This window comes from Misgurnus anguillicaudatus, chromosome 2, assembly GCF_027580225.2.
Source record: "Misgurnus anguillicaudatus chromosome 2, ASM2758022v2, whole genome shotgun sequence".
In the NCBI taxonomy this organism is placed as follows: domain Eukaryota; kingdom Metazoa; phylum Chordata; class Actinopteri; order Cypriniformes; family Cobitidae; genus Misgurnus; species Misgurnus anguillicaudatus.
In genome coordinates, this window is record NC_073338.2 from 8,392,245 (window position 1) to 8,453,192 (window position 60,948).

The 60,948-nt window shown below is 39.1% G+C and overlaps 1 long non-coding RNA gene across 5 annotated transcripts; it reads left to right on the plus strand.

Moving 5' to 3' along the window:
* The first annotated feature begins 41,570 nt into the window (after positions 1–41,570).
* LOC129426468 (uncharacterized) lies at positions 41,571–50,865 on the plus strand. Of its 5 annotated transcripts, none has more exons than XR_012371590.1 (7): positions 41,571–41,865; positions 42,637–42,763; positions 44,667–44,738; positions 44,834–44,975; positions 45,478–45,550; positions 47,531–47,655; positions 49,597–50,865. It is a non-coding gene; the product is annotated as an uncharacterized lncRNA (long non-coding RNA). The 5 variants fall into 5 exon arrangements; XR_008638449.2 differs by having other exon boundaries at positions 41,573–41,865; positions 42,633–42,763; XR_008638450.2 differs by lacking the exon at positions 41,571–41,865 and adding an exon at positions 41,998–42,518 and having other exon boundaries at positions 42,633–42,763.
* Positions 50,866–60,948: the final 10,083 nt, after the last annotated feature.

The window sequence follows — 60,948 nt, forward strand, 5'->3', positions numbered from 1 at the left end:
ATGTCCCATAGGTTACTTGCCGCGGCCGCTTCATATCGTCTAACCACGAGACAATATAAGACTATCCGAGCGTCTTATGAAGTTTTAACCGTGCTCCTAATTTAAAACATTTACATCAGTAGCGATATTTGTCATTTTGTTAAAGTTATAGTGAACTACAAACAATCTTCTAACCACCAAACTAACCACAGAATGCACTGTGCCATATTAGCAGCGGAAGTCGGTTGACAAAATGCGGAAGAGCGAAGAATTAAAAGGGGGCGTGGCGGAATAAGGTGAATAGGTCGACTATAGGTCATAAACCCCGCCCTCTACATATAATGTTATAGGACATTAGGCAAGCTAAACTATTAAATTACACTTCTAATAAGTTTTTTCCAAAGATGGATTTTGTTATTTTATGTAGTCTCTATCAAACGTATGTAAGTTCAAGTGTTAGTTTCTTTGATTAAGTAAGTTTGGTTTTAGTCAGTTATTTGATGCTATAAAAATGGGAGTGGCATCAGGAGTGAAGGCTGTGATTGACAGCTTCTCTGAGTTAAGTACAATAAAAAAAATGATTCATTGGATTAACTCAATTAAATTGTGGGCAGGATTTCCATCCAATATGAATGTGTACCTAACATCATAACTCATAAAAAAACTACTTCATACAATTAAAATATATTGAGTTTGTCCAACTTAATTTAAAGTAGATGGCAGAACTCAATTTAGTGTGGTTGGATTAACTCAATTTAGTGTGGTTGGATTAACTCAATTTAGTGTGGCTTGAATAACTCAATTTAGAGTGGCTAGAATGTGCTCAAATTCATACATTTAAGTAAAGTGATTTAAGCACTTCAAACTCAGGTTAAAACATTTAATTGTAATATAGACCAGTTCAAATGATGTAAACAACACTGGTCCAGAAACACTTCCTGTTACAGTTTGTGACAGTTATTTTTTTATTTCACATATATTATTATCTTTAAGATGTTGGTTTAACTTCAGTTAATTCAGGTTTATATGTTCTGTTGGTTTATTTTATCCTAATGTTTATCTAGTGTTAAAAAACAGAAACAGGAAGTGCTTCTGGACCAGTGTTGTTTACATCATTTGAACTGGTCTATACATTTTTAGGTAATTTGTGATCTCTGTAAAAACAAGACAAATTGATTGCAACCCTTACAAACCTTTTTAATCCATATGTCTAAGTCCAAGTCAAAAATGAACTCAACTGTAACATTACAGTTCAAATAAATGCATACAGTTTAACTTTTTCCAAAAAGGTAAAAACATTCAAATACTTTAGTACCCTAAAAAGTACAAAATACTCGCTGTAAATATAAAATATACTTTACAAGGTTGTGGCCTTGAACCTTTTTTAAACCTGTCTAGAAGTCCTGGTTAAAGTGAACTTGACTATGCACAGTACAAAATATCAGTTGTGGTGATTATGCGTGTTTATCTGTACAAATGTACAAATATTTAATTTTTGCACATCTCTTCAAAAAGTCCACATCTCATGAAAACAGCTTAATTTTAAGCTGCTGGATCTTTGGATTCAGATGATGCCCATCTAGGTTCATTATGATCTTTTGAACAAACTCAAAGGTGTGCTTGAGGTGAATTAGAAAGCTGAGATCAAGAGCATAAATTAAGCTGAAAAGCATGAAGAATGCTATGATCACAGTCTCTAGATTGGTCAAAACCTTAATGCCTTCAATTACTACTCCTACATCATCCGGTTCTGTAGAATTTCCTCCCCGAAATGTGTAAATACCCATGACTGTGCTTGTGAGGTCCTTTTCTGCATCTTCAAAGGCAGAGGCCTGGACAAAAAAACAGCATTTAGAACAAATTTTGTTAGGCCATAACAGTTAAAGGCGCTCTATGCATTTTCAGCGTTTCAAGTCGTAATTTCCCTATATATCCCACTCTAGTACATCTCAGATAATGACCAGATAATGTTTCACAATTTCATACAAATATTAGGCTACTGCATAGTCTACTAAACTACAGATGATGGTAAGGATAATAAAAAGTTTATTCCAAGTGTAGAGTGCATATAATAATAAAGTACCACGTTTGCTGGCTTATAACATTTTTACATGATTGCAGCTAAATCACAAGTAAACAGTCTATAGTCTATGTCTACTGTATAATTTCATTTGTGTTCTTTTATTGTAATGTAAACATTACAAAATGCCATGACAAAGTTAATTGTGTACATTGCATTATTTCAAAACATTGTTTGTTATAATGTCACTAAACATGATTTTGCTATTTATCATAATATAGTTTGCAAATTGTGCATGTTTACACTATTTACAACCTTTAGGCTTATTTATGTCCTGATAATTATGTGAGATATTGACAACTGTTGTCATGATAATCACATGATTTCTGTGTGATAGGAGCGCGCAAGCGTACATCCGCTGCTCATTATTGAGCTTATGAGCATTTTTGCCGCTTTAAATGCCTCAAATACAAAAGTGCAACAAAATTTCCATCTTTGCACCAATTTAGGTTAGTGTTGTCACGATACCAAAATGATTGTTTTCGTACCGATACAAAGTCAAGACTTGTGATTCCTGATACTTTTCCTGAAAAGGGAGAAACACTCTAAAATCTCATTGCTATGCTTCATTTTAAAACTGGGACAATATTCTAATCATATAACACACTAATAAATGAACATATGAACATTTAAACATAATATGAAAAACGTCTCTATATGCAGTGGTTATTGTGATAACATTCACTTAACCATAACATTACCATAATTAATAGGAAATAATGAGCCTAAATAATAACCTAATGTTATTTAAGCTGTCATATATGGATTGATATAGGCTAATGTTTCCTGTACTTCAATGTCTGATTTATTTGTCGTTAAAGCTATGGTCTACGATTTCAAAGATTGTTCATTATTAATAACCTCGTTTAGATGCTGGTTACGGTTCTACAGTAACATCCTAACAATATGAAGAGAAAAAAGAATTTAAAAAATCCATTCAGTCTATTGGGTGTATGGTAGCAGATAAGTTGACCAATGTAAACTGTCCGGCCGGATAGCTTACATTGGTTAACTGCTCTCATCCAATCCCTGCTACATTTGAAAACCACCTCGTGCTCGCGTCTCCACCCCATCGCACACCACCCCGCCCCTCTCCTGCCTGCGACATGAAATTTGTGTCAGTGTATGGTAGCTAGCGAAGCAGCAACTTCTCACTAATGGAAAAAAAAATAAACGACAGCAGCAAGCAGCCCCTGCTTGTCCCTACAGTGAAGGTTGGAAGAAAAAGGAAGTCTGTTGAAGAAAGAGCAGAGGTTAAAAAAATTTGAAAAACGCCGGACTCTAAGTAGAATCAATATATGGTCCGCCATTGACCGTTTGAGGAAGCTTCAGGGAGATTTGGGGCTAAAAACCGACGCCGACACGGCAGACTTTTTGTTGAACAGGTACGCACTTATTTATACTTTTATTGTGTGAGGTGTTACATAAATATCTTTTTATGAGTACATGCTGTCGTTCGGCATCGGAATGTTAGCCGTTTAGCATCGTGTATCACGGGTCAAAGTAATTATATTTACTAAGATTGTGTGAGGTGTTACATAAATAGTATTATAATCTGACTACATGCTGATGCTGCCGGTTGGCATCGGAATGTTAGCCGTTTAGCATCGCGTATCACGGGTCAAAATAATTATATTTACAAAGATTGTGTGAGGTGTTACATAAATATGATATTATCAGTCTGACAACATGCCCATGCTGCCGGTCGGCATTGGAATGTTAGCCGTTTAGCATCGCGTATCACGGGTCAAAGTAATTATATTTATAAAGTCATTTCTTGAAGCTCATGAGGAGAAACGTATGCCAAACGTTGTTGTGAAAGTAAATAACGTCAATTACAATCATAATTGTAATTGTTCATTCCTTCAAGCCTTTATGTGTTTACTGCTCGGTAAATCTCTGTTCTGATGTTTACTACCAGTGATCACAGCTTGAATGAGTGACGTTGTTCAGGTGGTTTCCCGGGGGGAGGGATCAGGTAGCACAGAGGGGCGGGATGAGTTTTTTAAAACTTACTAACCGTCTCAGGCTTTCTAGACCGATTTTCAACATCGTAGACTACAGCTTTAACTTTATATTTGAGTCTATAATTTCTTACAAAGCGCTTCACAAATGAAATACACCTCCTTTGCATTGTTGATTACCGACCACGGGGGCCAATCACATCAAACACGTTTATGGCAGTTGCAGGTGCCTTTTTTGAAAGATTTTCTATGGTTTGCGTTCTATACGCTATGTGTCGAACATGTCACAGGATGATACTGGTGTAATATCTCACAGCTATCAGCCAATCAGATTCTATTACCAAAAAGAACTGTTGTATAAGCACTTATGAGCCATGATTTAGCAAGACAGAGCCTACAGCAATATTGTAAATACTGGCCTTCAGACCAAAAGGATTATACTAACCATCAATGATAAATCTCCTCAAGCTCACCATATGCAAACCTCCAACCATGTAATCTGTAAGGGCATATGGGTCTTTCAAATTATCAAGCTCAACCAGAGCAACCTCAGCAGTGGGTAAAACAAACCCTCAAACCCTCTGTAATGCTCCCAATACCAAGCACACAAAGATTTCACAAGGAAACACAACTTTTCCTTAAAGGAACACGCCCACATTTTGGGAATTTAGCTTATTCACCGTATCCCCCAGAGTTAGATAAGTCCATACATACCTCTCTCATCTCCGTGCGTGCTGTAACTCTGTCTGACGCAGCCCCCGCTAGCTTAGCTTAGCACAAAGACTGGAAATGCATGGCTCCAGCTAGTATACTGCTCCCAATAAGTGACAAAATAACGCGATCATTTTCCTATTTATGTGTTGTGATTTGTATAGTCAAACCGTGTACAAATAACAAGGTGATATGAGACACAGCGATCTTTTAACAGTATACATACTGAGAACTATATTCTCTGAAGACGAAGCACTGCCGCATGGGCGGAGTGATTTGCACAACTCTGACCGAATTCTCTGCTCCTCACCAGGGGCTTCTCGTGTGCTGCGAGCAGATCACTCCGCCCATGCGGCAGTGCTTCGTCTTCAGAGAATATAGTTCTCAGTATGTATACTGTTAAAAGATCGCTGTGTCTCATATCACCTTGTTATTTGTACACGGTTTGACTATACAAATCACAACACATAAATAGGAAAATGATCGCGTTATTTTGTCACTTATTGGGAGCAGTATACTAGCTGGAGCCATGCATTTCCAGTCTTTGTGCTAAGCTAAGCTAGCGGGGGCTGCGTCAGACAGAGTTACAGCACGCACGGAGATGAGAGAGGTATGTATGGACTTATCTAACTCTGGGGGATACGGTGAATAAGCTAAATTCCCAAAATGTGGGCGTGTTCCTTTAAGAATACATAGTTTCAGGATTTCATTGAATTTAGGCAATCCATCCACAGATCCATGTGCAATAAGCATCCCCTCACTGTAATGAATACCATTGTAAGACGCACTTTTTGCCATATGAATCTGAGTCATTCGGAAATTTTCACTTAAGAGAACATTTCACTTGCTCCTTAAGCACATCAACAGGCATAACTGACACATCTGAAACCTCCAAGGATGATTTCTTGACACTCAAAGAATGTGTGTGATACGCAAGCATGAGCTGGTGTTTAATAGCTAATGAACAAGCTATGTTCTTGAAACAATTGGTATGATGAGCAACCTGCTTGAAAAAGCTATGCTTTGCCTCAAACCTCATTGTCCACAGTCCAATCAGCGGTCCGAAACAACGGATCATTTGAGGATAGTGCTCCAAGTAGTGATGTTTCGGTAAGAGCTTGGCATCTGGAAAAAGTTCAAGATAGCACTGTCTGTGCTCGTAAATCTTAGCCTCGAGATAAGCAATAGTCTCTTCTGTAAGTACAGGCGTTACAACCAATTCAACTGTCTTTCAGATTCAAGATGACCTGCCATGCTTGCTCATCTTCTGGCATAATGGCCCAATAATGAATGGAAGCAATTTGATCAAGCACCAGTTTTCATGTGCATTGCCACCAATCGTGTTGCTGGATGTGAAAGAGCGTGGTATTGCTTGTGGCCAATTAGTTTTGTCCCACCATTTGTATGGCAATGCCTGTATCAATGTATTGAGGTGGTCAATGGTAAAGTACTTTTTGGAGATTAACAAACTAATACAACGTGCCAATTCAACTGGAACCACACCCTCGAAGAGATCGTGCATGATATCTGGAGGATAGCCAGTCATGACATGCAAATGTGAAAGGTGCTCTGTTAAAACACATTGGTTTTTTTTTGACACCATAGAAGACAGATGCAGTCTCCTGTGCTCTCTGAACATAAACATCATGGATGTCTCTGGTTCTAATTTGGTAAGCACCTGACCCAACATCCTTAGTTTGAAATTCTGACTTATGTCCAGTACAAAATCTGCATATTGAACCTCCAGAAAAACTCTCAACAAATCCACCTATTGAGTGAGCACCGAGGTTATCTGCTATTACACACTGGACAGTTCCTTTAACAAACTTACCAAGCTGAGAAATGAAGACACCATGCTCTAATACTTGTAGGTCTTGTAAAAGAGGCTCCAACACTTCTCCATACCCATGCTTCTTGACATCATCAGATTTGCAAAGAACAGCTAGATAGATAGAAGATAAAGTTGAATGGGAGTTTGTTGGTAAATTACCCAAGACCCAATACACACCACAGAGTTTGTGTTTTTTCCGTGATGTCCCAAGCGGGTTGCACAACTCAAAATCATCAACATAGAGACGAATGGCTATTCTCAAATCTCCTCCAGAAAAAAAAGGATTTTTCTTCCAGTATTCACCATCTTTAAAGGTTTTATAACACTGGAGATCAGTCAATTGATGTTCTTCAATTATCTGAGTGTCAAGATGTTCAAGGACATCTTTACTGCTGAGCAGATTCTGCAGAGACTGCAAAATAGGAATATACTGAAATGTCCTGTTATTCTGTATCTCTAGGAAGTACTCAACCGGCTCTACAAAACCAAAATGAGATGTGTAGTACTGTTTACGCTTGTATGCAGTAGCAAGAGGGCCCTCCTTAGAAATAGCTATGCCTAATGGGTTAGATGCACATAAAACAGTTGACAGTTCATCAACAATTGATTCCTGAACTCCAATATTGTGAGTTTGGAATAAATCAGAAACAACTGCTTTTGTGATGGGCAAAGACTCTGTGCTCACGATATAGTGAAGTTCAGAAAGGATCTCATCAACAGCTGACTTAGGAATATGAACAATGTTCTCCAACTTCAATAAAACACAAGCAACTCCTTTTTCAACAGACTTTAGCAAGTCTACTCCTACAGGATCATCACCACTTTGAGATTCAAATTCACAATCTACATCCTCAATCTCTTCTGGTCCATCAACAGAATCAATATTGTCAGACTGATGCAACTGGCCACTTGAACGGATGATTTTGGCATGGAAGTCTTTTAAAGAATGTGGATTGTGTTTCGGTGGGTGTTAAACGTACTGTAAACATTACTTTCAAAAGTGCACCCTAAAAACATGCACTTAATGGTCTTATTATTCCTGAGATGTCGGTTGATGTGTTAAAAATAATCTCTTTCAGTTGACAGTTCACTGCATGAACACACATGACACTGAAATGTGATTAATTTATCTGGGTTTAATGTGTCCTGCCTGCAATGTCTTTTGTATGTGTGATTAAGCAACTGATTCCATGTACTAAATGTGCATGGGCAATCTGCATATGGACACGGATAACGTAACCTGCCCCTGAAACACCCATGTGCCTGCCTAAAATGCTGCAGCAACAAATATCTACTAGCTAGCTTTAACACTCTTTGCACTGCCACATTCAGAATCCTGAAAGAAGAGAACTAACATTAGAAACCATATTTAAACAGAAAGTTCACACAATAATGAAAATTCTGTCATTAATTACCCCCACCTTATGTTGTTCCACACCTGTAAGATCGTTACTCATCTTAGGAGCACAAATTAAGATTTTAAATTTAACAGCTTTCTGGTGGGATCACAGTGGCGGAGAATTAAAGCGAATGTGATGGACTTTTGCTTGCTTCAGCTATATTATCTCCTCTGCTAACAATTATCGTATTTTCCGGACTAGAAGTCGCGTTTTTTTCCCCATAATTTGGCTGGTGCTGGGTCTTATTCTCAGGAGTGCCTTGTAAGTCTGTATGAATTAATTTTTACATTTACGTCTACAGCCGGTAATTGTTGACTGCAGCAGAAAACGATTTTAACCCCCTAAAATCTAAAAAGCCATGTCTGGAAGTACTTTGGATTTTGGTTGGTAGGAGGAAAAATTGGTTTAAATTGAGTAAGTACCCTTTTTCATGTTTAAAAGCACTTTATTTTGTATGAACCGCAGGGTGAAAGTTATTTGTTGTCACATTTCTCGGAATTGTGTGCCTCATTTTATTTAAGTTAAACAGAAACATTACTAAAGTGTAGGCTACTGTACTGACTGAATAGATGTTGCATAAATAAAGAATAAATGCACTGCTTCTACTGGTTTGATTATTTACAGTTTCATGTCAAGGAAAAGTTCCATGTTTACCACAGCACAGCTCGCTCGGAGCGTTCAGTGTCAGTTCTATATGCTGTAAACTTCAATTAACATTAATAATATTTGTTTCAATCACTGAATGAAGCCTGCTATATTTGGGACAAGAGTCACGACCTTAAATTGCTTGCACAAAACTCTTGATATTGTTGGACTTTATGGCGTCCATCTGCATGTTCATAATTGGAGGAAAGACACAAATATCTAAATTGAATATTTATTGATCAGATATGAAAAAGTTTACAGCGCCGGGTTGTCTCAAGTCTTAACAGCAAGATTCGACCAACAACAACCAGCTCAGGACAAAAACATGGGTATTTATCGTCGTTCTTTCTTCAACATTCTCCTCCCCCAGATGGCTGTTTTCCTTATCAGATTCCATCACCACATACCTGTGGGGGGTTGCATAGCAAACAGACAGAAAGACATACACAGACCATTCTGTTCCCTGGGGCATTATGTCCTTATTTGGACATCTTTGTAACTTTGTAAAACATAATTATTCAACAACACAACAATACTCCATTGTTCATAAATTGGTTAAATGCATTCATTAGTTAAACACACTAATTTTCACTTTCTCTAAATGTAACACAGTTATAAAGCAAGCAACTTGTTTATTGAAACCATCTGTTCTGGGTGTTTTCCCTCCAGGGCTTTTTACAGCCCCCCGGCTCCCACACACACACACACACACACACACACACACACACACACACACACACACACACACACACACACACACATCAGCCACTTTGTGCCCTCGAGCATTTCATCCCTACATGTCAATGTCTTATTACAGGGCAATCTTCTACATTATTCATGGGCACAAAGGCATAATCATTTATATATTTTAACACATTAATATTCATAACAACATGTAATTTTATAAATCCAAACACCTCTACATGTAACAATCTGGAAATGAATGATTGCCAGTGAACTAATATCAAAAGCATGCACTTCTTTGTCTGTGTGTTTTCTCCTTAAAGCTTTGCTCTTATCTCGGCCAATACCAGCTGGAAATTCCTTCACTCAAGCTACCTCCCCCCAATAACCATCCACACACAGACAGCTCTCTTGTACTCAGCACAGATATCATTGTTTTAAAAATACACATGAATTAAGATTATAAACAGCACGACTAATAAAATAAAATCAAATCCCACAATCAGCATTCAAAATGTGTTTGTTCATTTAAACCGTTATGCAAAAAGAACGTGAAGGGTGAGAGAGAGTGAGGTCTGCGGTCTTGGTCATTAGTTGCTTTACTGGTTTTTGTGTAGGTACTACGTTGTCAAATATGTTTAAACTTAAATAAACTACCTATACAAGTAGTTATGTCTCTTTGTATTAAATCGTCCTGTTAATGACTTAATGCGCGTCATTGACAAAATGCGCAACCAGATGTTCGAATAGTTGGAATATGCGAATATTCAAACTTAAAGGACAAGTGTGGTATTTTACACTTAAAGCCCTGTTTTCACATTGTTTATGATGAAATAGAACGGTTTTGACTGAAATTTGGACAGATGCTGGCCCGAGAATTTTCGGGTGTTTCTAGGTAACTCTCATATTTGCGGGCTGTAAACTAAAGTGGTGCTTTGTTCACCTCTTGTTATAAATGTTATAGGGTAAATACCATAAACATACAGAATATTGTTATTTTTATTTTAAAACAACTTATTTCTAAACCTCTTTACAACACTATAATTAAGCCAACACTTTTTTATTAACACAAAACTTTTATTTCAAATAAAAAGTCATAACAATTTTTCGTTGGTTTTTGCGGCTTGGCTTCCTCTGTTGGTGTTCTTGTCCACTCGGATGTTGCTATTTTTAATAAGTTGCTATTTTTAGGGTACTTGCCTTAAAAAAAAAGATAACCACATTAAATAAGCTGCAGTTTTGTTATTAAAAGCAAGTAATATAGGCTACTAAAATAAAGGTGATGTGCTGTTATATTTATTTGCCGATGTGGCTTGTAGACATCAACTGTATACAACATTCAGTAGTCAATATGAAAAATTCACAAGAAAATCATAAAAAATACATAAATTCCGCATAGACTTGACTAAGTCATACTGCACATACCACGTAATATTACAATAGATACCCTGTAGTTATAAAATACTTAGAGCAGGGGTCTCCAACCTTTTTATGAGCAAGGGCTACCACAAAGGATAAAACAATCTGGAGGGCTACTTTTTGATATAGTTTACTTAAAACTTTTTTGTTTTACTTGTTTATTTTATTTTATTTGACTTGTTATATGTTTTAGTAATGTTTAAAATTTTAACATACGTAAACCAAGCCAAGCTAATATAAAAAAAGATGTAATTAATAAATATTACAGTTGAGACTATTAATAGAATGTGCTTTGGCGGGCACCTCACAGACTCTGTGGGGGCTACCTGGTGCCCGCGGGCACCACGTTGGTGACCCCTGACTTAGAGTATAAATAATTTATAATTCTTCATATTCTTAAACCCTTATTACCCCAAACTTAAAATATTGTTCCCTTATTCCTGTTGGGATTCTGTGTGTGTGTTTTGTTGTTTATTATTTCTTGGTAATGCTTAAGATTAGTTTGATTATTGTACCTGTGTTCTTTGTCTTTGTGTTGCATTGTATTATGCTGTTGTGTTTTAGTATTATTTTGAGAGTTATGTTTGAATCTAGTTTTTAGTCTTCAGTTGTTATGGTTTTTGTTCCTTGCTCCTCCCCCTTGTTTTAGTGTCATTGTTTCTGTATTCTGATTGGTTATTGTTTTGTATTTAGTCACTTCCTGTTCACCCCTTGTTTATGTTCCATTGTGTTTGTTACGATGTTGTTGCCCTGCGTGTTCATGCTTTGTTTTTGTTACCTTTAATAAATTTTTTCGTACTGCATTTGGATCCGCTCTGTCTTCGTCTGTGTGCCCGTCGTGACAATACCTACAAGTACGTACTGTAGAGGTACCCTGTTGTTACAAATAGTTACGCTGTAAATTCGGTTTAATAACGCGGTACTTGTCGGGCCGTAATATAAAGTGTTACCAATATGTTTTAATAAAAGTCATTGCGTTTGAGATATATGAGATAAACTGTTTATGATCACATTTTGATCTATATTTAGGTATGATGACAAAATTTTCAAAAACCCCAAAACTCAAAATGTATCACATGATTAGACAGAGCAAACATTCCCATTTACACAGATACTAGAATCGTAAAAATCTGTTGAGTATAGAGAAAGTTATGATATTTTTAATATTAGAAATCAGAGGAAAAAGTTATATATGGATGTCTATGGAATGTGTGTGACCGAAATGCTGCTTATTCACATGTTTTTGCTTGTAACTTTCTCATTTTATCAGATAATTTGCATGAAATTTTAACAGAAGGTAGAATTTTGTTAGTACTTTCAAAATAAATTATAAACATTTACTGTTTTAGTTGGAATGGGCATCGGACCCATGGTAACCATGATTTTTAGAACGATTCCTGCAGTGGACGTTCTGACAGAACGTTCACTGTAGTCTATTAATAGATACATGACTACCAAATTTCCGTGCTTTATTTAAATACCCTCTCCACCATAGACTTAGAGTACAATGTTTCAGGACCAAGGTAAAAGATATTTATTTTGGTCCATCTCCCTTTCATTAGAGACCAGAGCTTAGTGGAAACACACTGCCCGGTTGAAAGTAACACAAAACAGTTGCTGTGAATTAAAAACACCTCTGAGTTGAAAGTTAAAAATATCAAATGCTTTCGGTGGTAGGACTTAACCCATTTATTGTCGTACTTAGTAAAAACATACTACAACCTTGTGGCGAGAAGTGGATATTGCATGACACACATTTAAAAGTACTGCGTGTGCTGAAAACAGATTCTTCAACCCAGAAATTCAACGCGCGTGTGTAACACGGGTTAGAATTCAGCAATATATGAAATAGAGGGAAAATAATATAATTTTCAAATAATTTTAATTCTAGTAAAATGCTAAAAGTATTAAACAAAAAAGCTGATTAAAGTCATTGTAGTTTAAAATAATAAATAATAAATTGATTAAAAATGACTAAATGCTTATGTGATGTAATCAGTCTAAGCCGAGACTGCGTGTGATGTCATAGACGTGAGACGCAGTGCAGTGAGAGACACGCATTGCTGATCGCGAGAGAAACACCAAAGTGAATCTAAGGCAAATATCTAAATAATCCTTTCTGATATTCAAATAATATGATGCATATTATGTTGTAGACCTATTATTTAACTATATTGGGTGATTTTTAGAACGGGATTATTGATATTGTCGCGGATGATTCCTGATTGAGAACCCCTGTTAAAAATCCAATGCGGGTATAAAAGTGTATGAAACCCCCCGGATTTGGTGAGTTTCAACCTCATATTGTTCAAACTATTGAAAACTTGAATGGTTTATATGTTTACTGAAGTTCTATATTCCAATTAAGCACTTAAATGCTGTTTTGCACATGATTACATATTCTTGTATATTTTACATATGCTGAATGATATAGAAAATGATTTTGTGTGTGAAATAGTTTCTGAAGAAGTGTGAAATGTAATATAATATTCCATTTGAGCACTTAAATGTTATACAGCACATGATTACATATTCTAGTATGTATATATGTTGAATATGAGATGTTAAAGGTTTTTGAATACTATTTTCATATAGAATGATAGTTAAATGATGAACGTGTAGTGTATATTGTGATGTTCTAAAGAATATGGTGTAAATGCTTTTGAAACTTAAGATGCTGTTTGTATAAACAGGTCAGGTTTTTTTGTGTGATTGGATCAAACCCTTCATATACCGTGATGGCGAGCCTCCCAACCGAACTGTTGATTTGAGAGAACTGCAGACGGAGAAATCCTTTGCAAACCCTTGGATTAGTGTTTACTACTGATCAGGTGGAATTCATTTCATTGTGTATATTCTGATCGGAGGGAAATCATTGATTTCTTTGCACTACTGACTGTTGAAACACAGTTCTCATCTACACTGAAGGACTTTTGCATACACTAACATATCTTTTCATTCGGATGACAAAAGAACATTCATTTATACACAGACTGAGAAGATATTGACTGATATATTGCCTGATTGTTCAAAGAGTTAAACTGTTCTAATTGAACTATTGTGATGAGGTACTTTTAAATGATGTACTTTTCTTTATTTTGATTGTTTTATTTGGGTAAATCTTTTCTATGAGTAAAATATAAAAGGTTGAACAGGAGAACACTAAAACTCAAATATAAGAAAAGCTCTTATTAAACTGAAAGTTAGTGAAACTAAATATCTATAAACCAAAATAGAAACTAAACAACTTAAACATAAATAAAATAACTAGAAGCAAATAGAAAATAAACTATTTAAATAGTTAAAAGAGCTCAAAGATAAAAGAAGAACAACAGAACAATTATTTCATTTGTTTCACTTGTTTTATTTTATTATTGTTGTGATTGTTACATTTGTTTCCAGTATTATTTTGCACTAACAAAAATACAATTCAGTCGTTTCTACTTACTATCTGTGTACTTGTGTGCCTTAATTACTTACCCTCCTGTAACGAACCTAATCACTGGTCCAATATCAGGTATTTAGAGCAACCTGTACCTGTTTTAGAAACTGTTGTTACAGAAGTGGCGAGCCAGCAGCCAGGAGTGGTATAGTTTGTAAAGTCTAAAATTTTAAAAGGCACAAATAAAAAAACAATCAAACTAAGTGGTGCAAATAGTCAAAATGGAAGTAATCGAGCTTGAAAACGTTGTAATTGAAAATGCAGTAATAATTAGGGGACTAACCAACACAGAAATTGATGAAGATCTAACTGACTTCCTGAACAAATATGGTAGAATCCATAGACACCTTACCATTGACGATCCCAAATCGCCTCACCATAGAGAAGTAATTGTAGAGTATGGCAGTCATTCTGCAATAATGGCTCTCAAACCCCTGTTGCCCTACATTTTCAATAGCCCACACAACGTAGCTTACCACATAAAGCTTCTAGCAAGTGTTTATGCATCAGCAGTAACTGAGAGTGCTACAACGCATTATTTTGCTGAATTGAAGAGGATAGCAAAGCTCAGTGGGAAAACTTTCGACGATCTCTTGAAAGAGCAGCTTCTTGCAAATGCAACTGATGTCTTTGACAATCCAGCAGATGAAGATGACCGTGAGTCAGTTAAAATTACTGGTCACTCTCCCTCTGACATTCCGCTTCCAACCAAGCGAACTGAGCATTCAGATGAGAGATGGAACTCTGATACAGCCAGAAGAGTCAGTACAGGAAGTTTCTCACCCACACTTGAGACAAAAGATGTAAACCCACCTGAAGTCCAAAGAATGATCATTGAGCACATTGTAAAAAGTGAGGGAGCTTCAAACTCTAGTGCGTCATTCAGGCTAAGAGTGTTCTCAGGCAAAGTTCCCAGACCGATTAGTGAAGTCGATTATGATACCTGGCGGAACAGCGTAGAGTTAATTCTCCAAGATCCTTCTCTGTCTGACTTGCATCGTTCCAGGAAGATCTTAGACAGCTTGCTGCCGCCAGCTTCGGAGATTGTCAAGCAGTTAGGTGCAAAAGCCTTACCTGCTGCTTACCTTGATGTTCTTGATAGTGCTTTTGACACCGTAGAAGATGGTGATGATCTCTTTGCTAAGTTTTTGAACACGCTGCAAAATGCAGGGGAAAAACCTTCCTTGTACTTACAACGATTGTACACCAACCTTCTCAAAGTGATGAAAAGAGGCGGTATTCCTGTCCATGAAGCTGACCGACAGCTCCTGAAACAATTCTGTCGAGGCTGTTGGGATGAGACTCTAATAACAAATCTTCAGCTTGAACAAAAAAGGAACAAACCACCTGCTTTCCCTGAACTACTTTTGCAATTGAGAAGTGAAGAGAACAAATACTTCACAAAAGAAAGTCGCATGAAGCAGCACTTGGGAGTACAGAGACAGAAAGCTAGCTCTCATGTCGTCACTGCTAATCCTCTTGATCTTAACCACAATGAAGTTTCAGAACATACAGAAGTGGCCGAATTAAAGAAACAAATCGCTAAACTTCAGAGCCAGCTCTCTAAGCAGAGGAGCGTACCGACAAGACAAAGTGAATTGCCGTCAAATGATGCTGTTCTTGAGCTAAAGCAACAAGTCACAGAGCTCCAGAGTCAGATGACCAAGCTCAGAATACAAAAGAACTCCGAGCCAAAGAGCAATTTAAGCAAATCAAAGCAAGGAAACACACAAGTTCGCAAAGACCCTCCTACAGCTGACCATAAGCAACCTCACAGGCCTAAGCCAGGCTATTGCTTTCGATGTGGCGAGGATGGACATGTTGTTTCAATTTGTGAGAATGATCCAAACCCATCCCTTGTGAATGATAAGAGAAAGCAGTTAAAAGAACGTCAAGTCCAATGGGATAGTCAGTATGGTCCAAGTGCCTCAGAAACTTTAAACACAGCCCAGCTCTTGTAGCGAGACGTACGAGGGCTGTCACTTGTCAGAATAGTCTCAAGAAACCAGTGAACATGTGCAACTTGAATTCCCATGCTAAAAACCGTCCAGTTGGTCTACCCAAAGGATTAATTGGTACCAAATGCACTGCTCAAGTGAACATTGAGGGAAAACCTTGCTCTTGTCTACTTGACACAGGGTCTCAAGTGACCACTATTTCCCATTCGTTTTATGAGCAGAATTTACCTGGACTAAGCATAACTTCTCTAGACAACCTGCTGGAAATAGAAGCAGCAAATGGACAAGCAGTACCCTACCTGGGGTTTGTTGAAGTGAAAATTGCATTCCCCAAAGACTTTCTTGGATCTGACGTTGAGGTTTCTACCCTTGCCCTGGTTATTCCAGAAACTGGTGGCACTGCCCAACCAAAGGTGCTAATTGGCACGAACACCTTGGATCTCGCATACGACAAACATCTTGAAACAAATGATTCAGTCTGTCAAGCCGTTCCCTTTGGTTACAAAGCTGTGCTTCAGACCATCGAACACAGACGTCAGCAGAAAATAGACAGCAGCATAGGAATCGTTAGGCTTCCTGATGTTACCCCTACTGTTGTTCCTGCGGGTCAAAATGTTGTTCTTGAAGGAGTGGTTAGTGTAAAGGGACAAGTAGCTGAAAAATGGGCTGTTATGGAACCTCCTTCACGTTCACCTTTTCCAGGAGGATTGCTAGTTGCCACTTGTTTACTTAACCTACCTCGGCATCCATCACATAAAGTCCCAGTTGTGTTGAAGAACGAGACCGAGCATGATATCATCATCCCTGGGAAAAGTGTGATTGCGGATATTCATGCACTGCAGAAAGTGATGTCAGACAATGTTGTGCAACCTGATTGTTCAGAGTCAAGTGTCCATGCAAAATCCACCAAAGAACTTTGCTTTGACTTCGGTGATTCCAGTTTGCCAGAAGAGTGGAAAAGAAGAATCACTCAGAAACTGCGCGCCATGCCCGAAGTTTTTGCATTACATGACATGGATGTTGGACAAACAAGCAAAGTAAAACACACCATCAAATTACACGACGAGACCCCCTTCAAGCACAAAGCAAGACCGATCCATCCCAACGATCTTGAAGCTGTCCGCAGACATTTAGAGGAGTTGCTTGATGCCGGTATCATCCGTGAATCAGAGTCATCCTTCTCTTCCCCTATTGTCGTAGTAAGGAAGAAGAACGGCGACATAAGACTTTGCATCGACTACCGCAAGTTGAATACGCAAACTATCAAGGATGCATATGCCTTACCTAACTTGGAGGAAACCTTTTCAGCACTTCGAGGTTCAAAATGGTTCTCAGTGCTTGATCTTAAATCTGGGTATTACCAGATCGAACTGGAAGAGAAAGACAAACACAAGACCGCTTTCGTATGCCCATTAGGTTTCTGGGAATTTAACAAGATGCCTCAAGGGATAACGAATGCTCCCAGCACATTCCAAAGGCTGATGGAGAAGTGCATGGGCGACATCAACCTCTCAGAAGTCCTAGTGTTCTTGGATGATTTGATTGTCTTCTCAGATACCCTAGAAGAGCACGAAAGACGTCTTCTCCATGTTTTGGGACGTTTGAAAGATTATGGATTAAAGCTTTCATTGGAAAAGTGCAAGTTTTTCCAGACGTCAGTAAAGTATCTCGGTCACATCGTTTCAGAAAGTGGTGTGGAGACAGATCCCCAGAAAGTAGAAGCCATCAAGACCTGGCCAAGTCCGAAGAACTTGAAGGAGTTGCGTTCCTTCCTGGGATTCTCCGGTTATTACCGACGATTTATAAAGGACTATGCAAAGATAGTGAAGCCATTAAATGAATTAACTGTGGGATATCCTCCTCTTCAGAAGAGTTGCAGGATGAAAAGTAAGGAAAGAACTTACCTTGACCCCAAAGCACTTTTCAAAGAGCGATGGACAGCTGACTGTCAGCAAGCCTTTGAAACACTCATCTCAAAGCTTACTGAAGCACCAGTGTTAGGATTTGCAGATCCTGGGTTGCCGTATGTGCTACATACAGACGCGAGCACCACTGGACTAGGTGCAGCACTCTATCAGGAGCAAGAGGGAGTGCTACGAGTAATTGCATACGCCAGTCGAGGGTTGTCAAGAAGTGAAGCCCGGTATCCTGCTCACAAGCTGGAATCCCTAGCCTTGAAATGGGCGGTTACGGAAAAGTTTTGCGATTATCTCTATGGAAGCAGTTTCAAGGTGATCACTGACAGCAACCCCCTTACTTATGTATTAACTTCAGCCAAGTTGGATGCAACAAGCTATAGGTGGTTGTCTGCTTTGTCTACATTCTCCTTTACTCTTCAATATCGACCTGGAAAGAACAACCTCGATGCGGATGCACTTTCGAGACGACCTCATGGTGATCTGGTAAATGATCCTACATCTCAAAAGGAACAGGATCGAATACGCCAGTTTACTTTGTACCATTCATCTGAAATGACAGATTCCAGCTCTGTTTCCATGGATGCAATCCAAGCAGTCTTTGAAAGACATTCCTTATGCGAAGCAGGTGACAGTAATTGTATCACTCTTGTTGAGTCACTTTCCATGAGCCCAGATGCAATTCCTAAAGATTATGAGCAAATGGAAGGATCTTCTGTTGTTCCCAGCATGTCAGAAAAGGAATTGAGAGAGAAACAGAGAAATGATCCAGCCATGCAGGAAATAATTATTCAATTGGAGTCAGGATGTACTATCTTACCTGTACTTAGACGTGAGCTTTCAGAACTTCCTTTCTTGTTGAGAGAATGGAAAAGACTTGAGTTAAAGAATGGAGTTCTCTATCGCAAAAGAGCCGTAGGAGACTGTACAACTTACCAGCTTGTTCTACCACCTGACTTAAGAGCCATGATCATGGAGAGTCTACACGATAATATGGGTCACATGGGAATAGAACGGACCCTTGATCTCATCCGGTCCCGTTTCTATTGGCCCAAAATGGCCATGGATGTGGAAAATAAAGTCAAGACCTGTAATCGCTGTGTGTGCAGAAAAACCTTACCAGAAAGAGCCGCCCCACTAGTGAACATCCAAGTTACCCGGCCACTAGAGTTAGTGTGCATGGACTTTTTGTCATTGGAACCCGACCGTAGTAACACCAAAGACATCTTGGTAATAACAGACTTCTTCACCAAGTATGCGGTCGCGATTCCCACCCCAAATCAAAAAGCCAGAACGGTTGCAAAAACTCTGTGGGAACACTTCATAGTGCATTACGGTGTGCCTGAAAAACTCCACAGTGATCAAGGACCCGACTTTGAATCCAAAACGATCAAAGAACTCTGTGAAATTGCTGGTATCAGAAAAGTCAGAACTACACCGTACCATCCCAGAGGGAATCCGGTTGAGCGTTTCAACCGCACGTTGCTAGGAATGCTCGGTACCTTGAAGGCTCAAGAGAAAACCCGATGGAAAGAATTTGTGAAACCACTTGTACATGCTTATAATTGTACAAAGCACGAAACGACAGGATTCACACCGTACGAACTAATGTTCGGACGACAACCAAGGTTGCCAGTTGATTTGATTTTCAACACTATAGTAAGTCAAGACAATCCTAAGTTCCACTCACAGTATGTGCAATCACTGAAATCTCATCTCCAAGAGAGCTATAAATTAGTTCAGAAGAATGCAGCCAAATCTGCAGAGAGAAACAAAGTCCGTTTCGACCGAAAAGTAATTGAGTCATCTCTTGAGGAAGGTGACCGTGTCCTGGTCAGAAATGTGAGAATACGCGGAAAACACAAATTGGCTGACAGATGGGATCCCGTGGTACACATTGTAGTGAGTCGTGCTGGTGAATTACCTGTCTATACAGTGAAACCCGAAAGACAAGAAGGTCCCTTACGAACATTACACAGAGATTTGTTGTTACCCTGTGGATTCTTATCTCCGCTGATGGAAGATGAAACTGATGTAACAAAACCTCAGAAAAAGCGGGTAACTAGACAAAACAGAGATGAGGAAACCGACGAATGTCAGGAGAACTATCAGAGTTCCGATGAAGATGACTATGTACCCCAATTCTCTGAAGTTCCAACCATTACCACACAAAAGTTCATCAAAGAGTACAATGTGGTCAGGAAACCTAAAGACATTTCTTATAACTCTGATTCTGAATTTCAAACTTCTGTCCCAAGTCATGGTTCAGATACTGTGAATGCAAGAAATGTACACAGAGAAAATGATTCTTCTGAAATGGAACACTTACCTGATGTTCAGTACTTACCTGAAACCCAGACTTCATCTCTTGGAACAGGACCTGTAAAGGAAAACCTGGAAGAAAGAAACGACTTACCTCAAGTAGAGCAGCAAACACTGGATGTACCTGATGGAAATGAGGACAATAACACACAAGCTGTCCAAGTTGAGGAAACTGTAGCTGATGTTCCATTAAGGAGAAGCAGAGCAGAAACAGCTGAATCTACTGAACTTACTGAACCTGTGGAAGAAACAGATCAAAGTGAAAGTGAGGATGAAATTCAGTTAAGAAGGTCCAAAAGAGTGAAGCAGAAGTCAAAAAGACTGACTTACCCAGAAATGGGAAACCCAATGATATCCATTATCCAATCCCTGTTGCAAGGACTGAACACTGCTTTTGTAGAGTCACTTGCAGAACATCCCAAACCAATAAGACACCCCAAGGTCTAAAGTCTTAGGTCTTAGCTATGCAAAGGGACTTGCATAGATTTAAGAGGGGAGGGTGTAACACGGGTTAGAATTCAGCAATATATGAAATAGAGGGAAAATAATATAATTTTCAAATAATTTTAATTCTAGTAAAATGCTAAAAGTATTAAACAAAAAAGCTGATTAAAGTCATTGTAGTTTAAAATAATAAATAATAAATTGATTAAAAATGACTAAATGCTTAAGTGATGTAATCAGTCTAAGCCGAGACTGCGTGTGATGTCATAGACGTGAGACGCAGTGCAGTGAGAGACACGCATTGCTGATCGCGAGAGAAACACCAAAGTGAATCTAAGGCAAATATCTAAATAATCCTTTCTGATATTCAAATAATATGATGCATATTATGTTGTAGACCTATTATTTAACTATATTGGGTGATTTTTAGAACGGGATTATTGATATTGTCGCGGATGATTCCTGATTGAGAACCCCTGTTAAAAATCCAATGCGGGTATAAAAGTGTATGAAACCCCCCGGATTTGGTGAGTTTCAACCTAATATTGTTCAAACTATTGAAAACTTGAATGGTTTATATGTTTACTGAAGTTCTATATTCCAATTAAGCACTTAAATGCTGTTTTGCACATGATTACATATTCTTGTATATTTTACATATGCTGAATGATATAGAAAATGATTTTGTGTGTGAAATAGTTTCTGAAGAAGTGTGAAATGTAATATAATATTCCATTTGAGCACTTAAATGTTATACAGCACATGATTACATATTCTAGTATGTATATATGTTGAATATGAGATGTTAAAGGTTTTTGAATACTATTTTCATATAGAATGATAGTTAAATGATGAACGTGTAGTGTATCTTGAGATGTTCTAAATAATATGGTGTAAATGCTTTTGAAACTTAAGATGCTGTTTGTATAAACAGGTCAGGTTTTTTTTGTGTGATTGGATCAAACCCTTCATATACCGTGATGGCGAGCCTCCCAACCGAACTGTTGATTTGAGAGAACTGCAGACGGAGAAATCCTTTGCAAACCCTTGGATTAGTGTTTACTACTGATCAGGTGGAATTCATTTCATTGTGTATATTCTGATCGGAGGGAAATCCGATTTTCCTTCATTGATTTCTTTGCACTACTGACTATTGAAACACAGTTCTCATCTACACTGAAGGACTTTTGCATACACTAACATATCTTTTCATTCGGATGACAAAAGAACATTCATTTATACACAGACTGAGAAGATATTGACTGATATATTGCCTGATTGTTCAAAGAGTTAAACTGTTCTAATTGAACTATTGTGATGAGGTACTTTTAAATGATGTACTTTTCTTTATTTTGATTGTTTTATTTGGGTAAATCTTTTCTATGAGTAAAATATAAAAGGTTGAACAGGAGAACACTAAAACTCAAATATAAGAAAAGCTCTTATTAAACTGAAAGTTAGTGAAACTAAATATCTATAAACCAAAATAGAAACTAAACAACTTAAACATAAATAAAATAACTAGAAGCAAATAGAAAATAAACTATTTAAATAGTTAAAAGAGCTCAAAGATAAAAGAAGAACAACAGAACAATTATTTCATTTGTTTCACTTGTTTTATTTTATTATTGTTGTGATTGTTACATTTGTTTCCAGTATTATTTTGCACTAACAAAAATACAATTCAGTCGTTTCTACTTACTATCTGTGTACTTGTGTGCCTTAATTACTTACCCTCCTGTAACGAACCTAATCACTGGTCCAATATCAGGTATTTAGAGCAAACTGTACATGTTTTAGAAACTGTTGTTACACGTGCCTGCGATGTCTGCATTGCTACTACATTGATTAATAATTACATCAAATTCTTTGTGCTCTTTAACTCTTTCCCGCCAGCGTTTTTTTGTGATTTTCACAAAAGTTTAATGCCGTCCAGAAAATTGTCTTCTTTAAATATATATAAACAAACTATATATCAAATGAAAGAACAGACCCTCTGCTTTCAAAAAAAAAAAAAAACCGTTTCATACTACCTTTAAGAGTTCTTTTTTATCACCTCTCAAATATGGGTAGGTTTCTTCAAAAACACCCCCTTTAAGCAAAATGCTGAGATAATTTTTGTTAAGGACTTTTGATAGAGATCAGATGCAGAGTGATCTTTAAAACATATATGGAGTTCTTTCTCTTTCACGTGAGGCCAGGGGTGCAAACTCATCAGGGGTGAAAAAGGTGACAAAGACACAAGCGCTCATATATATATATGGGTCAAAGACGAAAAGGGGGTTTAAAGCATAAAAAAAATAAAAGTGTAAAAGAGCTTTAAATTTAGTCTTTTTCACATACATTAGAATATGTCCTGTTTAACTTTATGTTATTCTGAGCAAAAAATAATTACTACCATACATTTTTACTGGGATTTTACAGAAGACACCAACTAAAATGTCATTCAGTGTAACAATATTTTTATGCAAAAAAATATAATCAGACAATTTTAGAAAAACTATTATTTGAACACACAATAAAAGACTCTATTTATAGATCACAGTGCAGACACCAAATACTAACTATTTGTCATATTAAAGCATTTTACATCGCCAATATCCTTTTAACCATTAGGTTTTACCCATTTGTCAGCAAGAAGTTTTTGTAAGGAAGTGAAAATCAATTCAAATCAAATAAAATTTTTGTAGGATCACACATTATTTTACATATTTTAATAAGTACAGCTCAGAATAAGTATATTGTTTCATTTCTACATAAATATATCTGTTACACCGAATGACCATGGTTTGTTACACTGAATGACATTTTGACAAAAGTGTCATTGTTTCCATTATTGCAATGTTTTGAATATTATTCTGTATCATTTTATTCCTAAACAAATCACAGAAGTAGTTGCTGAAATTAATAATCATTTTATTCCACAATACATATCATATTAGTAAAAATTAACTGAACAGGTGGTAATACTGTATAATAAGATCCAGAACTGCCCTTATACGTTTAGCTTCTGCCCTGTGTTTACTTTGATTTTCCCGCCATTGCTTTCGCTTCTTCTCAGCTGCAGCATCTGATAAATTCCTGATTGACGGGTGATCAGGATTTGCAGCCAAGGCAGCTTGCTTTCTTCTCTGGTTGCTGAAATACAGATTCCATGTAATTATTGACATAAAATTATTGACATAGATCTATATAAAACGTGTTATTAATTAAAAATACTTTCTGTTTGGCAACATAAATGACATGTTATCAGGATTTGTATTATGGGCTCAGTGGCCTCTCTTAAAGGGATAGTTCACCCAAAAATGAAAATTCTGTCATCATTTACTCACCTTCGTGTCGTTTCAAACCCACATAAATGGAAGGAAGACATTTTGAGAAATGTCTGCAACCAAACCTTTCGTGGACCCCATACTATGATACTAAAAATAATACTATGGATGTAAATGGGGTCCACGAACGGCTTGGTTACAAACATTACTCAAAATATCTTCCTTTGTGTTTATCAGAACAAAAAAATTCATACAGGTTTTTACCAACATGAGAGTGAGTGAATAATGACCAAATTTTCATTTTGGGTGAACTATCCCTTTAACTTGTGGTATAGGTAGGGTGGAGTCTCTATCTAAAAACAGCAGTAAACTATTATTCTGAAGGGCTAGGCTTGGACACAAATTTCACGATTTGATTCAATTTCAAATCAATTTGATATTGATTAACATCATCTGAAAACAGCATAGACTGAAAGATCGATTATTGTGATTTACAAATCACTATAGTTTCTTCAAAATTAGAATTGATTAAAATCGAGAAATCTATCTTTTTAAACCCAGCCCTATTATTTTTACATTGCACTCCTCAATACCGTTCTCGTCTCCTTGCTAAATGCATTGCCCTAGCTACTGGGTCTGCATTAACTTTCTGCCAGTGCCTAGAAACTTTCTCTTTGTTTGTGGGCATCTAAAAGAAATCAGTACCAAAACGACAAAAATACATTAAAACATTAATATTGATAAAGTTTGATTTTTTTTTTGTGCTAAACATCCCTCATTTATCTGAAATAGAAATAAAATGCTAAAAATGTTATCTGAACAGTGACACTCTCATTCAGTGTAATGGATGACACTGTGGTGTAACATACAATTTGCATTACACCGAATGACAAAACATTACCCTGAATGACGAAACTTTTACTTAAGCTAATATTAGTAGTTAACAACTAGATACCTATATCAAACAGTGAACTTGACCAGAAAGGTTTATCATCATTATTCACAACATCTACTTTTTTTTCAAAAAAATCTAACAATAAAAGTGTTTTTTTGCATTTCACTGAATGACAGTCATTTTTGTAACTCAAGATACAACACTATGAAAAGGTGAAATTATAAAATAATTAAGAGCAATAAACTTACCTTGCTGAATCACCACATGGTCTTCAGGGGGTCTTTTGATAATGTCACAGACTGCTTGATGACTATTGTTTGTTTATTTAATTTCAAAATGGTTTCCTGATCCCGTTACACTGAATGACCTCTGACAAACTGCATATTCGGGACAAAAGTCCCCTAGTTGTTTCAATATTTAACGAAAAAAATAACACATAGTCCTATTAATATAAAACAGCCAATACTTATGTGAACATGCCAAGGAAGCAAATTTTTTTTAACATGGTATTTTATACGTTTATTTAAAAATGTATTAGTAAAATCATAGTCCGGACCATTACGCTGAATGACGATTTTACACTTTGGAGCATTATTAAACTCATATTTGGTCATTGTATTTTCACAAAAGTTATTTGAAACATAAAAGTAGACATTTTACTTGCATTTTATATGTTTTTTTTGTATGTAAAATCACTTTTGTAAATTATATTTGATGCGGACACCAAAATGGTGACGTCTCGTCTTTGACCCATATATATATATATATATATATATATATATATATATATATATATATATATATGATATATATATATCATTTAAATATGATTTTAGCAGTTTAATTTAAATCAAATTTGAACCTGTTAGCATAGTTAATGCAACATCAATTACTAACATCAATTACTGTAATTACATAAACAAGAATTAATGAATGCTTATATACAATATAATGTTCATTTTTTGTTCATAATGCATTTACTAATGTGAATGTGAGTGGTCACAAGAGGGTACCAAAGTGTAAGCTATGTAAAAAGCGTTTGGGTTAATGTTTGTCCCCTGTGGGTTACGGTAGATCAGTGTGTGTGTGTGTGTGTGTGTGTGTGTGTGTGTGTGTGTGTGTGTGTGTGTTCATCCCTGCATGTATGTAGAGCTGTTTTGACCGTGAGAACAGTGTCGGCGCCACGAGCGGGCCCTAGGGGGCATGGCCCGGCTACTTGAGTCACTGTGCCCCCTTACTTCTCAAAATAACAATGAACTTAATAATTAAAAAAATGTGCTTCAAATACATTTGGTTATACAATGAATACTGATTAAAATTCGGAGTATAATTAATAAAAAATAATAATTTAAATACTAACCCACAATGCAATGCTAACATAGTCAGCCAGTTACACGCAGCCACTACATTTGAACAACACAAATTCTTAAAGCTATCCCCAGTGTTTTGTCTGCACTGAAAGTTACTGTCGCGTTCGGGGGGCTCAATCGCCATGCGTGAGAACTCATTTTCTGTCTAAATAATGTATACTTGTAAGTCTTGGCATTTGAGCAAGACGAAGAAATTTCGCGACAAATAAAAGGACCTTCTTAAAAAGATTTAAAAAGTCCTCTCATCGCCTGCAGCTCTTCTGAAGGTAAAACGCATAGTTCATTCTGGTGTTAGATATGTCAGTAACATTGTTTTCTTTTGCTGTTATTTGGTTATGTATTTTTTGATTTTATGATTTGTGTGAGTTATCCAGTCTTGCACTTTAACGTCATTATAAGTTATGGTTTTACTATACTGAGGGATTTATTTGCGACAACAACTTGGCTGGCTGTAAATCCCGCAAATTTCACGGCTATTTGCTATATGAGTAAATATATAGACATAACATTTTGATTTGATGTCTTTTATTAGCTTATTTTTAAGAAATAAAAACCTTCCGGGAAAACGTTTCCAGACGCGTTAAAACAAGTTAAAAGTCAAAAGACGAACATTCGGTTTAATCATTGTAAATACAATCTCATATACGTTATTAATTATACATATTTATTCTGTATTAATTCGTAGGTATTAAACTGTCCTTGTTAACGTGACTCGCTCGCAGTAACCGGGTGAGGCTGTCAGGCGGTTGTTCAAGGAATAAAATACCTTTGAATGTTGCGACTGGCCAATCAGTACCAAGCATTTTACAGTGCCATGTAGTAATAATAATAAGATAATAAGATGAACCAGGTGCCCCCCCAGTAAAACAGGAGGCCCCCTCATTCTGTATTCTCTGGCGCCGACACTGCGTGAGAATGATGTGTCAACAGCAGCAAGTTAATAAATATACTTAAAGATTAATCTCCATCATCATTTACTTCCAAATGCATCGCAAGCTGCATCAGCAGTGTAGCACAACTCAACAGTGTTACAGAAATTTGTATTTTTATTATTATTTAGTACTGTAGTACACATAACATAATTCAGGGTTTGTTCTGATCACAGTCATATCTCTAATAATACAGTATATTAATATAAACCCTGAACGAGCAACTCGAATCAAACTTGTGTACAATTCGACGTACAAATCTTATTAAATGTAGAAAAGTGATTTAGTTAAGAGCAGTAAGAGATTTTCTCTCAATGCTGTTTGATTAACCAGAATGACAGACAGGAGTAAAACTAGGTAACTTCCCCTTTTAGACTGAAGTCTGGATCTAATACACTGTTAACACATGCATTTTCTGTTTTAGTTGTTTACATTCTCTTAAGACCTAAATGTTCGTGTTTATGAGGATAAGTTACTTACAAAAGATGGGAATTTTGACGCGTGTATGCATTTAAGGCTAATACAACGGCAAAATACTCACGAGCTTAATGAGAAGCGGATACGCGGCTTGCACGCTCCTCTTAAACAGAAACAGGTATATAGCGCATATAGCACTGTTGTTTGTGTTTCAACGGCTTAAAATCACTTAACTTAAAACTGCGGTGCGTGAACAAATGTTAAGCTTTATGACCATGCGCACAGCAACGTGACGTGGGCATGTAACCTCAAATGAGAAAATACTACGAGTTAAGTGTGTGCACTCAATCTGCAGACTGCTTAAACTTCGGCAGCAAATGAGGTGGCTATAAATTGTAAAACATAACCCGCCAAACTGGCTAGTAATTTGACATCGTTAAACAATAGCTAAACATGATTTTCATAATTTCATTTACTGCTACCATGTCCCAGATCCCCCTCACTCCTCATTTTCAAAAACTTATCGGATCTAGACGAATCACAAGAATGACCCATTTTGGATCAAAAATGGCGAATTTCACCGAAAGGTGACAAGTTTGCACCCCTGGAGGCGCTACTTCCGGGTTGTATAAGTTGCGATCCTGGTGGATAATAGAGGTATTGCGGAAAGCTGGAAATTCTCGTCATTATAAAAGGCTCTCCTCGTCCTGCCTGACTTTGCACAGTGTCTGTGCGATTAAGCTCACTGGAGTGAATGCGTATTTGCGCGTCCCCCGCGGCCAGCTGTGTGCCAACGCATCCACGCCGAGGCTGCCCTCGGTTAGTTAATAAAACAGGCAACAGTGGGTATCGTCCGGTGACGCAAATAGATATATCTGCGCACGACCGAACTTCTTCCAAATTAGCTGAACCGTCTGGGGGTGGAGTCGCCATTCGCTGGTGCGCGCAGCTCGGGAAAGCGCGTCAGCCGCTGTATTGAGTGTACCCGGGATGTAAATGGCACGAAGGGACCTCAGATGCTTCTGACTCCAAAGGAGATGACGAGCGAGATGCGACAGGTGACGAGAGCAAAAACCGCCTTAATGGTAAATAACGCAACAGTCGCAATGTTGTCGGTGTCGGCTAATACATCCTTCCCTCGCATCTCCATAGCGGAGCGTACAAGTCCCAAATATACAGTGCACCACTCGCGGCAGTTGGGGTGCTATGCACACCCCTGAGACTGCAAGCCCGTCATACGTGGCTGCTCATCCCGTGCTGGGGGCATCGTATGTGCTACGGAATGCCAGAAGACCCGACTCAGGGGCATATCTTGCTATCAGAAATGCTGGGTCTGCCACGGGGTAAAATTGAAATGACACGCAGATGTAATGGTTACACAGTGTATGCCGTTGCGCCACGCTCTCCTCGAGACTCGATCGTAAAACCAATGCTGAAGCGGTCTCATATGAAGCAGCTCGAGCAGTGCCACAGCCGCAGCATGCTGTCATATGTCCAGGAGCTTCTGAAATTGTTTCAGAGGGACCGCGTACTTCCCTCGAATTAACCGAGGCAAGTCAGAACTGACTAGTTGCGCGCTCTTGTAAAACACGCCAATAAATCGATCGAGTCTATTTCCATACTGAGAAAAGGATTCTCTGCACGGGGCAAAGTTGCTCTTTTCCCAGCTGACCTGATGACTTAAACGAGCGAGATGCTGAAGCATTAAATCTCTGTGTTCGCGCACGTCTGCCAAGAACAAGCCATTATAGTTGACGTAAATATAAGCAGAATGCGAACAAGGCTCTCTCTCTCTCTGAGATTTTAAGGCCGTGACTAGCACTTTCATGGAGACATGGGGAGAGAGAGACAGCTCGAATGGTGTACTTAGTATTAATATGCCCACCCCACGAACGCAGAGCGAAAAACGGTCTAAGGCGAGGGGAGATGGACACATAAAGTACACGTCTACAGGTCTAAGGCTGCAAACCGATTTGAATATTGAAATACGAGCCTCGGCGTATCATCCTAAAGGATCACATTTGTAGAGCCGGTGCGTAAATAAATCGGTCGTAACCCACCGCGTAATTTGGGTAATATGAGATAAAGGCTGGAAAAACCTTATCATCATTCTCGGTAAGAGGGACCGGCTCGAAATGTCCTTCGCCAGCAGGACATCGACTTTTGCATGCAGTACATGTGCATCGGACGCTTTCACTATAGTGAAACGAATGCCCGAGAATTTGGGGGAGTGCCGGTAATTGTATTTCGTAACCGAGGCGGATAGTGTGTAAAACCAGACGAGACGGGCTGGGAACTGAAGCGAAGCATCCAGGGAGGAGAATTAACGACACTACAGAAGGACCCGCGGTGGGGCAGCCAAGCGAGACAGGTAGGACTGCCGGTGCGTCTGCTGTGACAGCATAAACATCTACAGTATGTGTGTGTGTGACACTGACCTGACCCCGCTGAGGGTGACAGTCATCTGGTCTCCTGCGCGGAGAGCGCAGACTCCGGAAAAACACCCGCTGGCGATAGAGGAGAGGTAGTGTGAGCTGGTGTGCCCGCTCACGGCTCTCTCGGTCCTCCGGAGACCTGGAGAGGGAAGAGGAATGCACTCTTATGTGTGGTTAAGGGGGTACCGGCTGGACAGCCTGTGGAACAGATGCAAACCAAGGATTTTCCACCCGACCCTCTACCGGGGGAAGGAGCGAATCACCGTCTCCTGAAGAGTGATCCTTTGCCACTCCGGGTCGCCCGTCTCTGACCACAAACTCCCGATTTTCACGGGAAGCGGCTAAACGGGCGGGGCGAGCTGCTGACGACCGGTTCCCCTGCGCTGCCGAGATGGGGTCCGAGGAGGGGAACAGAGGTGGCTGCCGCAGGACGCCGACGGCAAGAGGCAGACTGAGGAGCCGACGTGGTGGACCAAGGGCAGCTCTCTTTCGCCGGGGCATGACCTAGGAGATCGCCTCAGTCTGCGCAGCGGAGCTGTACGACTCCACGGGGCTCGCCACAGAGGACGGTCTGTGAGACAGGAGCATTCAAGAAGTTGTTCTCGTCTGCGTCCGTCATGTAAGCCAGACATAGCCAAAGGTGGCGATCTTGAACACTGTGGTGGACATCGCACGACTGAAGGTCGCGGCTTCCCTCGTTAACCTCTAAAGCCTTCGTTTGGTGAACCTGCAGTAACGTTGTTGCGTGCAGGGCTGAAGCCGCGTCTCCGCATGCCTGATGGGCAGCGCCCGTAACCGGACGACTGTCTATACAAACACGGGAGGGAAGGGTTGGGTGGTCCCTCCAGGAACGCAGCTGCATCGCAACCCCCCGCTCCACTGAAGGGATCCCCCCTTAGCGGCTCCGTTGGTGAGGGAGGTGAGGGGTGAAAGCTGAACGGCCGAGACGGCCGCAAATCACGTCAGCTCTTCGTGCCGTCGGGAAATTCAGGCACAGGAGGTGAGTACCGTAGAGGCCCGGGCAGCTCCGAAGTACCAATCATGTGGGCGGGACGGTTCGGGCGGAGAGGGGTTAACCCCTCCAACTCTACCGTTTCCGCCGCTCGAGCGGGCACGGCCGCCATCTCCGGGACGACTCCGCCTCGGAGGGAAAAAATGGACACCCCTCTGATGCTGCAGAAGTGACGGGACCAGAAGGAGGTCCAATGGTTCGGCAGAAATCGCAGAACACGACTCTGCAGTCTCCACCGGAGCCTCAACCGGCTGAGGATGAGAAGGCCGGTAGGTGAAGGACGCATCCTCCGTCCTACTCAGCGTAGTGATGCGAAGAGCGTCCTGCGAGCGCTTGACAGCCGCACCATGACGGCGTTCAGCACTGCAAAGGCGCGGACGTCATTCCCGTAGAAACGACAGTCGTCTCCGCAATCCAAGAGGGTTATGCTCTCACAGAGAGAACAAAAGCTGTCCACGAACGCAGCCTCGGAGTGCTCGATGCCCAAGCACGAAGACAGCGCTCGTGACCGTCACTGGAATCCCTGTACTTCTCGCATCCAAGATCGCACGGAGGAAAAGCTATCCTGAAAAGGATGCTGATCTCCGAATATACGAGAGAGTGGCTGTCTTTAAAAAGACACAGAGCTCTCACGTATCACTCTTTAGGGAAATCACTCTTTAGGTCAGGGGTCGGCAAGTAACTTTGGCCGCGGGCCAATATTTTTTTTAGCCAGTAGATGGCGGGCCAACTGCTGTTGGCACACTTCTTATTTTGAATTATCTGATCTATCTGATCTTTTGTCAAGAAACATTGTCTTTATTTCCTATTTAAAATAAGAAAGACGGCATTAAAAATGGCTAAAAACATGGTTATGGGTCTGTGTATCATTCATTCAATCGTTTTTTAAATTAAAAACAAAAATGAAAAAATTTACCACCACGGGTTTTCTGATTGTGTGCTCAGATAAAAAATGAATTAATGGATTAGACTATTTTTTTATTTAACACCTTAAATATATAAATGAAATCATTTTAAACAGATCAAGTACTATTAGTGGTAACATATTACAGGCATTTATGCTCTCATGAAAGACTCTTACAGTCCGACTTTTGAACTGTATTCCTTTTTTTATTAATATTTTTCCGGGACATACACATACACACCTAAGGTTTAAGGAGGTCTCCGCTTTTTGTCCAGCTCCGACAAGGTTCTATTCAGTAAACCGCTTAAAATACACTCTGTGTTCACCCGCTTTATTTCCCGACCTGACGGGTCCGCAAAACTTAAGGTTAGATCTCGTCCCCAGATTCTCAAATTCAATGTCTCTAACGAAAAGAGATGAAGTAGCCTATAACAATTAAAAATGTTATACAAAAATTGTGTTTGTGTCAATATAAATATTATTTTAACATTGTATTGTTAGCAGAGAAAAAATGTCACAGAAAAAATAATGAATATAAATAATAAATTAAATAGGACAAAGCCTCTCACTCAAATTTCTAACCAACATAAACCGAAACCATTGGTTGCAGAGTTGCTGTTCAAACAAATTGCTGAAAATCCTCCTTTGCCAAATTTATTTTTAAAAGGAGGTAAAGATCAAAGAACTATGCGTTAGGAAAATTAATAATGGCTTTATTTGAATAGACATGTAAAACCATATTTTGGCGGATTACTTTCATTTTTTAACGAATTTACCTGCCCATTTAGTCTTAATAATTAACGGTAAACGAACTTGACTTGCTGTTCTCAAAGGCAGGTCGAACCTAAGGTCGGGCTCGAGCCCCAAGTTCAAGTAACAGAACAGAACAGTAGATTCCTTTAAAATCTACGTTAAAAGTGTAATAGTTAAAATATTACTGCAGTAAAAGAGTTTAATTTATCATATTTTGTAGTGGTTTCTAAGAGCCTGCAATTACTTTTCAGTAATTTGCGATGTCACGGAGTTTAACGTCTTCACGCGTGACGCATTGACATGATTTACGAGGTAAATTTGCAAATGATTCATGAAGTCAAACCTCTGCAATTATTTGATCGATTGTGTTTTAGAAGTATGTTCAAAATCTAATGACAGTTATGATCGCGGATGCGCTGGAAGAGAAAGAGCGGCCGGTTAAGATTAAACTAGCTATTATACGCATTTTTTCAGGACATTCTTGCGAGCCGGTGGCAACTTGTCCACGACGCAAATATTTTTTTATCAGGTAATACATATTATTTGTCAGTGTGTTATACGCGAATAAATAATAATGAAAAAGTTCAAAAGTCGGACTGAATGAGACTTACCGGAAAGGTTTCTATTCAAACCCTTATTAAAACCCTTATTAAAATGTAATCTGTTAGTACCTGATCTGTTTACATTTATTTCATTGGTATATGTCTGCTAAGGTGTTCAATTAAAATTTGTCCGAACCCGTTTTCATTCATTTTTGTTATTTTTGATCTGAGCGCACATTCAGAAAACGAGTTGTTTGATTTTAGTACAGGAAATAAATAATAGAAAAACAAGTCGTTTTTCTTTTTTTTTTTTTTTTGGTTTTGATTTGAAAAAACGAATGAAGGAATGATACACGGGGCCATTTTTGTAAACTGTTATTTTAAAATAAAAAAGTCTGATTAAAAAAAAAAGTACAAAACGGATTTCAAATTAATCCGGCGGGCCAGAAAATATTACTGGCGGGCCACTTTTGGCCCGCGGGCCGCCTGTTGCCGACCCCTGCTTTAGGTGCTCAGCTGATGATGCGCACAGGGAGAGGCAACGCACACACTAAACTCAAAACAAAAAATATGCAGAGCAGTGGAATACTGCGAGCGTCCGCTGTGTCAGTACTGCTTGTCAATCAACTTCAGCAACCGTTCCCAGAAGAGCAGAGAGTAGCTTCTCAGTAGCAGATAATGCCGGCTTTCGAAGCGAAAAAGCTAATTTCCATATTTGCACCTGTGGCTTATATGCGCACCTGGCGGGGCGGCGCCAGCATTATGCAAATATCTCAATGCCAAGTTCATTGGCGTTTTAGTAGAGTACGAAGCAGATTGGTCTCTCTAAGCGAGTTCCCAATTCGTCGGTCACGACGTGACTGAAAGGGAACTGGTGTTATCTTTTCACAGACTGCGAAAGCTACAGAAAAGAGAAGTGAAACTGATGTGCTGATGTGATTTAAAGAAACAACCAAAGCCAGGCACAATAAAATCAGTATTTTAAAAAGTATTTGAGTAAAATTATATGTTGTGTAAAATATGGTACTGACTACCCATAAATTCAATAATTAACATTTAGAAATCTGTGTAACTTTGAAGTATTTTTAAACAATTGATTAAAATACATACGTTATGAGGATTCTTATGTGTGTACGTGGGTGTAGAAAAGGGTCCACTCTGCTGTATGTGTTACACCCTTCAGGTAGCTTACTTTATGCCTTTACAATACCATTTTATTTATTGTTAATTGTGTTGTTGTCATTATAAAAGTACATGATTGTGTCTTTACTAGGAAGTTACCGAGTCAAAAAATTGAGTTACAGGACTATACTTTGTTGGTATGTGACTGTTATGTAGTTACTGTAAATAAGTATTGCATTGTTGATGTATAGATCTCCAAAAGGTATTTAATATGCAGTAGTTAATTATACTTATTAAAAGTAATATCTAACTAGTTGTAACTTAACCCAAACATTACCTACTGATTAGTTAATCACTCTTTTTTATAAGTTATCATTAGTGATTTCAGTGTCAATGCAGCACTAACCATTTGAAAAGTTTGGTTTCAAAACACGATAAACGCCTGGTAATACATTATGTTAATGTCACGGCCTGAGCGGACCACGAACTACGTGAGTCATGCTCTCACCAAAGTTCCGCCTCGAGGAGGTCCCCAAAGCACCCCAATGACCAGACAAATGAAAGATAAGTAAAATAATAACAACTTTATTTAATTTAATTTAAAAAATATCAAGGGAACGGGGAAGGGAATCTAAAAATATCCTCTCGCCCTCAGGGGGACACTACGGGCCTGGGACGTTGGAGGGGAGAGGTCAGTTCCGTAGAGTCAAGAAATCACAGGGCAAGCGCCGGGCGAAGCTCCTTCGTCCTCCGCCCACCTCCTGTGCGGACAGTCTCCTCGCGGCCCGCTTCTTCCTCCTGAGGGCAGAATAAAACATAGGGTGAGTGCTATGGCAACCTGGGCTAACTCAACGTCTTCGTCGCTGAGTCCTTTCTCTTTTTTTATTTCAGGTTTCTCTGGCCGAGCTGGGTACGTGTCACTTCACCTCACCACATGGTAAGTATTTTCTCTTCCAGGTATCGCTAGGTGTTCGGGCGTGCGAGGTAAGTTTACTCCGGCTCACTGTACGGTAAGTATATTCTTTCAACAGGTATCTCGGGGCCTTCAAGACGTGCTGGGTAGGTTTAGCTTTAGCTCGCTACACAGTAAGTATGTTCTTCCGACAAATATCTCTGGGCATTCAAGACGTGCTGGGTAAGTTTAGCTTTAGCTCACTGCACAGTAAGTGTGTTCTTCCGACAAATATCTCTGGGCATTCAAGACGTGCTGGGTAAGTTTAGCTTTAGCTCGCTGCACAGTAAGTGTGTTCTTCCGACAAATATGTATGTATGTAAGTATGGCACTGGAGGAAGTGGAAAAAAAGGGTATACGTCACCACATCACCAAGGAGCCGGGCACGGGAACAGGGGGTCCCTCCTGATATTGCGGCCGGCGCGGCGGTGCCTCGTTATCCGTGAATTCCAGCTAACGGGATCCACACGTCCTTTTCCCTTGCTCCTAGGGCAGGCAAAGATCTAGACGGGATAGCAGTTGTTTCCGGTGCTCTAGCCACACACAGCGTATCCACAGCTCCTGGGCTCCTGGGCCCCCAGCCCTCCCCTTGGCGGCTCCTTCGCCGATGGTTCTCAAGCAGTCTACTACGTTCCTCTCAGTGCCTCCTGTACCGCGTCCGGGGGTCCCTACAGGACTTATATCCTGGCGTGTGCAAGGTGGGCTGGGTATTCGTCGGCGCGGTGGCCGATGGTACTCACAGGAAGCTCCGTTTCCCTGAGGGGGAGCACAGACAATAAGGAACAGCACCACACTGCAAACTTAGTGTACTCACGTCAACCGATCACTCTTCACACTGCACTTCACGCACTCCAGTGAATAGTTAGGGTCTGTGCTCCTCTCTAGGCAAGACCAGCTCTTGGACAAGGAAGGCAGCCTCCGATGTTGCGCTGACGAGGCCCCAATCGACTAAAGATTTCGATGCCTGCTGCCTGTAGGCACACGTGGTCCCCGGCTCACCCACTGACTCCACACTGGGTGGGGCCGCTAAAGAGATGAAAACACACACTCCTTTAATATTTTCAGGTTCCTCCTACAACAACGTATATAATACTCACAACTTGGTGATTTCAATCCAATGCCCTTGATCCCCGGCTCGCCCACCGACTTCCACCAGGTGGGGCCGCTAGAAGGCAAAGCACACACTCCTTTAATATTTTAGACTTCTTGGACAACAAGGTGTACAGTTACTCACGGCTCTGTGGTCTCTATCCAACTCGCTCGACGTCCGGCTCACCCACCGACTTCCACTTGGTGGGGCCGCTAAGAAGGTAAAGCACACACTCCTTTAAAGCTTTAGACTTGCCAAACAACAATGGGTACAGTTACTCACGGCTCTATGGTTTCCCTCCAGCTCACTCGATGTCCGGCTCTCCCACGGACTTCCACTAAGTGGGGCAGCTAAGAAGGTAAAGCACACACTCCTTTAATGTTATAGCCTTCTCAAACAACAGTGTTTACAGTACTCACGACTATGTCGCGTTCTCCCTCTGTTTCCCTTCTCTTCCAGGCGTCCTCAGCTTCCGTGGAGAAAGCTTGCCCAAGCCTCCGTATACACAACAACAATCCAATCGTTTGAATTGTTCTTATTACTCTGCTGCTCACCCGTCGTTGATTCTCACTGTGTCTCTCTCTTTCTGTGCAGATCTCCAGCAATCGCCCAATATCACTGTCCCTGCAGTCCCAGCTTAATCCAGCGGAGGTAGCCCAGCGTCTGCCCAACGCACTCGACAAACTCAATAATAGCATGCTCCTTGTGCCTCTTCTAACTCCCCTTTTTATGCTCGTCTTCCCAGCGTATCTCAACCAATCACCATCCGCCACGTCATCGGCACAGCTGTGCCCCATTGCGGTGATTTCGGGGATCCCCGGGAAACCCGGAAGTGTTGGTGTTACTGCAAACGGGTCCGGGCGGAACCACTGCACTCTCATTTGGTTCCGCCCTACTGAAGTCACTCCGTGACATCAACTAATCAGTGTTACCCTAAATTCTTAATTGTATGCAAAATCCGATATCTGCTGTGTTATTCTGTCATCTTTCATACCTTTTTTCCAAACCACGACAAACGCCACTCTTCCTTCTCTGCAGAATGCAATAAATCCGCTTAACCAATCACAGCGCACCATTCCACGAATTGTAAACAATAATGGCCCACATAACATACACAGTTTTAGCCAATCTAATGTTAACGTTGTTAATGTTAATGTTCATCTAATGTTAATGCTAACTTTTAGAACAGTGGTTCCCAACCCTTTTGAAACTCACGGCCCACACAACCAAACACATAGGTTCCCGCGGCCCACTGCAAAAATTTTTAAAGGAATCCGCTATTTGTGTTGGTACAGTAAATGAGGATTCAGAAGCAAGACTGTTAATTGTCTTTATTGAATAAACTGGTAATTGTAGTGAATTAATAGAAAATGAACATAACGGGTCGGGTCACCAAATGACACTTGTTAAGGAAAACGGGAGAACCAAATCAAGGCAGAGGTCTGAAGTGGGTAGCCCGTCAGCAGAGAAATCAGTCAGAGGGATCAGGCAGAGCAGGGTTGAGACGAGCAGTCAAAACCGCCAGAGACTGCAGGACAAACCAAAAGAGTCAGGCTCGAGTGACAAGCACATGTGCACAAATGTGTTCATAATTTATTTAAACGGATAACGTGACAAGAAAACTTATTAGCGTGTTCAGGTGACAAAAGACATCATAAACAACAAAATGTCACTTACCTAATGCGAAGGTTGGTGTTGTTTAGCATTTACTAAGCGCTTTATGTCAGGCTGAAGTGAAGAAAGTTGCAAGCGGAGATCAGACTTGGCGTTAAGCTTATTCTGGTATTTTGTCTTGAGTGCCACCAATGCAGAAAATCCAGCTTCACATAAGTAGGTTGTTGGAAATGGCATCAAAAATCTCAGAGCTTTGTCAGAAAGATCTGGATACTCGGAGAGTCTGTGAATCCAAAAATCTGTCAACGATTTTTGTGAAAATGTTAATCTTAAAGCACTGTCACAAGGCAGAAGGCTGTCATGTTGGTTTGCACTTAAACTTGTGACGGCTCCCTCACACACGTCTGCAAAAGGATTTTCAATCCAGGTAAAATGAACATCTGGAGTTGGAAAGTAGTCACGCATCTGGCTCTTCAGTCCTTGTAGATGCTCTTCAATCAGTTTTTTAACCGAAGCGGGAAGGCTCGTTGCTTCTTCTGTCATAAAATGTGACAAATTCTCAAATGATTCGCAATTTGATTTGCAAATTCGCCTGGCCCAAATGTCCATTTTCTTTATAGTGGCTTCGATTTTATTTTGGACTTGAAACGCTGTTACCGATTTGCCTTGAAGGCTCAAGTTCACTCCATTTAAGTGATTGAAAATGTCAGAAAGGTAAGACAATTTTGCAAGCCACTCAAAATCGCTGAGACGGTCCGAAAGGGGACATTTTAAGTCAGATAAAAAAATCCGTGCTTCGTTGCGTAATTCAAAGAGACGAGTAAGCACCCTGCCTCGTGAAAGCCATCGTACCTCAGTATGTAAAAGAAGTTGAACATGGTCACTTCCCATTTCTTCACAGAGAAGTCGAAACAAGCGTGACTGAAGGGGCCTAGTTTTTATGTAATTTACTATTTTAACAGCCTCATCCAAAACACAGCGGAGATCTGTGGGCATATTCTTGGTAGCTAGCGCTTCCCGATGTAAACTGCAGTGGACGGAGCTCATGAGTGGCGCAACAGATCTCATGCGTGCAACGACTCCGTTGCGATGACCCACCATAGCTCTTGCTCCGTCAGTGCTAAGTCCCACGTCAGTGCTCCGCACATCACTCAAACCATTTCTTTTGCAGCAGGTAAAATCTAATTTTCACAAATCGTGTGAGGTTTTACAGCTTTTGCGATGAGCTTTGCAACGCGATAAGATGCTTCAACTGCTTTAATGTTGTCATTGCCAGAAAGCGCAGTTTCTATCGTTTTTTTCCTGCTTTGGTACTCTTTGAGTTTGTTTTCAAAAAACTCAATAGGCTTGGGTGCATTTTCTCTGTGTTTTGTCTCCAAGTGCCGTCAGAGTTCGTTTGGCTTCAAAGCCTCATTTGCCAAGACTTCTGTGCATAAAACACAGAGCGGTAGCTGCTCGTTCACCGCTCCCACATACGTGAAACCCAGCGCTACTCACTACTATATTTCCTTCGTTTGGGTTTATTCTTTTCAGTCTTTTCAGAGTCAGGCTTACTTGTGGATGAAGAAATGTCTGTATTCGTCCTTTTCAGCGATCCCGTTGACAGCCATTTATCCATGTTTAAAGTAGTAGCATGTATGCAGCAAAAAATATTAGATAAATTGGCGGGTTGTTATTAAAACCAATCAGCGAGCTCGAATAGTAAACACATAGTTATGGTTTAATATTTATTTTAATTTATTTAATTATATCTCTCAAATTATCACATTTTAATATGAGTAGACATTTTACATGTATGAACAATATTTTTATTTCATTTAATAATAATAATTGGCGGCCCCCCTGCAATACCTTTGCGGCCCACAGGTTGAAAACCACTGTTTTAAAAGACAGCAAATCATACAAAAACTACCAAAATACAACTTCAGAGGCTTGACAACCAGTAGCAGTTTTTTGGCACGGGCGGACCGGGCAACCACACAGGGCGTCATTTTTCATAAAACAGTAAAAAATATCGTATGCGGCCTGTGAAGTGGTTTTCTATTAACTATCATTTGACTGTGTTGTGAATTGGCGCCCTTGCTTCCTGAGAAGCTGTGGGAAAGTGGCGCGGGCCTGTGGGTCTCTCCCAAATGGAATGGACAGGGGGAGACAGGGGATGCACTATACAGTGAAAAAATGTTGACTTTCTTCCAAATAATGCGTTTTTCAATTATAACATTATAAATACAGGCACATATTTTTTGCACATGTTTGTTTTTCTATATTATGTGAAATGGCTGATAAAAATAGGTAATACAAAAACGATTATGTGGTCACCAAGAATTGGTTCAGTCTTGACTTTTGGTCGTGGAAAATCTGTTGAAAAAGAAAAGAAGAAGAGGAGAAGCGAGCAAAAGATAAAAGGTATGCAACTATGTTCTCTCTGTATGATTACTACAGTATCCATGTCATGAATGAAGTGCACTTTAAAAATGGTTGGGTTAAAAACAACCCAATTGGCAATCCAGCGCTGGGTAAATATTGGACAGAACACATGCTGGGTTAAAGTAACCCAGCCCGTTGGGTAAAAAACATTTTAACCCAGCAGGTTGGGTTGTTGAAAAAACCCAACGTGTAGTCATTTTAATCATTTATGGGATTAATATTCTGGGTTTGGGTTATTCTTGCTGGGTTATTTTTATCATGTGCTTTATTGTAAATCAAGACCATTGTTAACAGCAAATAAATGTTTATTTGACTGCAAAATAACTACAAACTCAAATTTTTACAGTTGTCAGTTGCAAAATCATTTAAAGGACTGCTTACTGACATCAAGTATAAATATATTTATTAAATATCAGAAATCATGCACATTGAAGTAACAATGTAACAGGTTGAATCAATTCGTTTGAATTTAAGACAGAATTTGTAATTTTACAGTATATAAATGAAATACTGAAATGTACATAAACAAAACTACAGCAGTGTAAAAAAAAGAAACAATGTAATTGTTAAATTAAAAGTAAAATCATCCATAGATGTGTAAAGTCTTTAACAGAACAAATGTTTTAAGTTTCACAGTATGGAATGTAAATACTTAATTTATTAAAGTTACACTCTAAAAAATGCTGGGTTGTTTCTGTAAACACATTGTTGGGTTGTTTATGCTGGGTCAAAATTCTGGGTTGTTTGGAGTACTTTAAACACACTGTTGGGTTGCTCATGCTGGGTCAAATGAAATGTAGTGGGTAATTTACAAATGAACACATGGTTGGGTAAATTTGACCCAGCAAATGGTTTATTTTCCTTTCATTGGCTGGCCGTTTCTCAAGGCAGCCTTCACAATGTTCAAAATATTATCATTTAAATATTACCAAATGTAGTTTTAAGAGTTTTTTAGGCGACAATGTATGTGTGTAAAGTTCAAAACTTCGATCGGTTTTTGAAGATATCGTATATTTAAAAATGTGCCCCAACGATGTCGAAGCTTCGAGATTCAGGCAATCACTGAGCGCTCTGCGCTGATGTACCCGCCCAACACAGCCTCACCTCGGCACGTCATTCTGGAAATCACCGCTGGCTGTAATGTCTCTGTAGTGTTTAGAACGGCGGATTTATTTCATTTCGGGTCTCATAAATCTATTATTTGTTCCTTGCCAAGTCCGAATTAAGTTACGTTACTGTAAGGATGCAAGTTCTGCCATTTTTTGTCGAACTTTCTGGAGGACTTCATTTCCTCTGAAGCGAGGTGCACGCCACTCAAAGCGGGCAGTATTTTATGGTAAGTTCATGTCAATTTTTATATTATAAATGTTGTAGTTGTGGTAGGGGCAAGCTCATTGCTATTTTCATTCGCTTTTCCACAGATATGGGTAACGTTATTGTATGTAGGCTATGTTTGATAAAGTGCGTTTCATATTTAATCCAGAACGAGGATCGTAGTTTCGGAAGCGCGTTGTCACAGTAACACAATTTCAGCGTAGTAGCTAGCTATGTGGTGTAAACTAAGGTAATTTATTTTTTATATAAATTGCTTGTTATCAGACATAATCTACTCTCAGTTGACTATTTTGTCAATAATTATATGCGAAGTCTACCGGAAGTTTAAAAGTAGTTCGGATCACAAAAGCCTGTTTATGGCCGTTTCTGCCTGCAGCCTTCGGAGGCCGCATTTGTTAGTGTTTGGAGTCGTATTTGTAAGCTGCATACGTCATTATGACTGTCTTATTATAAAGTTGACTATTATTAACTGTAAACTGTTGTAATATGCTTATGACTTGCGAACGTAATGCTCAGTTAACTTAAATAAACAAGGCTTGATGACGTATACAGCCTGCATATCCGACCTCCGCAGGCTGCAACCTTCGGATTGAGAAACGGCCTATGTTGTTGCTGAAACGAAACCATCCCGTTAGCACACTTGTAATTCCGGAGGTAAACATAATATTCACTACAGTTGTGTGCGGAAAGTATGTTGGCACATCTTATAGTTGTCAGAGGAAGCGATTGGGGCACGTTTAATGACAGTGTCTTCTGTTTCCGTCAAAGCCAGGATCATTTTGAAAAACAAACACCTGGTTGGGTTATTTTGACCCAGCAATTGGTTTATTAATTGCCGCACTTTCTGGATTCTTCGCTTCTGACTGGATCACGCTACTCGGACCAGGCGGTATTTCATGGTGAGTTAATGTGAATTTTTACTTATTTTTGTAAGAAGTTGTCGTAGGACAAAGCATATTTCATTGTTCAGAATACATGTTTGATGTGGGGGAGTGGGGTTAATGTTTTTTATTCTGTGCCAACAGTTGTTATGAGAAACATGCCTCATCGTTAAGTCGTAGTCGAGCTATATCTGCATTCTTTTGAAATATTCAGTAAGTTATACGTTGTAAATTAATCACTAAAATCGTATTCATCTATGAATAATTTAAAATTCGAAAGGGGGATTCGTGTTTCATATTAAATCTAGACGGAGCGCTGTAAATTACCCCTTGCCGTCACACGTTAAATCCTGAGGTAAATTAACAGTCAGAAATATACACTGACGTTCATGTTCACCATAGTTTTGTATTGTATTTAGTTACAAGGCGAAAACACGTTTCGTATTAAATCCACAAGTATAGCTACTTATTTTAAATCGGGCGGGAAACTAGACTCAATAATAGTGAGTTGTGTGTGGAAAGTATTAGGGGAGTTTGATTGACAGGTGCCTGACCAATCATAACACTGATATTATTTGCCCCCGTTGCAATTCGCCATTTTGGCCGACAATCAAACCACAAAGTAGAGTTACACCGACTGCACGCTGAAGTATGTGATTTTAAAGGGACACTCCACTTCAACCAAAAATTCAACCTAAATGGGCGTGGACGCTGTGAGAAGAAAGCAGATGAGTGGGCAGGGCAACTGATATAGTGTAACAATATTAAGATTAACTAGGAATAGCAGTAGGCCTATTACAAAAATAATTAAACTGAATATAATATTTTATTTAAACAAAGGTCAAGTAAAACTGTTATAGTTGAAATAAGAGCGTGTTTGAAGATAAGGAAAAGTCCTCAGGACATATCAAAGTCAACCTGCCTCCCGAAGCTTTCCTGAGCAAATTCAGTTGATGGTGAGTCTAGCCCTGACAGCATCGCTGGGAAAATCATCCAACGTATTTACAGAGTGTGCGTAATGGCGCAGTCACATTTACTTTACTATACAGAACCGTATCCATGTGTGATCCTGAGCCCACTACTACAGCCCGTGACGTTTATGCAATATGGAGTTTAAACCCGGAAGACAAAAATATCACAAAAAAAGCTAAAAATTAACTAGTTTTGACCTAATGTTCAAAATTAACAGATACTAACATTGTCTTCTATGATGTGCAACACAACTAACTCTTTAAACATCTAAAAAAGTGTTGGTTAGTGTTTCATGATGCTTTAAACATTTGATTCTTACCGTTTTGGAATCGATTCAGCCGATCTCCGAGTCTGGCGCTACCACTTTTGGCATGGCTTGGCACAATTCATTGAATCTGATTAAACCATTTAGCATCGCGCTCAAAAATAAAAATAAGCAGAGTTTCAATATTTTTCCTATTTAAATACTTGACTCTTCTCTAGTTACATCGTGTACTAAGACTGACGGAAAATTTAAAGTTGCTATTTTCTAGGCAGATGGCTAGGAACTATACTCTCATTCTGGAGTAATATTCAAAGAATTTGCTGCCGTAACATGGCTGCATGTTTGCAATGATATAACGCAGTGCCCGAAAATAGTCCCCTGCTATTGAAAGATACTATAGGGACTATTTTTGGCTGCTGTGTAATATCATTGCGCCTCTTGCAGCCACGTTACGGCATCAAAGTCCTTGATTATTACGCCAGTATGAGAGTATAGTTCCTATCCTATTCAATGGATTATGCTAAGCTATGCTAAAAGTGGTAGCGCCGGAGATCGGCTGCTGAATTCCAAAACATTAAGAATCAAATGTTTAACTCCAGGGGAGCTGGGAAATTAGCATATTTTAAAAAAAGTGGAGTGTCGCTTTAAATATTCTTTCTTGATTTTTGTTCAATCCACCAACAGAGTTCAGTAGAATCCACTGAATTGACCCCAACAGATCATATCACCATGACAGTGGAACTTTTTTCAGCCTTTGTAAGTATCGACTTTATTTGTATTGGATATTAACTGAATAAAATTTCAGTTCTAATGGACCTAAAAAGACATTGATGATTGTTCTGTTTTTATAGGCAGTTTGTCAGATTTTGGAAAGCACCCCTGAGAGGAAATCCGTATTAAACCGTTAAAGTGCAAGCAATTACCAACAAGCAGAGGAGGCTACTTGTGAGACTCCTTGCATCCCATCTGCTGGAAACCAATGGTGAAACCTGAGTAAGCTACATTTAAATAAGCCTGCAAACATATAGTAGCAAGCAAATGCTTAGAAAACATAAATGACCATTCTCTTTTTTTATAGCGAGTCTTATAGGGGCGTACACACCAAACGCAAATTCAAAGATTTGCGCAAGTAAATTACATACAAAGTCAATGCAAGACACAAACTTGCGCTGGGTGATGCAAATGACGCGAATAGGGCGGTGTGATTGCCGCAAACATGTGCTATTTGTTTCAAACTTATCTGCCACAATATATTCAACTCAAGTGAAAAATGCGCAGGACACAAAGTTAAATATTGTATGTAATCGTGAGTAAAGAGCTAGGAACGCAATGCTTCAAGTGTGGTGTGTACGCAACATTAGTGTTTGAACATGAAAATACCAACATTATTTTTAAGTAAATTCTAAGTAAGATCACACAGGCTTCTGCAATAGCTTACCATATTGCTTACCATATTGCATAAGTTCTTCATCAACTGCTGTTGTCTACATAACAGGCCATCATCAGACACTAAGAAGGCATGTGACAAGGCATTGGTGTATGAATTTCCTTGCCTGAAGGATATACAGGTAAAACTGAAACTTAATATTTACGCTTACACTTTTGGCACGTTTTTTGCGCTGAAATACTGCCAAAAGCATTGCAGGTCTGCAAACAGTGCCGTGCAATCAAACACAGTTTCATGAGCGGCAAATACGAATTAATCACGCATAATCTGTTTCTTTTTGTAAAATAAACCAGTTTTAAGTTTTATGTGTAAGTGACTTGTTGCGTACAGAGGGCAAAACAGTTTTCTCAAAAAACTAGGGGTAGGAATCGATTGGACCCTCATGAATCGATTCAGAATCGATTCTTAGGATCCTGTTTCGATTCAGAATCGATTCTTGACATACTAATTTGCATATCTGTGACGTCATTCCATCACATTTGCTCTCAAAGCCAGGTTAATGTTTGTGCTTTTGCTACTAGTCTCTGAACTGTCATATATGTATATAAGAATGACATTATTTATCCCTTAGTTGCATTAAAGTACAGTATATGTCCTGTTTCTTATGTAAGACATTAAAACCAGTAAAAATAGTTATTAAACGTGACATATTAATTCTATATGTTAACAGGCATTAACTTCCACGAACTGAGTAACGTTAGGTGTCTAATCATCATCATTATACACAGTGATTGGCAGTATTACTGTATTTATATAATGCAGCGCACCCAGCGACTGAATAACAAACTATGTGCATATTTTTACAGAAGTATATGCATGTTAAACAGTCAACGGATGGTTTAGGGCAGGGGTGTCCAATACGTTGATCATAAGTTAGATCGCACATAAAAGACCATTGTCATTATGGTCGTTTAGAGTAATTGTGAAACACGCAGGTCTTTTTGATTTGCTGCGCCTTTCTTCTCAAATGTGGTTTTATAAATCTTATAACAGGCCACTGCAGCTCAGTCGTCTTTAACTTCCAAAATTCACAAGGATGCGCATTCTTGTCCCACGCAGGAGCTGATCCACGCGCACGGTGTGTGTGTGTGTGTGTGTGTGTGAGCAAACGAGAGAGAGAGAGAGAGAGAGAGAGAGAGAGGCAGCGTAGCACTGATTTGTATGCTTCTGATAGTGTTGTAATTTTTTTTTTTTTCACTAAACCGCATCTCCGCTATTTTACTCAAGATGTTCTCAAGGATTTTTTTGAAACTCCTCATAAAGAATAGAGTAATGGTGACAGCCCTAAATTCAATGTAGAGATATATGCAGTATAGTAAGTCCTACAAGCATTTAAAATGTTCTTTCTCTTCTGCTCTTGTAAGCTCCGCTATGCGCTCGTGCAGTGCACGCTCTCTTAAGTTGTCCGTGTGCATCACCGCTACCCCAGTTGAGTTCCGCCTTTTGGTTCTGATAACGTCACATTATTATTTTGTAAACTAACATTTAAGAATCAATTTTTGATATTTGTGAATTGATTCAAAATCAGCCCATGTCCGAATCGCGAGTCATCTAAGAATCTATTTTTTTGCCCCACCCCTAGAAATAACCCAACATCTACTGGTCCCTCTGTGCTTACAGTTTTGTCACGATTCTCTCACGCATTTGAGTTTGGAAGTGCGATTGGGAGGGCGGGCTATCAAATAAGGCTCCTGATGACTTTACACAGGGCGAAAGTGTTAACCCTTCTCATTTACTTTAAATGGGTGACGTCGTGCGTTTGCCGAACTTAATTGTGGATCCACCAACTTTGCATCACTGCTGTTTCTCACGGCAGAAGTTGAACATTTCTCAACTTTTTAAGCGTCATTGTGTGTGTGAGCCAATCAGATCACCTTATGCAAATAACCTAGTGCGAGCCAGCCAATTATGTTTATGCAAGACAAGAGCATGCGTTGCGGCCACTGTGATTGGCTGTTGGCCACGCTTCAGACAAGCCTTCCGTCAAGCTTTGACCCTTTCGCCCCGTGTGAATGCACCTTTATTGTTTCTCTTTTCTTTGTTATTTACAGCAAACTATTTAAATGTTATTGAAACACTGTATTTGCTCAAAATTATTTAGCTGCTAAAGGGGAAACAGCACTGAAGATGCCAACTCTGCTAGCTCCATCCATTTACAGGGGAGGAGGAGAAGTCTTCAGACCTACCACTGTGGAGGCCCAGAGGTCCTTTATTGACATGCAACCTGTAAGTTTTTGCTTTAGTGTTTCTACTTTGAAAAGGGTGGATGTTAGGGCTGTAACAATAAATCACGTGTCCTTTTAAAAAGACCTGTCTAAAATCGATTCTGAATCGCAAGGCTGCGATTCTGTGTTTCATGTGTTCAATCTAAAATCATTTTGAGTCGGAGTCGTTTATAACGTGCATTACAAAATTATTCAAAATATTCTTTATTATCATGAAAATACCTGAAACAATCTGAAGAACGGTGATATTCTTTAGACATTTCCTGGAATAGGGTTTGTAATGCTACTTCTTCTGTGGCACAATTGGAGTTTCTGCATGAGAGCGCCCTCTGGCTTTGGATGTGGCGGCATTTTACCGTAGTTCATTCAAATTCATTCATTGAGAAATCGCGCATTTGCACGATTTATCGTTACAGTCCGTGGATGTTTGTAGTTATTGATATGTTTCGCATAATAGCCTGTAGGGGTGGCACGGTTCACAAAACCCTCGGTTCGGTTCGTATCACGGTTTTATGGTCACGGTTCTCGGTTCTGTACGGTTCTTGTTGTTGTTTTTTTTCTTTTAATTTTTTAACACTCCAGAAATGTATTATCTTATTAATGTATTAATTATCCATAATTTAGAATGCAGTATTAAAAAAGTTATATCATGTAATCATGCACAAACTGAATTTGACTTAGCACATTATTGGGACCATCTCTGAGGAAAGCCAGGTGAGATTTTTATACAGCAAGAGGGAAGACATTGATGATTTCAACATGCTTTACATTTATTTGGCAAAAAAATAGAATGTGTATTGCCATCTACATGAACTTATGTGCCTTTTTAGCACACAAAGAGAACTTTCATTTATCAAACTGCAAACTTCAGTGTAGCTCTAAGATTTATCACCGAGAGGCTGCTTAAATACTGCAGAGAGTATATGTGGACGAGAGAGAAACATAAGTTTTACACCTGTAATATTTAAATCCGTCTCTTTTGTCCACTTTTGACCAATTCTGTCCTGATTACTTTGAGGGGCAATTTATGAAATAAGATTGCGCAACTTTCAAAAGCTAGCAAAATGAAACTACGCGGAAATCAGCCGCTTTCGTTTTATCAATGGAAGACTAAAAATAGCGCGGCAGAAGTCAGAAAAGAGGTAAAACATTGTGTTCAGTACCTCAGATCAGATAAATGGTCGGAGAGAAGGTGGTCTCCTGTGGCTGTTCGAACACATTCAGCCCATAGACTGCAGTTCTATCTATTGTTTTATTTCCGCTGTCATCATAGGTAACATGAAATAAAAACTGTTTCCACACACCAAACTTATACGATGCTGGCGCATCCTCCAACCCCGGGCAGACTTCCTTAGTTCCCACTTGCCATTTCTAAACGTAACATGACATGCAGAACTCACTCTCCACACCAGCCACCTCTTCTTTCGCGCGATTCGCGAAAGGGAAACACGCTATCTGAGGTCACATACAGGGCACGAGGCTACATACATTGCGCATGCCATGAACCATTGAACCGTGCGGCGCACACACGCTCCGAACCGAGACAAGCGAACCGAACAGTTCAGATTTTTTTCATGAACCGTGCCACCCCTAAAATGATAATAAATCCATGATTTACTCACCCTCAAGCCATCCAAGATGCATATATCTATTTATCGGATGATCACACGATCTTTATGCTTGAGGTGTTTTTACTAAAATCTTTTAATTGTCTTCTAATTATAGTTTCACTGTAATATTAAGATAATATTACATGTATTGTGATTATATTAATAATCCATAATATCATAATATGAGCAGTGAAATATACTACTTAATTACTAGAACTATTTTAATAAAAAAGTTTGAATGAATGTTTGCAGTTATTTTATTTGTATTTTTTGATACTTTCACAAAAATGCTTGACTTAAATCATCACTAAGTTGTGGTGTGTACTCAACAGGTGGGGACCAACATGGTGGAATATCTGCAAAATCAGAGATGTTGCACGTTTTGTGACTTCGGGACGAGCCAAGAAGGACCTGCCAGACCTTTGCCATTGTTGGAGGCAATGCCTCTGAGACAAACTCTTTGGTGAAGGATGTTGATAAGTTTTTTTTGTCTTTGATGTTAAGTACACAAAGCAATAGGTGTGTTCGACTTCATGCAGCGCTGCGCAGACCGATCGGCGGCTGACTTGAAGCAGTGCATTTTGGTTAGTACTTTTGTCCGACTTCAGCTGGCGCTGCAGGCACGTGACTGTGTCATATGGTTTTTAAGTACCGCGAGAGCGTTTCGAGAGTAGCCAGCTGGCTCAGCCGGTGCAGCTTCTCCAGAGCGGCTGCCCGGAGTTGTGATGACGTAACAGCTTTACTTGATTGGTCGCTTCATTGATGACAACGATCACGTGCGTTTCAAGTTTAATCCAACCTTTAGTTTCACTAATAAACATTATAAATTCATGTTTTAAAACAGGAAAAAAACACTTTAATATCCTAAAATATGTTATATTGTGTCGTGTAATAAAATAAAAATGAAAATAACAAACTCTATTGGTATTTTAATAATATAGGCTTGTTTCCCGTTATTTTCGGGTATACAGTTTAAGCAGCAATTAAAATATTCGATATAAAATGTTTCTGGTTGCAACTTTTTATCAAAAGGTTTGTTTTTATCAAATTCAGCATCTAATTCACTTAATTTGCGATTATAAACAAGGAAACACGGCGCACACGTCACTACGGCAAGCAGCAGGTGTCCGGCTTGACGGCTCCGTCTTCAGTTCCTCCCTCGACTGCAAGCGGCAAACCTCGTCGATCGGTCTGCGCAGCGCCGGATGATCTCGAACACACCTATTGTCTTCCCACCTGGGAGTTTCACCAGGATGACATTTATCAGATTGATGGACATGAGTCCTCCTCTGTTAACATTTTGAGGACAACATTTAATCACTAATAATTAACTATTTCAGTGCTATGTTTGAAAGATTCGCCCACAATGCAATGCCAACAGGAGTTTACTTAAAGGCTGTGAGGTCAAGTGGTAGGAATTATGATAATTTCGGTCTTGTCTACGTCACCAATCCCAGGAAGTAAACTGTTGCCTACAATCTGTGTTTGTTGTAGTCCAAGAAAAGAGATCACTCGCATTATCGTTTACTTTGGGGTTTGTACCTTTTGCATATCGTTAACATGAATTAATACACAATTACACACCACAGGAAATGTAAAAATGTGAATCGGACCATAGCTGCTCTTTAAAAAAAAATTTGTTTCAGCGCTTCTTGTTTTTAATAACATTTTGATGAATGAAAATGTAAAGTAAATGAAATGCTAATCATCATAGTTTAAATATTAAGAGTTATAAAGTCCGTGGGGATTGTTTGATGTTATATGGGGGTTGTAACTTTTGTATTATACAAATATACAAAAATGTAATTAAAACATTGTATTAAATGTGAAAAAAATTAAATGCAATTTAAATCACATTAACAGGGGCCTCTCAGTTTTGTTTTACAGGGGGTATTTGTTACATTTATTTTATATCTAACAATTTGTCACATTGGAATTTTAAGGTTCAATCTGACATTTTTTGTCAAAATTCAGTTATTCACATATTTTTAATCTGTAACAATTTATTTACATTATGTGAAGTTATGTACATTTTTGGGATGTTTTTTAGAAAACAAAAAGGTTCTTTCCAGTAAAACAAATGGAATGAGACAGCAAGAGTGTTAATTTTACCCACTGGTTGTGTCAAATTAAATAACCCAGCACTTGAGTAACATTTAACCCAGCAAGAGTGTTAATTGTACCCACTGGTTGGGTCAAATTAAATAACCCAGCACTTGAGTAACATTTAACCCAGCAAGAGTGTTAATTGTACCCAAATGGTTGGGTCAAATGAACAACCCAGAATTCTGGGTTAAATGGTCTAACCCAGCAGTTGGGTCAAGCCAACCCAGCGCGTGTTCTGTCCAATAGTGACCCAGCAGTTGGGTTATGGTTGGGTTGTTTTTTAACCCAGCAGTTTTTAGAGTGTACTCCTTGCGAACAAAGATGTACAAAGGAATCGAACAGCAGATGATTTATCCATTTGGAAAATGCACATTGCCTGGGGTTTTATTTTCAAGCAGGTAAAATGCCTTTAAACCATAGACTGTAAAAAAAAATGAAAGTAGTGTCAGTGACGTCACCCATTGGTTTGTGAAGAGCATTTTTGAAGCTTAAAGTAGGCGGTGCGTGCCGTCGCCATCTTGGCCGAATTGCAGTTTAAGTCACTTCTGTATTGGCTCCATCAGAGGGACTGGTTGAGAAAAAAGATTGAGAGATCTCCTACATGTTTCCCATGGCCAGGACGAAAGGAAAGGGTTTCGAGGATTCTGTCCAGAGAAGAAATTCCACCACATTTGTTGCAATCTACAAAAGAGGAAAAAACTTTTAGTGGTCTGAACTGAATGATCAGATTTAAGTATTCAGAAAACCATGTGGGCCAAGTGATTTATACATTTTATACAAATTATAATGCTTCCTTTTGCAACCCTGGCCGCATTACCACCACGTGTGAGATTTTTTTTCCAAAAATGCAATGGCCTGTTGTCGGTTTGCATAAGACTTTGGTGTTACACTCCTTTAACTGTTGTGCCAACAACAAAGGCTGCAAACCACACAGACTGAAAAATAGGATGATCTGACTATAAAGAATAAAGTACTGCAGAACTAAATGTAGCAGATAATTAAGACATTCCCAATGTATTATAAATAGGAATTATTAAATGATATACTTACTGGATGAAGTTGTATGAAGGTCTTGCTAGCCTCATCAATGGATGGACAGAAAAACTCTGCACACTCTAAAAAAAGAATGGGAAAACAACATCACATCTAATCTCTGCTAAAAACATAACATCTCTGTTACAGTATCAGCCACAGATCAGAGGGTTGGTCAATATAAATTTGAAATCACAGGAGACAACCCAAAAATATTATGAAATGAATATAAAATAGTAACTAAATACTACTCAATAACACATCTAAATTCATATAACACATATACATGTTTGTTAACCGATCACTTGTCACTTCCACGCAGGCTCCGTCTTGGTGACAAGTTTTCAAGTTCATGTCCAAACACTTAAATTATTGTTTCATTTTAAAAGAGAGGACGAAGCAATATACATATAAGACGCCGGTTCTTGGAAACGCTGTTTCGTTTTCATTTATCGACGAGTTACCTGCCGTATCGACGGTGAATTGAGTGCTGCTTGTCCCTGCCTCTCAGTGACTGTAAGGTTTTGTCATGTATTTTTCTGTATTTTGTGTATTTTTGTTATTTGTACTTGTATTTTGATTCTCTGCTCTGTTCGGACTTTTATTTTGAAACTCATCATGCCATGTCACGCTTCACACTTCCTGTTTGTTTTTGTATATAAGTCACTTCCTGTTCACCAGTTCTCTGCTGATTAATGCTTAGCCCAACCAACCCGTTTCCCTGTACTCTGTTTCTGTATTCTGTTATCTGTATTCTGCCTGTTTATCTGCCTGTGTTTGACCCGTGCCTGTATATTTGGATTTTGATTGAACTCTGCCTGCCTTGACCTTGTGCCTGTTTTGGATTACGTTTTTGGATCACCCTTAATGGATATGTTTGCTGGCCCTTTTTGGGATTTTTCAAATAAACACCTTTTGCAAATGGATTCACTTTCTTCCTCGCTTTCTTCAAAGCACCACATCTTACAGATTAATCAGCCTAAACCGGAATCCAGCAGAGGTTTGAAATTTCCCACCAGCAGCATGATTCCAGCTGATCGTCTTGTTGTTCTGCGCCAAGGTAACCGGCCTGTTGAGGAGTTTGTTGAGGATTTCTGTGAACTCTCATGTCAGGTGAACTTCAAAGATTCTTTTCTGAAAGACATTTTTTATTGTGGATTAGATTGAGACATTGCCCGTTCCATGCCACTCCATACACCACACTGGACCATTGAGATGTACATTGATCACGCTCTGTTATTGTGTGGTTTACCTTTCACTGTGGGTATTGTGGATACACCACCAGGGAATATTCACGACACGCCAAACGATACCATGCCTGTTTTATCTGAGTCTGATAACTCTGTGTCTGATCATAAAATGGCCGCCACCATGCCTGTTACTAAAATGGCCGCCACCATGCCTGTTGACAAAATGGCCGCCATCCTTACTGTCCCTAAAATGGCCGCCATCCTGCCTGTCTCTGCACCTGCACCTGTCTATGTGAGAGCAACCAGAATTTCTGCACCTGTTTTTGAGAGAGCTACTGTCATCCCAGCACCTGTGCTTCAGAGGGCTATCATCACCACCACACCTGCACTCATGAGGGCTATAAGTCACCCAGCACCTAGTGTCAAGATGGCTGTCCTGCCTGAACCAACCGCCACAGAGGTATGCCTCATTGACTGTAATATTCTTGAATTTGCCATGGCCCTGTGGTGGGTTTGGTCTGCCTTCTGTTTGTTTGTCCCCTGTGTTCATCAAGGCCCTGAATCCGAACCATCCGACTCATCCAATTCATCTGATCTGCCTGACTCATCTGTTTCGTCTGTCCTGCCTGATTCACCAGTCCCGTCTAACTCATCTGATTTGTCTGGTCCACCATCTGGGACATCGCCACCCTGGGCTGTGGAAGCTTTCCCAAGTTTTTTTTGGGGGGGGGGGTAGTACCTGGACACAGGAAGGAGGCAGAGGACACCGAGGTGGAGACTGAAGTGTGCTCTGATCCTTCCTCTCCTTGTGTTCCAGGTCTATTCCTACCCCATGATCCAGCTCCATGTCTGCCCATGACCCAGGTCCAAGCCTGCCCCATGACCCAGGTCCAAGCCTGCCCCATGACCCAGGTCCAAGCCTGCCCCATGACCCAGGTCCAAGCCTGCCCCATGACCCAGGTCCAAGCCTGCCCCATGACCCAGGCCCGCATCTGCCCCATGACCCGGGCCCGCATCTGCCCCATGACCCGGGCCCGCATCTGCCCCATGACCCGGGCACGTATCTGCCCTATGACCCGGGCCCGCATCTGCCCCATGACCCGGGCCCACATCTGCCTCATGATCCGGGACCATGCTGGCCCCACGACCCTGGACCATCCTGGCCTTATGACCCAGGACCTCTTATGAACTGCCCTGCCTTGCCAAGAGGTCCTGGCCCGCCCGCCCGCCCGCCCACCCTCTATTTGGACTGTATTATTTGAATGTTGGGCTCCGGGAGTCGCTCTTTAGAGGGGGGTTCTGTAAGGTTTTGTCATGTATTTTTCTGTATTTTTCTGTATTTTGTGTATTTTTGTTATTTATACTTGTATTTTGATTCTCTGCTCTGTTCGGACTTTTATTTTGAAACTCATCATGCCATGTCACTCTTCACACTTCCTGTTTGTTTTTGTATATAAGTCACTTCCTGTTCACCAGTTCTCTGCTGATTAATGCTTAGCCCAACCAACCCGTTTCCCTGTACTCTGTTTCTGTATTCTGTTGTCTGTATTCTGCCTCTTTATCTGCCTGTGTTTGACCCGTGCCTGTATATTTGGATTTTGATTGAACTCTGCCTGCCTTGACCTTGTGCCTGTTTTGGATTACGTTTTTGGATCACCCTTAATTGATATGTTTTCTGGCCCTCTTTGGGATTTTTCAAACACCTTTTGCAAATGGATTCACTTTCTTCATCGCTTTCTTTAAAGCACCACATCTTACATTGACAGTGTAGACGCCAGCTCCGCGATTCTCCGCCGCCAGTAAGGTTACCTTGTGCTCGCGGTCTGTCTTTCCATATCGAATGGTGAGAAAGCAACTCGTTTGTCACTAAATTTAAGTTAATAGTGTCGCTATGGCTAAGCTGGGTGAACTATGTGCTTGTGTGACACAAAAAGCCGAATTGGGTTTGCGGAGGTCGACTCTGTTCCGGTTTTGACTTGCTTTGTTAAAGGCTTACAGAAATTGTCATGAGTTAATAAATCAACCGTGTGATGGGGATTATTTAACATCGATTTAATTAATTTGATTAATATGCCATATTAAACATCTTAGAATGATTATTCAAGTCAATTTGTGTAAATGGCGATCTGAGGTAACAGTCGTCATTCCTCTAAATTACACCCGTCGTCTTAGTCTGTATAAATTAACACGTTGCTGACTCGCAAAATGTTATCTTGTTTATATTTATGAAATGTTCACAAAACATATAGACTTACCTTGAAACAACTGCTTCCAGTGACTCTTTCACGATGAGCGTTGCTGAGCACATTTAAACATCACGGGCGCGAAGCACATGAGCCTCTTCAAACAACCCAGCAGTTTTAACCCAACAACCAGACAACTGAAACTACCCAAAAAGTGTTTAAAATGTTAAATAACCCAGCAAAACAACCCAACAGACTCAACCCAGCATTTTGGGTTAAAAAACTAACCTAGCCATTTTTATAGTGTGCTAACGTTAATTTGGGTGGGTACAATATAACTCTTGGGGGAATGGTCTACCCTTTTGCCATATTGAACTATGTTCCCTTATGCAACAAAAATATACTGCAGTATATTGGAAAACATCATGTAATATATTAGGCAATATATTCCCATATATCGGATTTAATATTTATATTTCCCAATATATTGTAATATATATTGTAATATATGCATAGAAAATATCATGTAAAATATTAGGCAGTATATTCCCATATATAGGATTTAATATGTATATTTTCCATTATATTGCAGTATATGAATAGACCATACATGTATATATTGATACAAAATATATTGTAACCAAGACCAAAAAGGGCACTATGTTTTTCCATGTAATAGTTTGCCTTTATATAATTTAATATACTGCAATATATGCAGGGGCGTCGCAAGATCCCTTTTGTGTCCCGGTGTAAATCTCAAGTTTAAATGATAATCGCGGCAAAAACGGATGTATATGCAATGTAATTACCCAAGTTACGCTTGCAAAAGCGATGAAGCAGTCGCATTGACTCGTGCACAAATGTATCCATGACCATCTGCGCACAACCGCATTCAAAAGGTGACGCCACGCGAGTGACTTAGCTTATGAAAACATGACCAGACTAAAGAAAGTTTCTAAATAATAATGTTAATCTTATTTTGACTCGATCATTATTGGCTTCTTTAGATGAACATGTTTTTTGCAAAGCAGGGAAAGCGAAGCAGACAAGAGAAAGGAGCAGAGGTGGGTAGAGTACCCAAAATCTGTACTCAAGTAAAAGTACAAGTACTTATACAAAAATGTACTCAAGTAAAAGTAAAAGTATCAATCTAATTATTTACTTGAGTAAGAGTAAAAAAGTATTAGATGAAAAAACTACTCAAGTAGTTAGTTACTCGTTACTTCTGATCTGATAGAGAAGTAAGCGCAAAAGCACTGAATTTCAGACTACTTGGAGGGTTTTCACAAACCTCTCCTTAAAAGTCTCATTGTTCTGCTTATATAGAAGTAAAGCAACCTATCTCAGTCCTGCAATGGGTACATTAACATCACATAACGTGTCATTTGAGAAAACATCTCAAACACACACACACACAGATGTTTTTTCTGACAGTTAACTCTGTATTTATTTTCATGTTCACAACACTAACTTGTCAGTATCTGCCTTTAAACATGCAAACAGTAAACAAAAAAGAATGTGTGTGTTTGATATCATGTTTTTATATGAATAGGTTATTTTCATTGTTATTTTCATTGCCATTAAAGTGCAATTACTGAACATAAACAGGAGCTTAATAAAAATGATAATTTTAGAATTTCATATGGAACTTATCTGTTTGTGCAAATCAACTCTACATGTATTATAATATATAATACATGTTTCTTTAAGATCAAACTTTATTCTTTTATTTTTATTCATTCATTCTTTAGGAAGGATTTAAATAAAATACAATCCCGTTTTTATTTGAATGTATTTTCTACACATTAGTGAGGTGTCCGGATTTGTGTATAAATGCAAGACGTCGTTACATTATGCTGTTCAGTTTGTTTAGTTGTGGGGAAATGATATGGAAATGTGCAGATGTGAACGTGCTGTTTGTATGGTTCTAACTTACACTTGTTTGGTCATCGCTTGCACAAGAGTGCATATGGCAAAAAAACTCAGTGTGTGAAATGACCATTAATAGTGTTCAAATAGACATTACTGTGACTTACCACTTCAGGTTGGATCTTTAATTCCTGTTCGCTGAGATGTCAGCTCATTTATTGAACAAAGCATGCATCGCATTATGAAACTATTATTTTTGACCTCTTGGAGTGAAAATATAGACCGAACTTGAAGCCGCCATGCATGATCTGCCTCCGATATCTCGCACAACGCACACGCGCCCTCATCTGCTTCTCTTATCATCTACACGCGGTCGCGCGCGCTAAAGAGTGTGACCGTGCGGTCGCGCGTGCTAAAGCATGACGCAGCCTGTCTCGCGCAACTTTCGAACACGCCCTATAAACTTTTTTTTAAATATAAACATTAATTAATACCATTTGACAGTAGCGCAGTAACGCGGCCGAATGTAGCGAAGTAAAAGTACAGTTTTTTCACTAGAAATGTACTTGAGTAAGAGTAAAAAGTACCTATCCTTAAATTTACTCTAAAAGTACTAGTTACCCAAAAAATGTACTCAAGTACATGTAACGAAGTAAATGTAATTCGTTACTACCCACCTCTGGAAAGGAGGTAAGACAAACTACATCCTCACCCGGTCAGGTCTGAAACATTAGAGGAAAAATCTCAGGAAAACCTCTTGTCTTGATTAGTTGTAGAACACATTTTCAGGTGTCACTTTTTTTGCTGTGTTTTAGTTTAAAAATGCAGTTTTTTTTATATGCACAATTAATGTTAATTAATGTTAAAATCTTTGAATATTATTATCTAACGAAAATCTAATAACTAATAATCTTAAGAACATCTTACATCTGTCTCAGCAACAATGCAATTCTACAGACTTGTCTGTAGAATTGCATTGTTGCTGAGACAGCTGTAGGATGTTCTTAAGATTATTCACTGTGCTATTTTGAGGCATCATGAATATGAACTAAAATGCACTTTTAACACACTATCTCTGTATTAAAAAATGTATTTAGTTAACACTTGTTTTAAACTTGAACACAACTTTTATACAAAGATGGGTTCAAGTTTACTACAAGTGGTACCTAAATACATTTTTTAAATACATTTTTAGCACATTTTAGTTCATATTTAGTTCATTAGTGTCTCAAAATAGCACAGTGAAGTACACTTAGATGATCTTAAGAACATCTTAAGTACTAAGGATGAATTTTTTGTATATTAAGTACACGTGAGGAATATCTTCATTTATGTCTGGACATTGAGGAAGAGAAGCATTTATCTTTAATGTTACCTAAAAAGAACAATGGAGAACGCACTGCTGTATTAGAAGTAAGTAACGTTAACAGTTAATTTATACCATTTATATTTGCTATCATGTAACTTAATATGCTCATGGCTTGTGCAGTTCAGCCTACATACAGTAACGTTAAGCAACCTTAGCAGACTACACGCTTCGGATTGAAAAAGTTTTGCATTGTTTACAAACGGACACGATCTCACGTAATGGCGGATTTCACTGTTGCATGCTGTAACAGTGTTAAACACAGTTATTCACTTATATCCTTCGTGGAAACTTTCAGTAAGCCTGAACTGCTGTATCTTTTAAGTGTGTGCTGTAATATGATTCCATGTTTACATGCTTATTTACAAACGAGTACACGTGACCTCCCATAATGGCGGATATCTGTTACATGCTGTACAGTGTTAAGACACAGTTATTCACTTTCGTATCTGTCATGGCAACTTTAAGTAAATGCTGCACTGCGGGATTTGCTGTAAAATGATTCCATATTGTTTACATGCAAGGTAAATCCATACATTGCGCTTTACACGCGACACCGTTTTTATGAGCGCTGCGTTACACGGAGACGCGAGCTCGCGCACATGCGATGTGTTTTTAAAGTTCATACGCGCTTACAGAAACACGTTTAAAACAGAAGCTAGACGATAAGGGGATGGGCATCTGAAAACAGCTTTTTATATTAATTGCTGCAGATGTTTATCTGAGATTAAGTTTATGTACAAGATAGTATATGAATGTAACTTAGTATCAGTGACATTTACCCATCAGTTATATAAATAAGGGTATTTCTGTGGACAATTTATGCTAACAGCTGTTTATAACTCTCTTAGAGGTATGCATCTCTCTCATCAGTACAAAACTATGAAGTGGAAAAACACTTTTTGGACATAAAGTTATATGGTAACATGAGCCACATGAAGTTTACAGCTCTGTTGTGTATCAGTTTCTTAGTTTATACAAAGTTTAAGGAATAGGGTATGTTTCCAAAAAAACTTCAAATGTCCTACTAACCATCATTTCTATTTTGATTATATTGTTAACTTAATAAACCTTAAACAAACATGTATACATTTGTCCTCACATTCTTCACTGTAGTTCATTCTCACATTCCTGCCTCATTATGCAGCTCATTATGCAGCTCATTATGCGAGCCTTTGTTTGCTTGCTGTCAATCAATCCTTCTCGCATACAGCCCGTCTAAACAAAAAGTGTCTTACAATTTCTAAATCAATACATTGTTTTATGTGAATAAGTAGGCATGGTGATTGTCACATCATTTTAAAGAAAAAACTCTAGACTACTAGATTCTGTTTAGGAAAGTCTTGTTAAAACATGTTTAGTATGGGTTTTGTGGACTTATATCAGTGACTTAAAAATTTTGCTTTTTTAAAAACACGCATAAACATTTTTCTCTCAAAAATACAAACATGTACATACATGTAGCTCATATAATATTTTAGCCCAGTTTGTGCTGAACGCACTGGAATCAGACACTTCCCATTATTATGTTTTAAAGCAACTGAAAAAACACCAAATGTAAGAGCAAGTCAGAACCTCTGAGAGTGTCCCAAAATGGTCGGACCCCAGAGGGTTAACACATAAGTCAGTTTTGGTGAACTGTTACTTCAAAACTCTAAACACAAATCCTTACATTTCTCAGTACTTATATCATCTGGTCATATGGAAAGCACTAGCATTCAATACTGTTCACTCAAGTCAGCACAGCTTAGGCTAAAATAGCAAGCAATTACCAAGGTGGAAACACTAAGATTCAAAATTGAACACACATCAATCAGATCCTTCAATAGATAGATAAAGGGCCTGAATCTGTTCACTGAGCTTTGGAACAATAGATCCACAGAGAAATGAAGGAATAGGTTGAGGAGGAGAAAGAGGAGGATGGAAAGGACGTGGTGA